This window comes from Malania oleifera, chromosome 1, assembly GCF_029873635.1.
Source record: "Malania oleifera isolate guangnan ecotype guangnan chromosome 1, ASM2987363v1, whole genome shotgun sequence".
In the NCBI taxonomy this organism is placed as follows: domain Eukaryota; kingdom Viridiplantae; phylum Streptophyta; class Magnoliopsida; order Santalales; family Ximeniaceae; genus Malania; species Malania oleifera.
The window spans coordinates 105127353-105199441 of NC_080417.1; the positions used below are offsets into that span (position 1 = coordinate 105127353).

The following is a 72089-nucleotide window of genomic DNA, read 5'->3' on the forward strand; positions in this document are numbered from 1 at the left end:
AGAGTGTGTGAATTTAATTTTTAACCTAATCCCACTATCCTCACATTTATTCACATGCTATTAAAAATACGGAAAAAAGATATCTACAATTAATGTATTTATTCGCAAGATATGGAAACACAATATATGCAATTAATATGTTTATTCAAAAAAATTTTGGAAACAAAATATTGTCAGTTAATATGTTTACTTAAAAAGAATATGGAAACAAAATATTTACGATTAGTATACAAAATATTTATAATTAATTTACTTACTCAAAATATCTTACAATTAATATGCTTTATTCAGAATATTTGGAAACAAAATATCTACAATTAATATTCACAAAACTAGGAAACAAAATATTTTTAACTAATTTTGGTTATTTACAAATTATGGAAGTAAAATATTTTCAATTAATCAAGATTATTTACGAATTACAATATTCACAACATAAAGAGTAATTAAAAGATTTAATAAATTTGAACTCGGGATAATTTCTAATTAATTAATGGCTCGACTCTCGTAGCCCTCCCCAGTGGAGTCGCCAAGCTGTCGCGACGTCCCGGGAGCGCGTGTGCCCCGGGCGGCGAAATTAAAAATCAATTTACTTTCATGGAAAAACATGGAATGTTGGAGTCGCAACTAACCTTTAGTGCGGTTAGAACACGTGATTACTACCCCGTTAGGGGTAGAATCGGTCTATGTTACCAGAGTTAGGCTCGGGAGTTCGGTTACGCGAGAGGAAGGTACGAGCACCCCCTACGCGCCCGTTCTTACGAACGGTACCTAATTAATTTGAAATTATCCCTAAGTTGATCTAATAAGTCTTTAAATTACTCCTTTTTATGAACTTATAAATATATATGAAAAATAAATAAATAAATATATATATATATATATATATATTCCCTCAGAGCTTAAAGGTACGTGAAGCCCAAAGGCTAATACCCCCCGCAATAAAATCATAGGGATAATAATTAAGAAAATACACTCCCAAAATTTTGAAATTATATATAAAATTTTTATAGGAAAATACTAGTATGGGAGGTTTTAATATATATTAATAAGATAATAAACTAAGAAATTAAATTACCATAATACGTGTAATAATAATAGGGATACATATATGCTATATATATTATATAATAATAAATTGCTTATAGCACCTAATAACTTACCCTAATAATAAACCAACCTAATAGATAGTAATAATACACGCATAATAATAATAATAATGTAACTCATATCATAATAATACTAAACTTAGAATAATAATAATAATAATGATACTATATCATACGTAATAATAATAACAATAATACTAATAATGACAATAATACACTACCATATAATAAGATATTATCATCCTATAAATACAATAATAACAATTTGGAAATAATGAAAACCCCAAAGTTAACTCTCATTATATACACATATGGAAACAATTAATAATAATAATAATAATAATAATAATAATAATACAGAAACAATTCAAACCCTAAAATAAATATACGATATATACAATAATCATTATGGAAATAATTGAAACCTTACCATTAATATACAATAATGATGTGGAAACAAATCAAACCCTAGAAGTTATGTACTATGTAAGGAAAATGAATGTGATTATGTACAATAATTCACATCATGACTCTATTATAAAATATACACAAACTCTAAAATATTAATATACCTTAATATGGAAATGCTGTACATAAATATGGAAAATAAATCAACTTCTTCCAAGCCATATAAAAACCAAAGAAGTAATATACATTTTATGGAAACCCTTAAGATCAATATTCAATGGTATGGAATCCCTAAAATTAGTACACAATAACAATATAAAGACAGATTAAATAAAACAGTACTCAAAACCCTAATAACGTAAAATAGTCAAAACCCTAAACTAAAATAATAACCAAAACCTTAAAAGATAATATCATGAAAATAATGTAAATAATCAAGAATCATGAACATGCGTAAATGTTACAATCCTAAACAATAATACACAAAATCCCTAAATATCATATAAACAATAAATATGATAAATATCCTAAATACATCAAAAAGCCTAAATAATGTCTACACAATAAAACAAACACCCTAAATAATATGTAACAATAAAAATAAGTATATTACAATGATTACACAAAAAAAAAAATACAATGATAATATAAGCACTTTAAACAAATATACAACAATAAATATGGACATGTAATAGGGTATTAAAAAAAAATAATAATCCAACAATAATAATATTATTTAATATGTACAATAAATTTAGACATAAATAAAAACCCCTAAATATACTACATGCAAAAGCACATAGACAATAAATACACAATAAACCTACAAAAATTAATATCATAAGACAATAACACACATATATCGAATGATAAAATATATACCTAATGAATAAAGAAAACACATAGGCTATTACATATAGTATAAAATAATGAAAATATTAAATCAAGCCACTGCATATATATAAAATAACAACCCAAAACCATGGAACAATAGAATAATGATAAATCATATAAATCTAAATATATATAATAACAATTAACATACCTCCTAATAATCACATAAAAAAAAAAACTTACCTTTATGAAGAAGGTGACCGGAGCAGGGCATGGCGACGTCGAACGGCGGCGGGGCAGAGAGTTTGTGGGTTGCCATTGGGATTCCGATGGTCTGCCGGAGTAGCTGGATGAAGAGCTGCTGGGTTGTTGCAGCGACGGACGCCAGTGATGACGTCAGGGTACCCTGTGGTGCCGTGAAGAGAGAATCCAGTGCCTTAACTGGAGTGGCTAGCCTTGGCTTGTCTGTCCGAGGCGGGTTCTGTGACTAGCCGGAGGTGTTTGCTGTGGCTTGCATACTGTGCGGAGGTGAGTGGTGGCAGCAGCAGTTGCAGACGAAGGTCGCCGGTGCTGCTCGATGGTTGCTGTGGTGTTGCTGTGTTGTGGAGGTTGCGGAGGAGATGGCTGTGTGGCTGGAGACTGCTCTGCTACCTGCTGAAGTCTTGGGGGAACGGAGGGGGCAGCATGAGAGACAGAGAGCAGAGGGGGGAGAATCAAGGAGGAATGGAGGATGGTGAGGATGATGGAGTGAGGGAGAATACGGTGGAGAAAGAGCAGGAGTGTGAGGATGGATGGCGAGAGAAGAAGAGGAAGTAGAAGAGAGAAACGGATCTCTTTTTTTCACTGTGCGCTGCGCCCCCCCCCCCCCCCCCCCCCCCCCCCCCCTCTTAGAAGAGAAGAGAATGCCTTTTTATAAAAAAAAATTAGAAACCCTAAATCTCTCCATTCCTTTTTAGTTTATGGTATTTTTCTTTTGGAAATAATATATACTACTATTATGGTAATAAGGAAATAATAATAATAATAATAATAATAATAAGGTAAAAATAATAATAATAATAATAATAATAATAATAATAAAGTGAATATGGAAATAATGTTAATAATAAAAAAATAAAAAATAAAAAACAAAAATAATAGTGATAATAAGCCCCTTATAATACTATAGGAAAATAACAATAATATAATAATAGTAATAATAATAAATTACTTATATCCATATAGGAAAATAAATAATAGTAACATAATAATAGTAATAATAATAAATTACTTATATCAATATGGAGAAATAATTAATAATAATAATAATAGTGAAAAATAAAAATAATAAAAATATTGGGTCTGGGTAAAAATGGGGTGACTACAATTAATATTGTAGGCAAGGACACATAAGTTGAAAGAGCCTATAGGGGTATCTTAAAATCCAAAACTTTAAATGGCATATGAGTGAGGAGGTGCACGACTGCAGCAATTGCATTAGCCCAGTTCCAGTTGGGTATGTGGGCGCTAAGTAAAAGAGCACGAGAAATTTCAAGTATATGTCGGTTTTTCGTAGCAACACCTTTTTTTTTAGGAGTCCATAAGCAATAAGTTTCATAAATAATTCCATGGGGTTGGAAATAATCAAGGAATCCACGGTTAACATATTCATGACCATTATTGGACCAGAGAATTTGTATCTTGGCTGAGAATTGAGTCTGACCCATGACATGAAATGATTTGAACACACTTAATGCCTCATCTTTATGTTTCAGAAAATATAGCCAAGTCATGCGAGTACAATCATCAACAGATACTACAAACCAACGAATTCTAGATGCAGTAGAAACTAGAGAGGGTCCCCACACATTGGAATGGATTAAAGCAAATAAAACGTCACTTTTATGCATACTTAATGGATAAGTAACTCAATGACTTTTAGCAAGAATGCAAGTATCACACTTAAAGTCAGAAGTTGATATATGTGAAAATAAATCAGGGAATAAATGTCTCATATACCGAAACGATGGATGTCCTAATCGACGATGTAAAAACCAAATTTGTTTCTCCTTGATACCATTCAGATGATGCGTATGATGTGCTAGGCCTACACTGAAATCATCCATGTAGTATAATCCCCTGCTCTTAGTATCACACCCAATGATCTCCTTTGTAAGAATATCCTGAAGAAGACAAAAATTAGGATAAATAAGCACAGCACAATTTAAGTATGTTGTTATTTGGCTAACAGAGAGTAACTTGTGAGACAAAGAAGGAACCAATAAAGTATTAGATAATGTGAGAAAATGTGATAAAGTCACCATGCTAGCCTCAATGACCAAAGAAACAACTCCATTGGCATTTGCAATGTTTGTTCATCGCATTGGAGAAGTGTGTGAGAAATCATTGGGGTCTAACATCATGTGATCGGTAACCCCGGGGTCAAGTATCCAAATATCACTATCACCATTTTGATGAGAACTAAATAAAACAACACCAAAGTTGCCAAGGTCACCAGTGTCCTCCATTCAACAGCAATAGTAGCAACAACAGGGGGGGGGTTCAAACTACTACAACACCTATGTTTCTTATTTAACAACCACCAAGAAAAAATTCAAATCTTCAAACGTCGTTTTGTTATTTGAAGACAAAAAAGAATAATATTTAAATCTCAATCGTTCATTTTTTAATGAACAATTGTCACACAACTGATGTGCAGATGACGATTGTCCTCTGCTACCCATAGAGGAGAGGAGCCACAGCCCTCCAAATCAAGAGACCCACCTCTGGAATTTATCCCTCAATGAGTCTGATCAACTAGAATTCCCCTCAAGGAAGCCAACTCTTTGTTGTACGCACCGCTTGAGGGTAATCACTAGACAACCCACAAACCCCACATGAAGAAAAGGACCATAATCAAAGAATAGCATAGATTAGAAAAATAATAAAAGAAAGCAAAAAAAGGGCTTTGCTTGGTATTCGATTGAACTGATTCCTTCAGAAGCTTGTCTCCCCTGTGCGTACTCCTTCCACGGTTGATCAATAGCAATGTGGCATTAGGGAATCATTCACCAATAAAGAGAGAGAAAGAGAGAGAAAGATGATGGCGTCCGTCTTGAGTCAACCGAGAGTGTACAGTGGCAACAGCGAGGATAGCTAAGAATTTGCCAAGGCTGGGTTTTCTTTTACAGTGGAAGTAGGAAGAGGAAGCCAAAGACGAAGCCGTTACTTGAAACCCTTCTTGTGTCGATAGACGCATCATCACTTTTAATAAAAAAAATTATGATGAGAGCCACAGATGTGTTAGTCAGAATAGGAGCCAGAATTCATCGTTGCCGGAGATGGAAGTTCATCGCCGAAGATGGAAGGTTGTAGTCAAAGAAGGAAGATAGTTGTCGAGAGCCACGAATAGGCCTGGCAAAACGGGCGGGCGGGCCAGGTTTGGGCGGGTCACTAATGGGTCGCGTCATAAACGGGTTGGGTCATAAACAGGTCAATGTTAAACGGATCACACACATGCCAACCCTAACCCGCCCATTTAATAAACGGGCGGGTAACGGGTCACCCGTTTAAAAATATATAATTTTTTTATTTTAAAATTTTTTAAATTTTCATATAAAATGACATTTAAAAAAAACTGCATTTTATTTATTAATTTCTAAATAAAAAGAAATGGTGTGTGGAGCTTGGGGGGAGGGGGCGGGGGGTTGACGCGTGTGGAGAAGTGGTCTGTGGAGGTGGAGCTGGCCAGATGAGGAGACTGGAGACTAGAGGCTGGCGACGATATTTTCGTCCAGGACCTTGTCGGAGACGAAGGGTGACGACGGCAACTGTGCTCCGGTGTTGAGATCGTGGGGGTGTGCCGAGGTCGTCTCTCTGACTGGAGAGTGGAGACTGGAGTAGGATGCTGAACTCTTCATAGTAGGATGCCATTACAGAGGGGTTTCATAGTAGTGGAGAAGTGGTCTGTGGAGGTGGAGCTGGCCAGACGAGGAGACTGGAGACTGGAGGCTGGCGACGACATTTTCGTCCAGGACCTTGTCGGAGACAAAGGGTGACGACGGCAACTATGCTCCGGTGTTGAGATCGTGGGGGTGTGCCGAGGTCGTCTCTCTAACTGGAGAGTGGAGAGTGGAGACTGGAGAGTGGAGAGGCGTGGCGCTGGTTAGGGAGTCGAGAAGGGGAACTTTACCTTAGGGTTTATTTTTTTTTTTTTAAGTGTGTGTGATTGTGAAGTGTGAACCGTGAGGGTGAGGTGTGCGCGTGTGAGAAGGACTGAACTAAAATTAACGGGTCACCCGCCAAGTGACTCGCCTAAACCCACTTAACCCGTTTATAAACGGGTTAATCCGTGACCCGCCCAATTATTAAATGGGTTAACTTTCTTAAACCCGAACTCGTTTTAAACGGACGGGTCCGGGTGACCCAACGGGTTATGACCCGTTTTACCAGGCCTAGCCACGAATCTATTGCTCTGATACTATGACAGAAAAGGGAAAATAAAATTATGTATATTTCTTCTACAATTTTTCATGTACAAGATGAATGGACATATATTACAATATTTACCTATCCAAAATTTCCTCCTACAATCACGCCACAATTCAATCCTACAATCTGTTGAATTGTAAAGTTATTTCTAGCATTTAAAGTCCAACATAAGGGTTGTACTATTCACATGGTGGCTACATTATTCATTTTGTGGCTACACAAGTCTATAAAGGTGGCTGCCTAAGTCTACAAAGATGTGCTGCAGAAAGGAGAATTCAACAAAGGTGGGCAGTAGTCTCTGCTATAAATAGAGATGCCTACTAGGAGTTCCAATTCATCCCAAGCATCTCCAACTCCAGCTTAAAAGAGAGAGAAATCAAGTACTCTCCTAAAAAGTGTCCTTGTTGTAACCTGTTGTTTCTAGTGAAATTGGTGTACTCCTAATTCAAGAGAGAGGTATCATTGTTCTCCTCTTGTAATTAGAGAGAAGTTGTATCATTATTTTTCATAGTGGATTCCTTTTACTTTTACCCGTAGTTTTTCCCTCAATCTGTTTGGAGGTTTTCCATGTAAATATTGGTATCAATTTTTATTTTCTCATTTCTTATTTTAGCTATGTGATACCATTCCTACCCATTTAATTTCCTAACAGTGGTATCAGATCCTTGGGTTATGGTCATTGGGTTGGGGTTACTATTCACAGTTACTATTCACACTAGTCACCGAATACTTTCACAGTATTGTAAAAGTGTACAATATTTGTTCAAGTATACAGTTCAATTCATTTATGATACTATTCACATATATGGTATTTATCACGGTGAAAAAGTGGGAGTCGGTTTGGTGGAGGAGTAGATCTTATCAACTACAATGGCGGCAAAGTACGAAATTGAGAAGTTCAATGGGGGTAATTTCTCCCTTTGGAAATTAAAGATGAAAGTGGTCCTAAGAAAGGACAATTGCTTAGCAATAATTGGAGACAAACCAATAGGGATAACTAATGAAAAATGAAACAAGATGGATGACAATGTTGTGGCTAATATTCATCTAGCATTAGTAGATTCAATGTTATCAAGCATTGTAGAGGAGAGGTCAGCAAAAGAAATTTGGGATACACTGACAAAGCTCTATGAGGTAAAGTCACTTCATAGTAAGATCTTCTTAAAGAGGCAACTCTACACTCTTTCAATGAGTGAGTCCACATCGGTTACGGACCACATCAACAATCTTAATACGTTGTTCTCCTAACTGACAACATTAGGCCATAATATTGAGCCAACCGAACGAGCGGAGCTTCTACTCCGAAGTCTGTTAGATTCGTATGATCAACTCATCATCAACATTACAAATAATATTCAATCAGATAATCTAGTCTTCGATGATGTTGCGGCGGCTATACTAGAAGAGGAATCCAAACGCAAAAACAAGGAAGATAGATCGTCTAGTTCTCAACAAGTTGAGGCACTACCAATGATGAGAGGAAGATCAACAGAATGTAGCTCTAGTAGGAGTCACAATCAAGGTAAATCAAAGTCAAGAAGTAAGAAGAATTTTAAATGCTATAATTGTGGCAAAATGGGGCACATCTGGAAGGATTGTTGGCATAAGAAGAAGAATGCAGGGAAAGCTCCTAAGGAGAAAACTTCTCAAGGATGCATTGTAAGTACTTCTAGCGATGGCGAAATCATGTACAATGAAGCGGAAACTATCTCTAAAGGTGGTAAGAAACTCACTGATGTATGGATCATGGATTCTGGAGAAACCTGGCATACGACCTCTCGTCGAGACTGGTTACACTTATATGAATATGTTTTAGGCAGATCTGTGTTCATGGGTAATGATCATGCCTTCGAGATCGTTGGTGTTGGAAATATCAAACTGAAGATGTACGATGGTACAATTCACACTATTCAAAGGGTACGACATGTGAAAGGCTTGAAGAAAAATTTACCTATCTCTTGGACAGTTAGATGACCTCAACTGTAAGACCCTTATTGAAAATGGGATCTTAAAGGTTGTCAAAGGCACGCTTGTATTGATGAAGGCAGAAAAGATCGTGGCAAATCTATACACACTACTGGGAAATACTATACAATAGGGAGACACATCAATTGCATCAACCCAGGAAGAATCAACAATAATGTGGCATCGCAAACTTGGCCACATGTTTGAACGTGGTCTAAAGATTTTTTTAGAACATAATCTTCTTCCCGAACTCAAATCAATAAGTCTACCTTCCTACGAGCATTGTGTTGCAAGTAAGCAACATAGATTAAAATTAGAAAGATCTACTGCCAGAAGCAAACACATTCTATACTTGATTCATTCTGATATATGGGAATCACCAGTTTCATCTCTAGGAGGAGCACATTATTTTGTATCATTTATTGATGACTACTCCAGGAGATTATGGGTGTATCTTATCAAGAGGAAGTTAGTTGTGTTTCCAAAGAATTTATAGTGCATGTGGAACTTGAATCTAGAAAAATAATCAAGATGTTTAAGGACATATAATGGAGGAGAATATAAAGACAGAAATTTTATTTCATTTTGCAAGTAAGAGAGTATTTAAAAGCAATTCACTATTGTGTATACACCTCAGCAAAATGACATAGCAAAGCAGATGAAAAAAACTATATTGGAAAGTATCAGAGTCGTGTTGAAGACTGTAGATCTAGTCAAGTCATTCTAAGCTGAAGCAGTCATAACCGCTTGTTATGTGATAAATCGGTCACCATTAATAGAAATTGGATTGAAGACATTGATGGAGATGTGTATTGGTAAGCCGGCCCAATATTTTTCACTTCACATACTTGGATGTCCTGCATATGTAATGTATAATGCCCAAGAAAGAACTAAAATGGACCCAAAGTCTAGGAAATGCATATTCTTGGATTATGCTGACGGAGTCAAGGTGTATCGCTTATGGGATCCCACTACCCACAAGGTCGTAGTCAGCAGGGATGTGTTTTTTTGCAGAAAATGAACTGCAAAATAAAGAAAATAATAGCACTTCGGAAACGATTACTACTATTCAGATAAAAGAAAAAAAATATTCTTCTGAAGCCGCACTAGAGCATGAGGAATAAGAACCAAATGAGGCCAATGATACAGAAGTTCGACATTCAGTACGTGAAACAAGGAAACCATCATGACACTTAGATTATGTCATGGCAAGCAATACTGCATATTGTTTTCTAACAGAAGATGGAGAGCCATCAACTTTCCATGAGGCTATTAGTAGCACTGATGTTTCTTTGTGGATGACAACAATGTTGGAAGAAATTGAAGCCTTGTATAGAAATAATACATGGGAGCTTGTTCCATTACCACATGGACGTAGAAATAAATTGGTTTACAAGATCAAGCGAGATGACAACGATAAGGTGAAACGATATCGTGCAAGACTGCTAGTGAAAGGGTATGCTCAGAAAGAAGGTATTGATTTTACTGAGATATTTTCTCCCAGTTGTACTTACTACTATCAAAACTATATTGACTATGTGTGTTGCGTTAATTTATATCTAGAGTAATTAGATGTAAAAACTGCTTTTTTTCATGGAGAACTTGAAGAAGAGATTTACATGCTCCAACCAAAAGGTTTTGAAGAAAAAGGAAAAGAAAACCTTTTTTTTTTTTTTAACTAAAGGAGGGCGGCACCTCTAATTATTTATTGATACACCCTCACTTTTGGCGGAAGAATACCATGGTTACAAAACAGGCAATGAGAGATTACAAATAAAATAGACATTGAAGGCCTCCCAAAAACAATACCAACAACCAACCAAAATAGGACTACAAATCCAAACAAAACTAAATAAGAAACAAATCTAAACAGGCCTAGCGAAAAACAAACATAATAAAATAAACTGAAATCAAAAAATATAAACCAACCAAAAAAAAAATAAAATTGAGAGGATGAACTAATGACGAAGGGAAGTGAGACCCAACCTATCCATCCAAATGATACCTTTCAGAGAATGTGATAAAAGATGTTGTTCTTCGTAAATGACATTGTTTCCCATTTCTCCTTCTCTAGCGAGAAAATCAGCCACACTATTGCCTTCCTTATATTGATAAATCACCATGAAGTTCACTCCTTCTAACTCCGCCACGAGGTCCTCCCAAAAATCTCAAATATACCATAAGGTACATCTGCCTTTCCAAAATCAATCAACAATAATTTTCAAGTCACTTTCAATAATCACATTAAAATAATGAAGTCGTTTGCATAAACAAATTCCTTCCAGGATTGCTTTTAATTCCACATTATTGTTCGTACCATTTCCAAAATAGCTTGAAAAAGCCACTTTCACCATGCCATGGCAGTCTCGAATGATTCCTCCACCTCCTGAAGTACCTGGATTGCCCCTACAACTCCCATCACAATTAAGTTTTATTCACCCTGCTAGGGGTTTAACCCACGAGATGTTGGTGCAAGAGATTTGATTCCTTCATAATTAGCCTAAGATATAACAGACTTAGTGCAAACCATTGTACGTACTACAAGAGGTTTGATAATAATGATTTCATTATTTTATTATTGTATGTGGATGATATGTTGGTTCTGGGCCCCAACAAAGAAAAAGTCCAAGAATTGAAGGCACAATTGGCTAGGGAGTCCGAGAGCAGGAAATTTCATACTTCTGGTATCATCGACGAGAGCTCTGTATTCATCGACGAATGTTCTTCTCGGTCTCGTCGACGAAACCCTATATTTGTTAACGAAAGGCACATGGGTTGTGACAGTTTTCTGAAATTTTGAACGTTGGGCGGTTGGGAAAATGGGGGAAAACCTCCGAGGAAACTCTATATATGTCATCTGAGCATATTTTGAGAGTGTGAGTGATCATTAGAAAAGTGTATTGTGTACACTTTAATTTCCTTTGTGAAATTTGTGTGTCATTACTTCGATGGATGTAGACTTTGCCAAACCACGTAAATCTTTGTGTTGATCTTGTTTTGGTTGTGTGTTATTTACATTCACTTGTTGTTGTTTATTCCATTGTACATCTTCATTATACGATCCATATCACAACAAATTGGTATCAAAGCGATTGTTGTTATGACATCAGGATCGTCTTCTGCAAGATTTGACATTGTCAAATTCGATGGAACCGAAAACTTTGGTTTATGATAGAGGAGAGTGAAAGATATTCTTGTGCAATAAGAAATGGCTAAGACTCTACTTAATACTCAACCAGAAGGAATGGATGAGGCAACGTGTTTAAATTTGAAAGCAAAGGTAGTGTCAACAATACGTTTGTGTTTGGTCGACGAAGTTCACTATCGGGTGATGGAGGGGGATTCTCCAATAGCTATCTGGTGAAAGTTAGAAACTCCGTACATGTCTAATCCCTCAATAACAAACTTTTTCTTAAGCAACGTTTATATTGGCTTAAGATGGTAGAAGGGTCTAGTCTAAATAAACACAACAATGCGTTTAATCAAATCATAAGTGATCTTACGAGAGTTGCTGTGAAGTTTGATGAGGATGATAAGACTTTGATGCTGTTAAATTCTTTGTCCTCTATTCATACCTACGAAAATATTGTGAGCACTCGTGGGGAAAAGAAATACTTGATTTAGAATAGGTAACAAGTGCTTTGTTAAATTTTCATCGAAGGTTGAAAATATATGATGAAGGAGAAGGACTTGTGGTAAAGGGTAGTAATGAGTGAGGCAAAGGAAAGTTTAAAAATAGGTCTAATAAAAAATCCCAAAATCAATCCAAGAAGAAGAAGCAAATACGATGTTATAAATATGGTAAAAAAGGGCATGTGAAACTAAAGTGTCTGGATTGGAAGAAGGGAAATGCTAATAAGCATGAGGAGATTTCTAAATCTATGAATGTTGTTCAAGAAGAGGATTTAGCGGATGATGATGTTCTATCAGTTTCAGCAAAGAAGGATAATCTAACGAACTCTTGGATACTTGACTCGACATGTTCTTATCACGTAATTCTAAACAAGCAGTGGTTTAGCACTTACAGGTTAGTAAATTCTGGATCAATTCTTATGGGTAATGATGCTTCTTGCAAGATCGTTGGCATAGGAAATGTAAAGATAAAAATGTTTGATGATGCTATAAGAACATTGTGTAATGTAAGACATATACCTGAGTTGAGAAAGAGGTTGATATCTCTTGACACTTTGGATTGTAATGGCTTTAATTACAAGTCCAAAGGTGAAATCTTGATGATATGAAAAGATAATCTAACTGTAATGAAAGGGTAGAAAGTGGATGGAAATATTTACACGTTGTAGGGAACTACTGTTGTAGGTGAAGTTGTAGCCATAGATGCTGAATTTGATGAGAGCGTCTTACGGCATATGTGTCTTGAGCATATGTGAGAATACGGCATGAAAGAACTACACAAGAGAAAATTGCTGAAAGGTTTGAAAACATGTCAGTTGGAATTTTGTAGGTTTTGTGTTCTTGGAAAACAGAACAAGGCAAAATTCAAATCAGCTATTCACAAAACGAAAGAAATTCTTAACTATGTACATTTAGATGTTTGGGGTTCAGTTAGAGTTGCATCAAAGAGTGGACATGCGTACTATGTGAGTTTCATTGATAATTACTCACGGAAGGTTTGGGTTTACTTCATGCATCATAAATCTAGTATGTTTGCCAAGTTTAAGATTTGGAAGGCTAAAGTGGAAAACCTGACATGGAAAAGAATCAAATACTTAAGGCCGGATAATGGGACCGAGTACACTGATTCTCGGTTTATGGAGTTTTGTGCGAAGCAGGGCATCAAGAGACATTTTACAGTTCACTGGAAACCTCAGCAAAATAGTGTGGCAGAACGGATGTATCGGACTCTTGCTGATAGGGGTCGGTGTCTTTGATTGAATGTAGGGCTACCGAAGAACTTCTGGGCCAAGGAAATTAGTATGACTTATTTTCTAGGTAACCGATCACCAATGGTATCACTAGCAGGTAAAGTGGCGGAAGAGGTTTGGACGAAAAATGCAGTAGACTACTTCAAATTGAAGGTATTCGAGTGTCCAGCCTATGTTCACATTTCTAGTGAGGAGAGGTCTAAGCTTGACCCAAAGTCTCGTCGTTGCATCTTCTTGGGATATTCAGAGGGTGTGAAGGGGTATAAGCTATGGGACCCAGTGGCAAATAAAGTGGTGATCAGTAGAGATGTAGTCTTTGATGAGAAGGCTATGGTGAAGCGTACTCAAGAGTTTGATGAACAGAAACAAAAGCCAGAAAGCTGGGGTAGTGATGAACATATCGTGCAGGTGGAGTTGGAAGTTCAGGGCAACGAAAATGATCATGGTCCCGTGATTGTAGGGAGCTCTAGCTTGGAAAGCCAGCAAGTCGACAATATTTCGTTAAGAAGATCCAAATGCACTATTCGGCCTCTGCCAAGGCATGATTTTGATGAGCTAGTATCTTATGTTTTCCTTATTTTGTTCAACGATCCAACTTTTTTTCAAGAGACAGTGTACGGCCAAGAGAAAAATAGGTGGATGGGAGCAATGATTAACGAAATGTATTCACTGCATAAGAACAAAACTTAGGAGTTGGTGGAGCTTCCAAATGGGAAGAGACCAATTGGGTGCAAATGGGTGTACAGGAAGAAGGAGGCCATATTAGAAAGGGAAGGTGAGAAGTTCAAGGCACGGTTGGTGGCAAAAGGATACTCACAAAAGAAGGGAATATATTATGATGAGATTTTTTCTCCAATGGTCCGGCATACTTCTATCATAATTGTGTTGGGGTTGGTAGCTTATTATGATCTTCATTTGGAAAAAATGGATGTGAAGACGGTGTTTTTTCATGGTGACTTGGAGGACCAAATTTACATGGTACAACCGGAGGGATTCATTGAACCAAGAAAAGAAATTTTTGTTTACAGGTTGAAGAAATCTCTTTATGGACTGAAACAATCTTCAAGGCAATGGTATAAACGGTTTGATTCGTACATAATGAAGATTGGCTACAAAACAGTGTGAGTATGACTACTATATATATGTGAATAAACTTGATGATGGCTCACTTATTTTCTTGTTATTGTATGTCGATGATATGTTGATAGCTGTAAGACATTTAACTGAGGTGAATTAGTTAAAGGATCTGTTGCATAAGGAATTTGATATAAAGGATCTTGGTTCAACCAAGAAAATACTTGGGATGGAGATTTGCCAAGATAGGACTGTAGGGAGATTATGGCTATCTTAGGGCAGCTATGTGTAGAAGGTGTTGGAGAGATTTAACATGGTTGATGCAAGATCGCTATGTACACCTCTAGCAAATCATTTCAAATTGTCTACTGCAGATTGCCCAAGTTCGGATGAGGAAATCAGGGACATGTCAAAGGTCTCTTACGCTAGTGTTGTGGGGAGTTTAATGTATGTTATGGTATGTACGAGGCCAGATTTGGCACATGCAGTAAGTGTGGTGTGCAAGTTCCTCTCTAATCCAGGAAGGCAGCATTGGTAAGCCGTCAAATGGATACTTAGATACTTGTGGGGTACATCGGGATATGGCATCATGTTCAACAAGCAACAGGGTTGTCCTTCAGTTATGGAGTTTGTTGATGCAGATTATGATGAAGATATGGATGATAGAAGGTCTACAATGGGATATGTGTTTACCCTTGTAGGAGGACCGGTATGTTGGAGATCCATGGTACAGTCTCTGGTTGCATTGTCCATGACTGAGGCGGAATATATGGCACTTGCCGAAGCTGCAAAGGAAGCATTATGGCTTACTGGTTTAGTCAGAGAGCTGGGGTTACAACAAGATGGTGTGGTGCTGCATTGTTATAGTCAGAGTGGCATTCACTTGACAACGAATCAAATATACTATGCTAAGACCAAGCACATTGATGTGAGGTTCCATAGAGTTTGGGAATTGATTGCTTCAGGTGAACTTGTGTTGGAGAAAGTTCACATATGTAATAATGCAACAGATATTCTGACCAAATCAGTTACTTTAAAAAAATTCACGCATTACTTGGACTTACTCCATGTCTCCAAGTGATAGAAGGGAGACATACCCAACCAAGCATTTTAAAGTTCAAAGTGAAGTAGTTCATATTTTTGAGATTCTCCTAAGGGGCATATAATCGTCAAGGTGGAGATTGTTATTTGTGACTCGCATACTTCTGTTTTGATAAGCAAAGAAGGTAGAAGGAAAAATATGAAGGGTAGCACAACAGGATTTGTCAACAAGAGCCCTGTATTCGTCGACGAGGGTACAACAGAGGTTCGTGGATGAAGGCTCTGAAGCTCTTCAATGAATAATTACCAAGAGCAGGAAATTTCAAAATTTTGGCATTGTTGACGAGAGCTCTATATTCATCGACGAAAGTTCTTCTTGGTCTTGTCGACAAAGCCTTATGTTCGTCGACAAGAGGCACTTGGGAGAAAACTCTATATATGTCATATGGGCATATTTTGAGAGTGTGAGTGATCATTAGAGAAGTGTATTGTGTACATTTTAATTTCCTTAGTGAAGTTTGTGTGTCATTGCTTTCATGAATGTAGGTTTTGCCGAATCACGTAAATCTTTGTGTTGATCTTGTTCTAATTGTGTGTGTTATTTACATTCACTTGTTATTGTTTATTCCGTTGTACATCTTCATTATACGATTCATATCACAACAAAGGATTTGGGACTAGCAAACAAGATTTTAGCGATGCAAATTAACCGAGACAGAAAAAACAAGAAGATTTGACTTTCTCAAAAGAATTATTTGAAGAAAGTCTTGCGATGCTTTAACACGCAAGATTGCAAGCCAATTTTTACCCCCCTTCCTCTCAATTATAAATTATCCTCAAGTATGTGTCCTGACAATAAAGCAGAGAGGATGGAATTGTCTCAAGTGTCATATGCATCAACAGTGGGAAACCTAATGTACACTATGATTTGTACAAGACCAAATATTACTCAAGCAGTTGGTACGGTCAGTCGGTTCATGGTGAATCCTGGTAGAGAGCATTGAAATGCTGTGAAGAGGGTCCTAAGATACATCAAAGGGACCTCAAATGCTGTATTATGTTACAGAGGATTAGAATTCATTGTCAGGGGACATGTTGGTTCAAATTTTGCAGGTAATCTTGACAAAAGAAAATCCACTATAGGTTACGTATTTACTCTTGCAGGAGGAGTAGTAAGCTAGGTACCAAACTTACATACTATTATGGCATTGCCTACAACTGAAGCTGAATACATGGCAGCTACGCAGGCTTGCAAGGAGGCAATATGGATTAAAAGACTATTAGAAAAACTCAGGCACAATCAAGAGAAAATTTCTCTATATTGTGACAGTCATAGTGTCTTGCAAATTGCAAGGAATCCAACTTTTCATTTCAGGACAAAACACATCGGAGTATAGTATCACTTCGTTTGAGAAGTTGTGGAAGAAGGAAGTGTGGACATACAAAAGATTCACCACCAAAGACAACCTAACAGATGTTATGACAAAACCAATCAACACTAACAAGTTCATATGGTGTAGATCCTCTTATGGCCTTAAAAAAACGTAAATGGCATGGCACTAGCAAGATTAGAAATGATGAAAAAAAAGAAAATTTGAAAATGATTTTAAGTGGGAGAATGTTGAATTGTAAAGTCATTTCTAGCATTTAAAGTCAAATATAGGGATTGTTCTATTCATATGGTGGTTATACTATTTATATAGTGACTACACTATTCATTTGATGATTGCACAAGTCTACAAAAATGGCTGCCTAAGTTTACAAAGGTGTGCTATAGAAAAGAGAATTCAACAAAGGTGGACAGTACTTTCTACTATAAATATAGATGCCTACTAGGAGTTCCAATTCATCACAAGCATCTCCAGCTCCAACTTAAAATAGAGAGAAATCAAGTACTCTCCTAAAAAAGTATCCTTATTGTAGTCTGTTGTTTCTAGTGAAATTTGTGTACTCCAAATTCAAGAGAGAGGTATCATTATTCTCCTCTTATAATTGGAGAGAAGTTGTAGTACTATTTTTCATAGTGGATTCCTTCTACTCTTACCTGTGATTTTTCCTTCGATTTGTTTTAAGATTTTTCACGTAAATCTTGGTATCAATTCCTATTTTTTCACTCCTTACTTTAGCTATGTAATATTGTCACTACCCATTCAATTTCTTAACACAATCATGCCTACAATCACACCAACAATAAACATTTATGGAAAGTGACCTATGTAACCTGTACTATAATAAGTTGTTTTTGCTACATCATATCAGCGTCGTTATACCAATTTCTAAAAAGCATGAAGGAAAAAAATTTCCTAGTTCTTATAGAGCCAAAGCCTGCAATTGTGAGTTCAAATTCTACTCATCTTATTTTCCCATGTATGTGTTTATGTTATTGTAAAACTACTCTCCACAACTGTACATTTTTTGGGCTACTACTAGGCTTTGATCATCAGGCGGACAGAGCTTTGGTTTATTTTGTCCTTAGGAACATCAATATACTCGGACAGAATAGCTCTGAATTCATCTCCTGTGAGTGTTTCCTTCTCCAACAGCACCTCCACCAGTTTATCAATTTCTTCCCTGTTATTTCTTACATGGCTCTTTGCAATTTCATATGCACTTTCAATAATATCTCGTACCGATGCGTCGATATCTTCTGCGAGCTTTTCTGACATGGAGTTTCTTGCTAGCATCCTTAGAACTACATCACTACTTTGCACTGCTTGATCAGTCAATGCCCATGGCCCAATTTCAGACATGCCAAACATTGTTACCATCTGACACCAAATGATGCCCATTAGCATTCTTAAAAAATTTTGGATTCAGTTTCTTTCTTATTGATTTCTTGTATGACCAACACGTTAAAACGAAAAGAATGTTTACTTGAAACTCACTTGTCTTGCTATTTGAGTAATCTGCTGCAAGTCGCCTGCTGCCCCGGTTGTAATTTCTGGTTCCCCAAAAATCACCTCTTCTGCTGCCCGACCTCCAAGACCTCCAACTATTCTAGCGAAGAGCTGTTGCTTGGAGATGAGAGCTGAATCTTCACCCGGTATGAACCATGTAAGACCACGGGCTTGGCCACGGGGTATCAAAGTTACTTTTTGTATTGGGTCATGACCTGGAGTCAATGCCCTGCAAAAGCAGAACATACGAGAAAGTTAAGCTCATAATGTGAGAATATTGCATAATATCAGCCTTGCTGCTTCACTCAAATAACCTTATAACTCCTATTTTGGCAGACCATATTTATATATTATGTTTAAGGATTCTTCCATCTAAGACATAATGTTGTCTTTTCATCATTAAATCTTTTTCAAACTGTGATTAGATTTATGTGTCCTTTTTCTTTTTTTTTTTTGAGGCCTCAGGTGCTAATGCTATATAAGAATTGCTCAACAAATTACAATTCAGACAAAATCATACAGCTTAGGATAACCTTATTTTGTGAATGTGTATATGAAACTATATTTGGTGAACTTACGCGCAAACAGCATGCCCAATTTCATGGTAGGCCACTAGAATTTTACATTTTCCATCTGTCATTTTTGTTCCCTCCAGTCCTGCCACTATTCGATCAATCGAATCATCAATCTCCTTTACGGTGATCTTCTCTTTGCCTCTCCTACCAGCTAGAATGGCTGCTTCATTCATGAGATTTGCCAAATCTGCACCACTGAATCCTGGAGTTCGCATAGCAACAATATTAAGGGAGACATCCTTATCAAGTTTCTTATTGCTGCTATGCACCTTCAATATCTCTTCCCTCCCTCTCACATCTGGTAATCCAACAGCCACCTGCTTCATCAACAAACCAATCATTCCCAACTTTCTTGTCATGGTCTTGTCTTTAAAACATTTTAGGCAGTACTAATAAGATATACATGTCTATATAAATATGCAGACTATGGTATTGTCCCTTTTTCTTTCTTAATTGAACATTTCAAAGCCAAAAGACTTTGTGGGAGAAGGAAAGAATTGCTTACTTGTCTATCAAACCTTCCAGGCCTGAGCAAGGCATCAAGAATCTCAGGTCTGTTAGTAGCAGCATGACGATTACCCCGCTATTCTCCATAAATCCATCCATCTCTGTAAGCAGTCGTCAATAAAGACCAAGCACGGAGAATTCGCCTTCGCCTTGTTGAATAGGTCCCTTACTCTTGAAGGCCCCACGCCAACGAACATCTCAATGAACTCTGACCCGGACAGGGAAAAGAAAGGCACCCCTGCTTCTCCCGCAATTGCCTTCGCCAGCAATGTCTTACCCGTCCCAGGAGGCCCTACTAAGAGCACTCCTTTGGGAATTCTAGCACCAGTCGCAGCAAACTTTTCTGGGGTCCTCAGGAATTCCACAATCTCCTGAAAATCTTGCTTTGCTTCATCAACTCCGGCTACATCATCAAATGTTACACCCGTGTTTGGTTCCATTTGAAATTTGGCTTTGCTCCTGTATGTAAATAGATGGTATAGCAATCTGAAGATTAGGTGCACCACTGATGTTGGTTGTTTAGTTTGTGGAATCTGAACAAGATTTTTTTCATACTCAATAGTTCTACAGTAGTTGGCCTCGGTCTATGTTTACAGTAAAATTCAAAGAATACTAGCTTTCTATTTTTCTTTTTAAAATGAATGAATACCACTCTGAACCATGTAAATACGCATATTTCTTTGGCAATTGCTTGTTCATACTGCTAAAGAGAATTTCATTTTTGTGGTCTTACCTTCCCAATCCAAATGGCAAATTTGGGCCTCCTGGGGTATTTGTTGACGATGTTCTCAACAGTAAAGAGCCAAGCAATATCAGAGGAAAGGCAAAATTCCCCAAGAAGTCGAGCACTGCAGCTACCATGTTGAGTTCCATGGGATGAGCAGCAAAATTTACATTCTTCTCTTTCATTTTCCTCAAAAATTCTTGGGGCAGACCGGGCAGCTGTATTTTAACTCTCTGGATTTTGTCAAGTACAGGATTGACGATCTCGGCAACAGCAACAGTCCCATTCTCAAACAGGTCTACCTTCCTCACAGCACCTTCGTCCAAGTACTTTAGAAATCTCGAGTATGACATTCTACTAGAAGTGGACTCAACTGGGCTCTCTGGTTCAGCCCTTACAGGCTGAACAACAGACACTCCAGTGAGGCCTAAAGCAGAGGAACCCAGTAGTTTTCTCCTAGTAATTTTGATGTCTGATGGAGTTCTGCGAAGTGGGTTTTCTCTGTTAGTGGTTTTGGGGATGTGGGTATCTTTTGAAAGGTCTGGAGATTTGCAGGTGGTGGGAAGGTGAGAGACGCAGAGAGAAAGAGCAGGTGACATTTGGTTTATTCAATCTGCAACCTATTTTCAGTGCAAAGTGGGGTCGGTGAGAGAGTTGGAATGGCGCTTTTTCTGTCTTTCTGCTTCTTGTTTTTGTGATTGGCGTTGGAATTGATTTGGAGCAAATGTCAGGAGCTGCTTAAGTAGGGGAGGGAGAGGGAGAAGGAAAAGAAAAGAAAACAAAATAGAAGATTTCCCAGCACTTCCATTTGGCTCATTTGAGAAATGAGGATTTTGATTTCCAGTTTTCCATTTCATTCGTGAAGGTTCTGGTACCTTGTACAAGGTATACACATGGCAGTATATGAAGTAACAGAAAGTCCTGTTAAATTCAATGTTTGATGGCAATCAGCTCTCTCTCTCTCTCTCTCTCTCCACCGCACACTTGGAATTAAAGAACTGGCAGTTTGGATCCTGTTACTGCCTCTGTAATTTATCCACATCAAAAGCATAGCCTAGATGATCCTCGGCATGCCATATCTTATTATGGATTGGGCTTATTAATTTGACATACCTCTTTTGAAGCCATCAACAATGGAGTGTTAATTAACTCGCCCAGACATCCGTAACTCCATGGGTGCTTATTCTGTCTCTATCTATATATACGCACTATCTATACACACACACACACACACACACACATTTTTAAATTTAAAATTTAAAATTTAAAATTAAAATTAAATTTTAAATCAAACATATGACAATATTTCTTAATATTTATAAAATTAGTATATATGTATCTATAATTTGCTTCTTTTTTTTATACATATATAAAAAAAAAATTATAAGTGCAGCATGGTAGACATCTCATATGCTTATGTAAAATTAAATAAATATATGCAGTTCAAAACTAAATAAAAAAATTATATTGAACATCTTGCAAATACATTAAATACTTCAAAATTCACATAAGAAAAATATATATATCACCTAGTCACGATTTTTTGACTCTCTATGTCTCTCTATAATATAATAATTTAATTATAAGAACATTGGTAATATGCATACAACTTTTTTAATAAGATAAAAATCTAATTAAACACTAACAATTACACTCTGTCTCTGATATAATATCAATATTCATCTTTTTAATCAACATGTGCAATTAAATAGTAAAGCATATGTTAATTCTGTATTTAAATTTTAGATTTAATATTGGTTAAACTTAATTAATCATCAATAGTATTGTGATTATTGGTAAATTTCCGTAAGTATATATTGCTGAGATTAAAATTCAATTAAGGAATCTTTAAATATAAAGTAAGCAAATAAATTTTAAGAAACCCAATTCACCCCCCCCCCCCCTCTTGAGAGTTCATCCTCACTTTTCAAGGCAGATGATGATGATCTAGCCCCATTCACTAGACGGTTAGGCAAATTCTTTAATAAGAATAAAAGATTTGCTCGAAAATTCAGACGGTCGAAAACATATAAGGGTGAAACAAGTAAGAGAGAAACAAAAATGAACCTCCTACCTATTATAATTGTAAGAAAGTAGGACATAAAAAACCTAATTGTCCATAACTCAAGAAAGACGCTAAGAAGAACAAAAAGAAGCTATGAAAGCAACTTGGGATAACTCAAGCTCAAGTGACACAGAAAGTGAATTAGGTGATCATGAGATTGCTAACATGTGCTTCATGGTGAGAGACAACGAGGTATGCTTTAGGTCCACACCAACAAAAGACAAATGGTACTTGGTCAATGGTTGCTTAAGGCATATGACCGGAGACAACTTCAAGTTCACCTCATTAACACTAAAGGATGGTGGCGGATATGTCACCTTTAGAGATAATGCAAAAGGCAAAATTATCAGCATCGGTAAAGTCAATAAGGAACCTTATTTGGAGATTGATGATGTTTTATTTGTAGAAGGGTTAAAACACAATCTGCTTAGCATTAGTCAATTAAGTGGCAAAGGATTTGAAGTAACATTCATATAATACAAATGCATAGTTGAAAATAGTGAAAAGCACAAAACCTTGTTTATTGCTAATCAGGTTGATAACGTATATTGCATTAACTTTGAAAACCTGATATCTCAAGAAGTTCAATGCTTTATAGCCGTAAATGAAGCTAGTTGGTTGTGGCATAGGAGATTACGATATGCTAGTATGGACTTCTTGTCCAAATTAGCAAAAAGGAACTTAGTTGAGGGTTCACCTAGCACTAAGTTTGTAAAGGACAAGGTATATGATGCTTGTCAACTTGGGAAGCAAACCAAGACAAGTTTCAAGACGAAGAAGCATATCTCTACTAGTAGGCCACTAGAACTTATTCATCTAGACATATTTGGCCCCACCAGAACTCAAAGCCTAGGAGGAAAGTAATACACGTTCGTGATAGTTGATGACTACTCCAGGTTTACCTGGGTACTTTTCTTATCTTACAAGGATGAAGCATGTAAGATGTTGATTAACTTATGCAAGAAGCTTCAAAATGAAAAAGGGTATGGCATTCAAAACATTAGGAGTGACCGAGGTAGTGAGGTCAAAAATAAAGATGTTGAGAACTATTGTACTGAACATGGAATATCTCACAACTTCTCAGCATCTCGTACACCTCAACAAAATGAAGTTGTTTAAAGGAAAAATAAGTCACTTCAGGAGATGGCTAGGATCATGTTGAACGAGCATAATCTGCCTAGATATTTTTGGGCTGAAGCAGTGAACGCCGCATGTTATGTGATGAACAAAGTCTCACTTAGGACCAGCCTAGAAAAGACCCCATATAAACTCTGGAAAGGGAGAAGACCGACCATATCTTACTTCCATGTCTTTGGATGTAAGTACTTTTTCTTAAGTGACAAAGAGGACCTAGGAAAAGTTTGATGCCAAATCAAATGAAGGAATCTTCTTAGGATATGTTGTGAACAGCAAAGCCTTTAAAGTCTACAACAAAAGAACTCTTTCAGTTGTAGAATCTGTTCATGTAGCATTTGATGAGGCTAATCCTTTCTCTTCTAAACATATTGATGTTGATGAAGAAGAAGTAAGAAAAAGTTTAGAAGATTTAACAATTCAGGAAATAAAATATTAGAATAATGAAATCAGCTCACCTTTAAATGATAACTCTCAAAGTCAGCCTGAATTTCTTAAGGAGTGGAAGTTGGTAAGGAATCACCCCAAGGACCAAATCATAGGTAAACCTTCACAAGGAGTGTCCACTAGATCATCATTAAAGAATCTATGCAATTATTGTGTATTCCTATCTCAAGAGGAACCCAAGAACATAAATGAGACAATTAATGATGAATCATGGATAATAGTCATGCAAAAGGAGCTAAATCAGTTTTTTAGAGAAATAAGGTTTGGAAATTAGTTCCTAGACTTACTTATCACTCTGTAATTGGTACTAAAGGGGGTTTATGAACAAGAAGGATGAAAACGGCATTGTAGTCCATAACAAGGATAGACTGGTAGTTCAAGATTACAATCAGGAAGAAAGAATAGATTATGACGAGACTTTTGCTCCAGTAGCTAGAATGCAAGCAATCAGAATGCTGCTAGCCTATGCATCCTACAAGAACTTCAAACTTTGCCAAATGGATGTGAAGAGTGCATTCCTGAATGGATTCATAAACAAAAAGGTGTATGTTGCACAACCTCCCAGGTTTAAGGACTTTCATTTTCCTGATCATGTATTTAGACTAATGCAAGTCTTATATGGATTGAAACAAGCTCCTAGAGTTTAATATGAACGATTAAGTGGCTTCTTGTTAGAAAATTATTTTTCTATAGGAAAAAATGGATAGCACTCTATTTATAAAGTCTAAAGATAATGATATACTTATCATACAAATATATGTTGATGACATTATCTTTTGTGCTGCAAATGAGGAGTTATATAAGGACTTCGCCAAATGGATGCAAAATGAGTTTGAAATGAGCATGATAGGTGAGTTGACATATTTCCTTGGTCTTCATATCAAGCAAGCTAAGAATGACACCTTCATAAATTAATTGAAATATATAAGAGACTTGCTTAATAAATTTGATATAGAAGGTGGAAACCAATTGGGAACTCCAATGAGCACTTCTATTAGCCTTGATAGAGATGAGCAAGGAAAATCGGTAGATGTAAAATACTAACGTGGCATGATTGGTAGCCTACTCTATTTGACTACTAGTAGACCTAACATCATGTTCAGCGTCTGCATATGCGCTCACTTTCAAGCTACTCCAAAAAAATCTCACCAAATAGCTGTCAAGAGGATCTTGAGGCATTTGATAGATACTATTGACATAGGTCTTTGGTATCCTAAAGATACAGCCTTTGAAATGATTAGCTATTTAGATTCGGATTATGCCAGATGTAATATAGATCGTAAAAGTACGAGTGGTACTTGCCACTTCTTAGGATGATCTCTCTTATTTTGGTTCTCTAACAAATAGCACTCTGTGCCATTATCTACTACTGAGGCTGAATACGTAGCAGCAGGTAGTTGTTATAGAAAACTCTATAAATGAAACAACAACTTAAGGATTTCAATTTGGAATATTCTGTTTTACCGATCAAATGTGATAACACAAGTGCCATAAATATTTCCAAAAATCTCATTTCTCACTCTACGACTAAGCACATTGAAATTCAACATCGTTTCCTTAGAGATCATGTACAAAAGGAAAATATCATTCTTGAATTCGTAAATACAGATGAACAATGGGTTGACATTTTCACAAAACCTCTTTCAGAGGATAGGTTCATCTCAATATGACAAGAATTAGGCTAATTACATAGTAAAGAGGTGATTTTAGAAGGAGACATTTATGTGAAGGCGTGGTTGAGCCAAAAAGAATATGTAAGTAAAAAATACTGAAGGTCAGGCAACTGACCATACATCATCAGTCGACTGAACCTATACTGACTTGTGAAATACATAGGTCAGGTGACTAACTCTTCGAGCATAGTCGACTAACCCGGGGCGGTATAAGTATTTACTATTTGTAAAAACCCTAACTTTTCACATCTCAGTCAACTGACCGTATATCTCCACTCTCCCAAAGTCTCTCTCTTTCATTCCTAAGTCCTATTTCGTGAAAATATCATCGATTAAACTTCAAAAGATCCTTCTATCTTTTATTTTTCATCTCATTTTTTAAAGATTCAACCAGTTATTTTCTCAAAATCATGCCTAGAACCAAGCACATGGCGAACCGAGGTCCAACCTACGGAAGGGATGATTCAAATGACATTGAGCGATGGTTAATGTCACCCCACGCCAAACAAGTATATCGAGAACATCTTCGATCTATCAAACTTATTTTCAGTAAGGTTTTAGATATTGAATTTTTTAGAGATGATTTCCTGTATATAGTACCTCTGTTTACTGCTTTGGGTTGGGAAAGGTTCATAACCTATCAAGCTAAAGGCATGTATCCAAATCTTGTCAAACTTTTCTATGCCAATATAGTGAAGGGAGAAACTATGTATCCTACCCAAGTTATGGAAAATCCTTTTGCAGTAACCCCTTAAACTTAAGCCATCAGACTTAGAATCCATCATGAGGAGTTTTAATATCCAAAAATAGGTTCTTCTTAGATAATGGCACAAGATTTTACCCCTGAGGAGTTTTTACCATTGATTATGACAGAAGCTCCTGTATACTTTGGTCATCATCCGTTGTATCATCAGCTGAACTTGTAGGCCCAAGTCTTACAAAAACTCATCACGTATAATATATTGCCTAGGGTAGGGTCACATGCCCATATTTCCTACCTTGACTGTTTTTGATGTGGTATCTGTTAAAGGGGAAGAAGCTTGACTTACCTAGCCTAATATTAAAAGAGAAGATGCTAGATGGGTTATTCTGCCATATGGAGGCATTATAAACCAAATCTTTAACCATCTTGGCGTGACCACACCATCTACACTCTTTATCAAACAAACCCACTGTGATATTTTCTCATCTACTACTATTAAGAAGATGGGTTACATCAAATATCAAAGACATGGTTGGTTGCCAAAGGGCAGAAGGGGACGTAGAGAACCTCAACAAGCACCTAAACCCTAGCAAGACGCACCACCAGCAAATGATGTCCCCTAATGGTTTTTATCTTATCAGCAGCGGCTGGCTAATTTCCATGGTGAAGTGCGTACTGGTTTCAGTTCACTTCAATCAAGTCTTACTGGTCTTGATTAGAGGATTGGACACCTATAGAGCTATATGGAAGGTTCTTCTTCATCACGAGGCAAAGCTCTAATGGAAACAAGTTTTGGAGATGAAGATAATGATGAGGAGGAGGAAGGCACTGAATCAGATGATTGCAATGACGATTAGCTTTGTCTTGATTCTAATCTTTTCAAACAATTTGAGTTGTAATATTTGAACTTCTTACAGCTCCTCACACTATTTTCTTATCTTCTCTTTGATTATCTTAGGTATGACTATTTTCATGCTAGAATTTGTTTCTATTGAATATCTTTCGCATAACGCGTGATGCATATCTGGTATGCATATTTTAATGAATGTTTGACTTGAGAAATTGCATGCTGACTTATGGACTATACTTATGAACTGAATTCTGAATTTAGGTCCTATGTTGCAACGCATGTTAATTTTGTTCAGTTACCCTTTTTGTTGATATCAAAAGGGGGAGAAATATTGGCAAAATGAGAATTTGTGATTGAAATATGAACATATATTGAGGGGGAGTTATTATGAAAACATGATATATATTGAACATTTCTGAATGCTTGAATGATATAAGTATTGAAATATAAGTTGTAAAAACCTGAAGAATTATAGTATTTAAATAATTAAAGGAAGGAGAAAAATGGAATTTCAAAAAGAGTATTCAGCATGGTCTCGTCGATGAGCGCAGAGCATTCGTCGACAAACAGGCTTCTTGGGATTGTTAATATGGACACATGCCTTGTCGATGAGAATTTACCGAAAGGGTTGTTTTCAAGGCCTACAATTCGTCAACAAGGGTTAAGTGTTTGTCGAGGAATCTCTTTTTAGACTCGTCGACGAGGTGACGTGGCTCGTTGATGAGGCAGCAGTGTATAAATATGCTTAACTTGGGTTTTCAGTGAATTTTTCATTCAACATTTCTCTCTCTCTCCCTCTCTCTAAAATCATCCTCCCCACCTTCTCTTAAGATTTTAGACTTCGTTCTTCACCGGTTCGACAATCGGAAGCTGCCACATTACTCTTAGGAAGATTCTTTTCAAGTCTACTGGAGTAAATCATTGGCTAGGCCAACTTTGGCACCATTCCAAAATTTAAGTAAGTTGGTGTTGACCCTATGGGTTATACCCTATTTTGATTATGACAAATACTCTAGTATTTTATGTCTGTCAAGTTTGTGTGCAGGTTCATAATAACAAGATCATTTGATGGCACGTGAAAACTTAAAGACCAAAGACCCTGAAGAACTTTTTCTTGTTGTAATTTATATTATTTGGGTCTGTAATAGTAATTTAGGGAACATGGTCTATAATAATTAATGTCTTACCTACATGATAGGATGGATAAGCTCAAGACCATAGATGGACCTTAGCGAACACCCTTTGGTCGATCGACACCGGATTTTTTTGGTGCTCTCAAACTAAAAAGGACCTAGAAATGACCCCAAGACACTCACTCATGCATATATATATATATATATATATATATATATATATGAATGGTCATTTGAATAGGGTGTTTGCATGCTTAAATAGGACTGAAATGCTTTAAATAGGTACTTTCGGTCGACTGTACTTCCATGTACAAATACGCCCGATCGACCGAACCCGAACCAGGTCAACAGTTTGACCACAATCCGGTCGACCGAACTGATATAGTTCATTTATGCCCGGTCGACCAAACTCCCTTTGAGTCAACTTGTTGACCACCTGGTCGACCGAACCTCAATAAATTTCCTTTGACACATATATCCGGTCAACCGTGTCCCCAATTCATTTTCGCCCTGGTCGACCGAACCTCTCGGGTTGCCCTAAATTTTTTACCTTGGTTAAATATTTTAAACAGGGTTAATTATTTTAAAATGATTTAAAACCTTCCTAATTATTCCCAGTAGGTCCCTAACGGTTATGTTTTAGGGGTTGTCTTTAAATACACCTTCATTTGGAATAATTAGCAACAAGATTAGAAAAACAATTAGCAAAAATCCTCTGATTCTTAAAAGCTTTATTTCTCACATCCAAGCCTTATTTCTTCATTCTTACTCATCCTTATTGCAAATCTTGTTAAGTAAGAGTGCTATTGTGAGTATCTAGTTAAGCTTACACTCTCGTTTATTCTAATTGATTGATATATATTTTTATCCGAAAGAGAGCTTGAAGTTTTTCTAGGAGACTTCATTAGTAAGTCTTCCATAGGAAAACGTCGTAAAGCTTGTGAGTTTTGCATCATCATTGCAATACTCAAGAGTTCGTATTGCTTTTTTTTTGTGAAATAAATTTTCGCAATTCGATTTCAAATATCTCGTGTGATTTACTTTGAGAAATATTTTACTGAGATATTTGTGCATATGCGAAAAGATCTTTGTTGAAATATCCTTTGATTGATTTTATCTTCTTGAATACAAAGATCAAATTATTTTATAAATTAAATTTGAATATCTCTTGAGCCTTATACATTGAGAAATATCATTTGAGATATCTAAAGTATTGCTATCATCTTTGCTTGAGCATTGTGATTGAAAATATTGTGTGACACAAAAATAGCATTATTTGTACTCTCACGCACTGATTGAAATATTTGCATAATTATTTGAGAGTAGACACTTAGACTACACCGAGCTTATCAAATCCTATCTCTTGGTAGTGTATTAATTACATTGTGCTTAGTGGTACATAATCAGCTTAGTGTAAGAAGCATTTCCTTGTACATAAAATTATATACACATCTGTTGTATTTCTAGGCAAAGGCCTGAAGAGGGAGACTAGCCCTAAAATAGTCCCGGACTGGCTTAGACCCAGTTAGGAAAGCTAGGTGCGTCATCCTGTTAAGGCATGTTGGTTGAAGTCAACCCCTTAAATTGACTTGGTTGTATAGGTGTCGCTCCCGTTTAAGTGAGCATTATAGTGGTAATCCTTGTGCTGGTGTGGCCAAGGCGGGAACGTAGGCACTATTGGCTGAACCTCGATAACATATCGTGTGTGTTCATTTACATTTTCGCAATTTAATTACTACACGTGTATGTTATATTGTGAATGATTGAGTTTACATTTGCATAGATTGACCCTAGGTTAAGTAATATCGTTTATCTCGTTCAACCTAGGCTATAATTTTTAAATACCCAATTCACCCTCCCCCCCTCCTTCTTGGGATTGCACTGTTTTTATCAGTTGGGTATGGAGAAATCCGGAGAATTTGTAGCAATTAAATAACAAGAAAAAAAAAAGAAAAGGGGAATTATAAAAAGGGACTTACAGGGTCTCGTCGATGAACGCAGGGCGCTCGTCAACAAGAATCCTCCTTAGGCTCGTTGATGTGGACATGTGTCTCGTCAATGAGAACTTACTGAGAGGCTATTTCCAGGGTTTGAAACTTGTCGACGAGGGTTAAGTGCTCGTCGATGAATCAGCTCCTAGTACTCGTCGACGAGGTATCGTGGCTCGTCGACGAGGCCACGTGGACAAGCTTTTTATATAAGGCTTAAAATCATTTTTTAGCGAGAATTTCAAGAAAAATTCTCTCTCTCTCTCTTTTTCTAGAATACGTTTTCTCTGCCTTCTCTCTACGATTCCAACTCTGTTTCTCCCCAGTTTGACAATCAGAAGCTACCATGGAGATCATAGGGAGATTCTCTACAACATAGCCGGAGAAAAATATTGATTTGAGAAGTTTGAGAACCATCTAGAAACTAGGGTAAGTAGATTATTTGGGTATTTTTAGTATTATCAGGTTTATTTGAGCCTAGATTTTGTATTATATGACAATGTACGGGAGTTTTGTGAAGTAAAATCAGGTTATTATATTTTCAGAATAGGGTGTTTTGGAACCCTACAGGCATGGGTTGAGGACCCCAATGGGTGATATTTCAGGAACCCAGGTAAAATGATAAATGGTTTATAGTCGAGAAGTTGTGCATATGTGGATTTGGAGAGAATATGTATGTGATAATTGTCTAGGTGAATTCAATTGTTTGATGGGAAATTATACGTGTGCTATCTCAGGATGTTGAAATTATGAATGCCGCATGCGTGAGATTGTAAATAGCATTTAGTGCTCAGATAGTCAGGTAAGGGAAATATGATATGCTAGTTAAATTAGTATTATTATTAGTAGGTTTGCGTGTTTTAGGAAAGTATAGATTTTAGTACAGAGGCTCTTTATTTAGTTGTGTGGCATGAGTTGGTATCAGATCAGTTTAGTATTTTTATAACTTTCGGATATCATGATTTACAGCATATTAGTAGAAAATATTATTATACAGAATTTATACGAATTTTAAAATATCATGATGTACGGTTTATATATATAGGTGTGTGTGTGTGTGTGTGTGTGTGTGTGTGTGTGTAAAAATATCTACAGATAGACAGATATTTTCATATTTTGCAGAATCACATTTTTATGGAATATATTTAGAAAAATAAATAATATAGCATTTTCAGTATACCATGATTTACAAATTTTAGAACCATAACATTTTTAGATATTCAGTATTTAAATCTTCAAATATTCAGTATTCAGATTATACAGCACATTCCAATCAGTTTTTTCATGTTATGGTTATTTCAGTTATATCATAATCATGGTAAAACAATAATATAGAAATATCAGTTATATATATAGTATTAGACCCTGATGGACGAGATCAGTTTCAGAACACGGTAATGTAGCTATTTTCAGTTCAAAGTGCAACCACTTAACTCAGATAGTATGTGGATTTTCAGTAGTCGATCATGCCTATGTTGTGGACAGCCTCCCTGTTAGCAAGGGTTGAGGAGGTCGATCTAACTTTCAAAGTTCAGTTGACTTATCTTGATCGGCCAGCCAATAATAGGTCCCGCCTGCGGGCTGCACAACCCTGTCATAAGGGGTTAAATCATGACTTTCACTTATCCATCCAGGAAAGTTTTCTCAGTTATTATATATATCTAGATTTACAAGAACCGTAGACATACCTATAAATATGTGAAGTTTTATTAATAGAATATTTTGAAAAATAGTTTATGTTAAGCAACATAGGTATGAGCTATACTGTGTATTATTTATACAAGTTTCCTCAGACTCAGTTATTTGCAGTACTTCTAAATCAAATTTTACAAATATGTAAACTCATATGGCACACATTGTTAATAGCATATTTTGTCTTACAAAGAGTTGTCTTATCCCAGTATTCCATTTTTTTAGGTGAACCAGATAGGCGAGCAGATCAGGCTCACAAGTAGAGGGGACTACAATACTGCACTGTTTGAAGGGTAAGTATTTTGGGAAGTCACTTTTTGAGTAGTCCTTAGATCCAGGTGAGGGAATTTTGGGAATGGTTAAGTATATATATTTTGGAGAGATATTGATTCTCTAGTATTATATATATTTGATGTGGATATTTGCTTTCCACTTTCCACTGCATAGGTAGATTATGGTTATATAGGTTCCACGATCCTTATCTGGTCCGTGATGATGTTATGGTTTATATTAAAAGATATCAGAACGGTGATATTTTACAGTTTATATATGTGGAAAAAATGGCATGAAAATTAGGTCGTTACAATTTGGTATCAGAGCCTAAGTTACTAGGTTCTGAAAACTCTAGAGTACAGCAGAAGCAATACCAAAGTATAGGAAAGGATTTGAGGTTTGTTCTGTGGTATGGGTACAAGATTTCCGTGGTGGTTTTTGTGTCCTTCCTGGGGTGACAATTTCAGGAAAACCATAGTAAACTATTGTCGGGCCGTGTGTCTAGTTTGCAGGATTGAATTTTGAAGTAAGATTGGGGAGGGTAGTTAATTGCGTATATGAGATTTCAGTTGAAAGAATTAAATTAGATCTATATTCTTTGTTTTTCAGAATGGACCCAGGGAGCTGCGATACGAATGCTGGGGGTGATGGAGTAGGAACTTCCAGTATGTGAGGTGGAGATACTTATGTAGTATTGCACAGCATCACCCAGCAAGTGATGGTTGAGATGGCCAGGAGTTCAAGGGAGTATAGCTACAAGATTAAGCAGTTTATGTGAATGAGACCTTCGTCATTTTTTTGGAGGAGCAGACCCTTTAGCAGCTGAGAACTGGGTCCAGGACATTGAGGATATGTTAGCAATGCTTCCATGTACAGATGAACAAAAGGTAGTATTTGCAATGTTCAAACTGATAGGAGAGGCAAAACGCTGGTAGAGATCAGTGAGGTTGATTGAGGAGTAGAGACCGGATCATGTTCCAATGACATGGAGACAATTCAAGGAACTATTCTTCGAGCGATATTGCCCTGCTATTGTTTGGAGCGCAAAGGCAGCAGATTTCATGCACTTAACTCAGGGGCAGACAACAGTATCATAATATGCAACTCAATTTATTGAGTTCTCTTGGCTTACCCCACATTTGTCACCAGACGAGGAGAAGAAGGCGAGAAAGTTTGCAAAAGTTCAGAGGAAAAATCTATTTGAGCAGGTTTTTGGTTTTTGGGCTCAGACATTCGTGGAGGTTGTGGATAAGGCTGCGATTATTAAGAGTGGCATGCAGAGAGGCACTGCAGCTCAGAGTCAAAGAAATAGACCCATGCCTCAGGGTTTTCAGGTGGGTTCTATTCGGGGCCTATGGAGAGGAGACCGTTACAGTGGTGGTTAGAGGCATATGACGGGACCTCGTGAGAATCAGGGTGTGTAGGCCTACCCTGTGTATCAAACGTGCAGGAGGAAGCATCTAGGAGAGTGCTGGGTAGGGAGAGACGTGTGCTATCATTGTAGGAGACCCGACCACATGGCACGAGCATTTCCAAGACTACAGATCTAGGTCCCAGCTCCCAGACCCTACCAGGGAGGTTATCAGGAACCTCGTGGAGGCCAACAGAGGAATGTAGCCCTTGCGAGGGTTTATGCTTTGACGTTGGGAGATGCTGATACCAAAGGTGACATTGTGACAAGTGCCTTTACTTTTTTATCATATCAAGTTATTGTTTTATTTGATTCAAGTGCCACCCATTATTTTGTGTCTGCGGCCTATGTTAAATTGTCTGGAAACGAGACCCATCTACTAGATCTAGAATTGTCAGTAGCTACACCGTCAAGGTCAGTGATGAAGTGTCATAGGGTGCTCAGGGGTTATCAAATAGAAATTCAGGGGAGGGTGTTACAAGGTGACCTGATTGTGATAGATATGTATGGTTTCAATGTAATACTGGATATGGACTAGTTGGTAGCTAATTATGCTAATATTGAATATTGTATGAAAAAGGTGATATTCAAACCGCCAGGCAAGCAAGAATTTAAATTTGTGGGATCACAGGTCTGTTCCATGCCTTAGTTAGTGTCAGCCATGCAGGCGAGAATACTGCTCCTAGATGAATGTCAGGGGTTTATGGCCTTTGTAAAGGAGGTGTCAAAAAATGAATTGAAGCTTGGCAGTACACCAATGGTAAAGGAATTTCCTAATGTTTTTCCTGAAAAGCTACCTGGGTTGCCTACCGATCGCGACGTAGATTTTGTTATAGATTTACTTCCAGGAATGGCACCAATTTATAGGGCTCCTTACTGAATGGCTTTAGCAGAATTGGGAGAATTAAATGATCAGTTATAGGATTTGTTGAATAAAGGGTTTATCAGACCTAGCGTATCGCCCTGGAGAGCACCAATGCCATTCGTAAATAAGAAATATGAGTCTATGAGGATGTGCATAGATTATAAGGAGATAAACAAAGTAACCATTAAGAACAAATATCCTCTATCCCATATAGATGACTTATTTGATCAGCTTCAAGGTGCACGGGTATATTTCAAGATTGACATCAAGTCAGGCTATCACCAGGCGAAGGTTAAAGCAGAGGATGTCTCAAAGACATCTTGTAGGACTAAATATGGACACTACAAGTTTCTCGTTATGTCGTTTGGTATAACGAATGCACCGGCAGTGTTTATGGACCTAATGAATCAGATGTTTCATCAATTTTTGGACCAATTTGTTGTTATTTTTATAGATGATATACTGGTCTACTCAAAGAGCTTTTAGGAACATAATCATCATTTGAGGCTGGTGTTGCAGATATTGAGGGAAAGAAAGTTATATGCAAATTCAAGAAATGTGAATTCTGGTTGGGATAGGTCACCTTTCTAGGCCATGTGATCTCCGGGGATGGTATATTAGTTGACATAGGCAAGATAAGGGCAGTGGTAGATTGGGCAAAGCCGAGAAATGTTCAGGAGGTTAAGAGCTTTCTAGGTCTAGCAGGGTACTATCAGCGCTTTGTAGATGGTTTCTCTAGACTATCAAGCCCCTTGACACGGCTCATGAGGAAAAATGCGAGGTTTGAATGGTTTGATGAATGTGAGTAGAGCTTCCAAGAGTTGAAGTAGCATTTGGTCACTGCCCCAGTGATAGCTATTCCATCAGGAGAGGATGGATTCATTATATACAATGATGCGTCCCTGAAGGGACTTGGGTGCATGTTTATACAGCACGGCAAAGTTATTGCATATGCTTCTAGGAAACTTAAAGAATATGAGAAATATTATCCTATGCATGATCTAGAATTAGCAGCTGTGGTGTATTGCTCTGAAAATATGGAGGCATTATCTTTATAGTGGGAAATGTGAGATTTTCACTGATCATAAAAGCTTAAAGTATTTCTTCACCCAAAAAGATTTGAATATGCATCAGAGAGAATGGTTGGAGCTTATCAAAGACTATGACTATAATATCAGCTATCGCTCAGGGAAAGCACATATAGTGGCTGATGCACTAAGCAAGAAAACAGTAGGAGCAGCAGTGTTAGCAGTGGAGATTCAGTGCCCTATCCAGATGGATTTGGAGAGGTTAGGCGTGGAGCTGATAGAGGGTGATCACCAGGCATTTATTACCAACTTGGTGATGTAGCCAACCCTACAAGGAAGGATTAAAGCCGTTTAGGGGGATGATGCAGAATTAGCAGAGCTGATAGCTAGGGTACAGGATGGACATGCAGAGGAGTGCAGCATTTTTAATGACAAGGTTCTGAGGTTCCATTCTAGGTTGTGCGTGCCTGCAGATATGGATATCAGAAGGACAATTCTAGAGAGGGCTTACAGATCCTTGTACACGATTCATCCAGGTAGTACTAAAATGTATAAAGGTTTGCGAGAGTATTCTAGTGGAGTGGCATGAAAAGGAAGATAACTGAATTCGTGTAGCAGTGTTTGACGTGCCAGCAGGTTAAGGCTGAGCACCAATGACTCGCGGGGTAGTTGCAACCACTTTACATCCTTGAGTGGAAGTAGGACTACATATCCATGGATTTCATCACTGGGCTACCGCCAGCATCACATGATCAGAATTTCGTTTGGGTAGTTATTGATCGGCTGACAAAAACAGCTCACTTTCTACCTATTAAAGTTAACTACCCTATGAACAAATTGGCAGAGATCTACATTCAAGAGAATATTTGACCCCATGGAGTGCCAGTATCTATAGTCTCTGACCATGACCTATGTTTTACATCACGATTTTGGAAGAGCTTGTAGGAGGTTTTAGGGTCTCAGTTAGCATTCAGCACTGCTTTTCATCCTCAAAAAAATGGCCATACATAGAGGACAATCCAGGTGTTTGAGGATATGCTGCGAGCGTGTGTATTGGATTTTGGGGGTAGTTGGACCTAGGATTTGCTGCTAGTTGAATTTTCCTATAATAATAGCTATTAGGATAGCATTGGCATGGCACCATTTGAGACGTTATACGGTAGGAAGTGTCATTCTCCCTTATACTAGGACGAAGTGGGTGTGAGGTGAGTTTTGGGGCCAGAGTTGGTGCAGTAGGCGTACAACAAAGTCCGACTTATTAAAGAAAGAATCAGTACAGCTCAAACTCAGTAGAAAAGTTATGCAGATACTCGCTGCCGGGAGTTAGAATTTGACAAGGGAGATCAGGTATTTTTTAAATTAGCTCCTCTAAGAGGAGTTATAAGATTTGGAAAGAAGAGTAAGCTGAGCCCAAGCTATATTGGCCCATTCGAGATAATTGAGGGAGTGGGGTCCATTGCCAATAGGTTAGCTCTACCACCAACTCTGTCTAGAATACACGATGTATTTCATGTTTCCATGTTGAGGAAATATATCGCAGATCCATCCCTTATAATTAGTTATGTAGTAGAGATTCACTAGCTTATGAGGAAGCACCAGTGCAGATCTTAGACAGAAAGAAATAAGAATTACACACCAAAAAATTCAGCTAGTAAAAGTTTTGTGAAAAAATCATGCTATCAAAGAAGTTTCGTGAGAGCTTGAGAAAGAGATCAGACAGAAGTACCCACACCTATTTAATGGGTTACAGTATTAGCCAGTATTGTTTAGATAAAAATAATTCTTGTTCTAAACAAAGTGATAAATGTATAGTTGTATTTTAGATTAAAGGATACATAGTGTTTTGGTTTTGGAAGAATTTTCTTTTATATATGTATGTTTGTAATCTTTTAGAACCTCAAATGTAACCATGGTATTCCTGCACCATAAGTGAGGGTTAGTAATAAAATAAGTAGCCCATTTTCCTCAAAGGATGGTGTTCAATATTGACAGAAAATTTTGAAGATGAAATTTTATAAGGGGGGAGAACGTAGAGACCCGGAGAATTTATAGCAATTAAATAATAAGAGAAAGAACGAAAAGGGGAATTATAAAAGGGGACTTACAGGGTTTCGTCGACGAAAGCAAGGCGCTCGTCGATGAGAATCCTCCTTGGGCTTGTCGACGTGGACACGTGTCTCGTCGATGAGAACTTACTGAGAGGTTATTTCCAGGGTCTGAAACTCGTCGACGAGGGTTAAGTGCTCATCGACGAATTGGCTCCTAGTACTCATCGACGAGGTATCGTGGCTCGTCAACAAGGCCACATGGACAAGCTTTCTATATAAGGCTGAAAATCATTTTTTTGAAAGAATTTCAGGCAGAATTTTCTCTCTTTCTCTAGAATATGTTTTCTCTACCTTCTCTCTACGATTTCGGCTCGGTTTCTTCCCGATTTGACGATCAAAAGCTACCACAGAGATCATGGGAAGATTCTCTACAACATAGCCGGAGAAAAATGTTGATTTGAGAAGTATGGGAATCATCTAGAAACCAGGGTAAGTAGATTATTTGGGTATTTTTAGTATTATCAGGTTTATTTAAGCCTAGATTTTGTATTATATGAGAATATACTAGAATTTTGTGAAGTAAAATCAGGGTATTATATTTTCAGGAATAGGGTGTTTTGGGACCCTACAGGCATGGGTTGAGGACCCCAATTAATGATATTTCAATAACCTAGGTAAAATGATAAATGGTTTTTAGTCTAAAAATTGTGCATATCTGGATTTTGGGAGAATATGTATGTGATAATTATTTAAGTGAATTCATTTGTTTGATTGGGAAATTATATGTGTGTTATCTTAGGATGTTGAAATTATGAACGCCACTTGCGTGAAATTGTAAATAGCATTTAGTGCTCAAATAGTCAGGTAAGGGAAATATGCTATGCCAGTTAAATTAGTAATATTATCAGTAGGTTTATGTGTTTTGGGAAAGTATAAATTCTAGTACAGAGGCTCTTTATTTAGTTGTGTGGCATTAGTTAGTATCATATCAGTATAGTATTTTTATAGATTTTAGATATAATGATTTACAGCATATTAGTAGAAAGTATTATTATACAAGATTTATACAAATTTCATAATATCATGATGTATAGTATATATATGTATGTATGTATGTAAAAATATCTACAGATAGATAGATATTTTCAGATTTTGCAAAATCACATTTTTATGGAATATATTCAGAAAAATAAATAATACAACATTTTCAGTAGACCATGATTTACAGATTTCAGAACCATAACATTTCAGATATTCAGTATTTCAATCTCAAATATTTAGTATTTAGATTATACAACACATTCATATCAGTTATTTCATGTTATCGTTATTTCAGTTATATAAGAATCATGGTAAAACAGTAATATAGAAATATTAGTTATATATATATAGTATCGGATCCTGATGGACCATATCAGTTTCAGAGTATGGTATCATATCTATTTTTAGTTCAGAGTGCAACCACATAACTCAGATAGTATGTGGATTTTCAGTAGTCGACCGTGCCTATGTTGTGGACAAGCTTCCCATCAGTTAGGGTTGAGGAAGTTGATCTAACTTACGGAGTTAAGTTGACTTATCCTAGTCGGCCAGCCGGTGATAGGTCCTGCCTGCGAACCGCACAACCCTGTCCTGAGGGGTTAAATCATGACTTTCAGTTATCCATCCAGGGAAATTTTCTCAGTTATTATATATATATATATATATATATATATATATATATAGATTTACAAAAAACATAGACATACCTATAAATATTAGAATTATTATGAATAGAATATTCAGAAAAACAGTTTATGTTAAGCAAACCCTAAACCCTATGTATTATTTATACGTGTTTCCTCAGACTCAGTTATTTGCAGTATTTCTAAATCAAATTTTACAATTATGTAAACTCATCTGTCACACATTGGTAATAGCATATTTCGTCTTACTGAGAGTTGTCTCATCCGAGTATTCCATTAGGTGAACTAGATAGGCGAGCAGATCAGGCTTGTAGGTAAAGGGGACTGCAGTACTGTCCTGTTTGGAGGGTAAGTATTTTGGGAAGTCACTTTTTGAGTAGTCCCTAGATCCAGGTGAGGGCATTTTGGGAATAGTTAAGTATGCATATTTTGGAGAGATACTTACTCTCTGGTATTGTATATATTTGATGTGGATATTTGCTTTCCACTTTTTGCTACATAGGTAGTTTATGGTTATATAGATTCCACGGTCCTTACTTGGTCCGTGATGATGTTATGATTTATATTAGCAGGTATCAGAATGTAGAAATTTTACAGTTTATATATGTTGAAAAAAAATGGCATGAAAATCATGTTGTTATAGGGTATTTTAAGTTTTATAAGGTATTTGGTATTTCTAGATTGAGGAAAGTGTAGTAGATGGAATAATATAGAAGTTTTGTTGGGAAAAATGTAAATTTCAGGGTGTTGAGCTGGGAAACACACAAGAACAGGTTTGGTTAATTTTTTGGGCTTCTCAGTAAGCCAAGTAAGGGCATAAACTATGTTAGTATTTTTCATAAAATAATTTATTATTATACAGCATTTATTTTCAGAAAAATATGTATGATATGGAACTGTGTTTGGAAATATTGTTGTTGAACAAGGAAATGATTTTAATACATTTTATTAGGAAATATGATTTTAGTTCAAATTTTATGTTAAAACATTACTTACACTTGTGTGGCGTGAGTATGATTTTCCATGAAAATTATGTTATACCAAAATATTATGTTTTCTTCAAAATAAGAATGTTATAGCAGTTTTCAGGAAAACCATAAAAATAGCACAGGAACTATGGTTTTGAAATATTATGTTAAACAATACAAAAACTTCATGATACCGTATGTTATGTTATGGTTAGCACAGATTTCGTGATTTATATGTTATATTATGGCCAGCACAAATGCCGTGATTTATATGTTATGATATGGCCAGCGCAGATGCCGTGACTTACATGTTATGATATGTCAGCGCAGATGCTGTGATTATGTATGATATGTCATATTTCATGGAAAATACTATCATGTCAAAGATTATTATAAATATGAAACAACTATGTATCAGTATTTGAAACGTAATATATGATATCAGAACCCAGATGGCTTTGTTTAGTTTCACGAAGCACGATACCGTAGCTATATGTTCAAGTTCATGTTCATGTTAGTGCTACCACACATCTCAGATAGAGTGTGGGAGATGGCAATCAATGTGTCTTCATGGTAATGCAGGTGTCCCACTAGTAGTTCGGACTAGGTGGGGCAAGCCTATTGTACTTACATACTTATGTTTGACTTAGCGTGCTCGGCCAGCCATTGTTAGGTCCCGCTTTCAAGCCGCACAACCTAGTTATGTGGGGGTAAGACATGACATCAGCTAACTATCCATCCCGGGTATTATTTTACGTATTGTACAGTTATATAAGATGATTTACATGTTACAAAAATGTATCATGATATGTACGTTATGACTAATTATGTTTATTCAGAAATTAAACAAACAATTTTTCACATATATGATTTATGTACAGTATATATTTACCACACGAAAATACCCATGTTGCCACACATTGATATTAGTTTATTTCCCTTACTGAGAGGTGTCTCACCCCAACATTACAAACATTTCAGGAAATCCAAGTAGAAGGGCGAATAAAGCCCTATAGCAGTAGAAGTTGACCGAGCTACCCTATCAAAAGGATAAGTAGTTGAGTTAGGGTTAGATGGGTTTTCAGATTGAGACCGTAGAATACTTTTTGGGTCTTTTTGTGGATGATTGTATATATATGACAAATTTAGTAGAAATCCACTATGGTTTCTGGTGTTGTATGACATATATGTAATTTTATGTTTTTCACTGCTTAGGTATCAGAGTTGTATGACAGGTATATCCCTGGTACCTATGGGTCCAAGTTGATCACGACTATGACAGTTTAACAGGATATCAGAATTATTATGTATGTTATTATGTGAAGAAAAAAGTATATATAACAAAAATAGGCAAGTTGTTACATAAGTATTGGAAGCACACTATATATTGAAAACTCTGAATGCTTGAATGATATGAGCATTGAAAGCATGCTATATATTGAAAATTCTGAATGCTTGAAATTGCTCTTATATGAATATTGAACGCATGATATTCTAAACACTTAAACTATTTTGATATGAGTGTATGACTTGTTAAGGATATGTTTATTGTAAGGGGAAGCCTTTTTAAGGTTTTCTCATATTTGCTCAATATTTTTCATCATCAAAAAGGGAGAAATTGTTGGATTAACACGGCTTAATCTCGTTTTGATGATAACAAAACAAGGTCACTAACATGTCTATTTAAGTTTGAGTTTCAGAACTTAAGTGTTTTTATGAAATCAAGTGAGTGTACTTGAAGAACTTAAATGATATGTATACTTAAAGTCATGAATCGTGAAGGATATAAAGCTTCAAGTCATGTGGGACATGAAGTTCATTAAAGCAGTGCATAAAGCTCAAAAGAATATTAGAAGCTTCACAATATGAAGACTTAGGAACTCAGATAGAATATTTTCCAAAGTATAAATTTAAGTTTGGAACCAAAATATAGAAAAACAAGTGTTGTTGAAAGGACAGGTGACTGATGATTTCTCATCAAGCAACTGAGGTGCTACTAACTTTGAAAATATGCAAATAGAATAGGCACAGGCGACTAACCTATCAGGACTAGTCAACTAACCCCATTTTGACTTTCAGATTGCCCTAGTTTTAAAATAGCACAGGCGACTAACCCTTTGAATCCAGTTGACTAATGCGTATGTTTAAATGTTTAACAATTCTAATCTTGTTTCCAAAGCTTGCATGGTTGATTTCCAAATTGAGAGAAAATTTGAGGGAAACTTTTTGAAACCCTAGTGCACTATTTAAACTTCATATTCTCACACATTAGGGTACAAGAAGAGAGAACGGCACGCTCATATTCCGTAAAAACTTGTGGTTATATTTTTCTGAGAAGTCAAATGTGTTCTTGCTGAATACTCACGTTAATCTGATTTGATCTTTTGAAACTCACACTCATAAATCAGATTTCTAGTGATATACTTTTGAGCTTCAACTTCTATATTGATTTTATTTGAAGTATTGTGATTCTAACATGTACTAATATGCTCGATTGAGGAGTATTTTTTTGTACAAGTCATTGTGCTTTCTTTGTATTGTTTTTGACGATTCAGGGACTTTGAATCGTTGGATAACGAGAGGGTTGTTATCGTTAGAGAGGCAAACTCCACCTTGAACAGAGAGAGGCTTTACTTCATCTGGTAACGATGTTGGAAAGGAAATCCTCACGGGGGGTTGCTTGAGGCAAGGATGTAGGTTGCCGCTGAACTTTGTAAAAATAACAGTGTTCAACTTCTTCTCCCCTTAACTTTTTAATTTCTGCAAGATATAAACTACATGAATGATTATAATCTTTGAATACTTGCTGAATATTTGAAAACTTGCTAGACATTGATATTGCTAAATATTGAAGAATCTGTTGAATGATAGGAAACAAACTTTTGGTTGAAACAAGAACACCTATTATTTGCTGATTGTATGTTGGATTAAAAATTCAAAATAGCATAAGTTTTTGAATCTTTGATTAAAAAGGTTGTGGTAAAAGAGTTGATATTTATTCATACTATTGAGGTATATATGCTAAGATAAACCCAACTTCTATTACTGAATTTGTTTTTAAAAATATCATTGATTCTAACTGAAAATTAGATTCTGAAATATTGATTAACTGAATTCATTAAAACTTGGTTTTGTATTGTAAATTCGGATTTTATATTGATCTTCATATCTAGGACTCTCGATTGGTATGATACGGTCGCTACATAGAAACATTGTTTGTACAATTGTTAAAATAATCAAGAGTTAAAGTAAATAGGAATTCCGCAAATAAATTTAAATAACCCAACTCACCCCCCCCCCCCTCCCCTCTTAGGAATACATCGTAATTTCAAATGAGATGCCCTTACCTCCTCTTCGAATCCCCTTTTATAGTGGTGGAATTTGACCATGTGATGATATGGTTTTAATGGGTGCATTATTGCACAAGCGTGAATCGCTCTAGTCTTTAAGAGCATTGACTTGGATGACTTGGTAACTGCCCCATTAATGAGTACGTTGGTATTCTCTCATGTTTATGCAAATCATAATAATGAGTGGGGTCAAATTACGATCTTCCTATTCAATGAGAATATTTTTGGGGTGTATCAAATACATAAAGAAAATACAATACAAAGTACATTTTCTTCTAATTTTTCTTTCTTTTCCTTTCCCAGACAAAATCTCTAATTCAAACCAACCTAAATTTACGATGGTTAAAATTTTAAGATATGAATTCTTAAGATGTTTTTTTTTTTTTTTTTTTTTTGCTTAATATAATTTTGATGTACATATTTTAAGGATATAATGTTAATCTTCTAAAATGTGTACCAAAATTTATAAGTTGAATCAAACAATTGACATGAGTATCTTATACTAATTTTCTAGAATCTTTTTACAGTGCAAAAGAAATAAAAATATTTACATTAGATTGACATTTCATAAGAATATTTTTGATCTTGCAAAATTACATATGCTTCCAAAGCCTCCAAACTATTTTTATAGGCTTCCTCCATTTAGTTTGTTTAATGTAATTGCCATATTAGCTTGGCCTGTGGGATAAATTGAATTCCTTTCCTAAAAAAAGTTTGATTCAACTTGAGCATAAAAATTAATTAATTTTGAATGTATCTAGAAGCATGACTTTTAAGTCTTTGATTTTTAAATTTATGTAAATTTAAATAAAAATAATGTAGTTTATTTTGTATTGCATGTTATTCAAGTTTTAAACTCTTACCGAGCTTTTAATCAGTGAATTTTTTAATTAATTCAGCTCTTTTATTTACTTTCAAACTAAATTTACATGAACATTATTTATTATAAGTAAAGCTTTTATCTACAAGGAGAGAGTAATAAAAGAAATAAATAAGAACAATCTTCCTCTTGAATTTTTTAAGAGAAATAAAAGGGAAGAAAATTGTATAAAACTCATGAGGATAAGAACTGAAATTCTGTAAATATCTTATATTTTACAAAATGTTAAGATGCTCACATTAAATTATAGTACCCAAATAAACGTGAAAATAAAAAGCCTCTAAAAAATGTTAAAATAAAAGATATCATCAGTCAAATGCACTTTCATTAGTACTTTTTAAATTCTATTATATTTTTGCTTTATTTTTTTTATTTATATCAATGAAAGAAAAAGAGAAATCAATAAATTTTAAAGTAAACGCATTCGAGATTTTTTCCCAATTTATCATTTTTAAAATATATATATTAAATAATATGTTTTGAGAAAATAATTCTCAAAATAACACGTGACAAATCTCACTATCATAAAAGAATTTATTTCTCGATTAATGATACAAAAGAATTTATTATGTAGAAGAATTTATTTCTTAATTTATCATTTTTAAAAAATATATATTAAATAATATTTTTTTTGAAAAAATAATTTCTGAAATGACACGTGGCAAATCTCACTACTTGAAGTAGTAAGATGGGAGTTATTTTTTAAAAAAAAAATATTATTTAATATATATTTAAAAAAAAAAAAAGGATAAATGGGGAAAAAACTGCGCATTCCACATGGTGTAAGACCACATGCATAGCCCATCGTCCGTACCGTAGTTCCTCAATTTAAGTTTGCACAATTGGATGTCCTGTTGCCCATGGCATGGTTCGCCCTCAACTTCCAACGGTCAACCAATTCTTCCCGCCGAAGTCTGCCAATGGTCATTTGAACTTGGTCTCCGCAAGGCAGCAATGCCTCTCTCTCCTAAAGGACTGCTCTTCCCCGAAACAACTCTCTCAGATTCATGCTCGCATCCAAATCTTTGGACTCCACAGAGAAGGCCACGTCGTGAGCGAACTCGTCCGATTCTGTGCCTTATCGCCGTCTGGAAACTTGAGCTATGCCCGACACATCCTCTGTCACTCGGACGACGGTTCGGTGCCCTTCTCATGGAACTGCCTCATTAGGGGTTATGCAGCCAACGACTCTCCGAGAGAAGCCATTTTGGTCTATCTTGCCATGCGCAGCCGTGGAACCAGACCCAATCACTATACCTTCCCGTTCCTCCTCAAGGCCTGCGCTCAGATTTCGGCTCTCCAAGAAGGGCGGCAAGTTCAGGTGGATGCTGTGAAACATGGTTTGGATTCTGTTGTTTATGTTCAGAACACTTTGCTTCACTTTTATGGGTCTTGTAAGAAGATTCTTGATGCACTGCAGATGTTTGATGAAATTTCTTGCAGAACGTTGGTTTCTTGGAATGCCATCATAACAGCTTGTGTTGAGAATTTATGGTTATACGAGGCGATTGAGATTTTCATTAAGATGAGGAAATGTGGGTTTGATCCCGATGAGACCACAATGGTGGTCTTGCTCTCCGCTTGTGCAGAGCTTGGGAACTTGACTTTTGGGAGATGGGTTCACTCCCAAGTGATAGAAAGTGGGATGACCGTGAATTGCCAACTGGGCACAGCTCTTGTTGACATGTACGCCAAGTGCGGAGCCGCCAGGAGTGCTAGCCTAGTGTTCAATGGAATGCGAGAACGAAATGTATGGACATGGAGTGCAATGATTCTCGGGCTCGCCCAACATGGATTTTCTACTGAAGCCCTTGAGCTGTTCTCAAAAATGATGAAATCCTCTGTTAGTCCCAATTATGTTACCTTTCTTGGGGTCCTTTGTGCATGTAGCCATGCTGGACTGGTGGATGATGGGTACCAATTCTTCCATGTTATGAAGAGTGTGCATAAGATTAGACCTATGATGGTACATTATGGTGCCATGGTGGACATTCTGGGTCGTGCTGGCCGTTTTAAAGAGGCGTATACCTTTATCATGAACATGCCTATTGAGCCTGATTCAATTGTATGGAGGACGTTACTCAGTGCATGCAGCATTCATAATAATGTTAATGACCGTGTTGGGGTAGAGGAGAAAGTGAGAAAGCGGTTACTTGAATTAGAACCAAGGAGAGGTGAAAATTTTGTTATGGTTGCTAACTTGTATGCAGAAGTTGGGATGTGGGAGAAAGCTGCAAATGTGAGGAAGATTATGAGAGATGGAGGACTAAAGAAGATGGCTGGGGAGAGTTGCATCGAGGTAGGAGGGTTTATCTGTAGATTCTTTTCTGGAAATGATTCCCAGGTAGGTTGTGAGAGTGTCTACCAGTTACTAGACGGATTGAACTTTCACATGAAGACCGCATGCTGCCTTTAATTGATATAAGTAGTCATGCTGCCTATTTGTAGACTTGTAGTGCAGTATGCAAAAATTATCTGTAGCACAAGCTGTCTCTCCCTGATTTTCTTTCTCTCCCCTTGCATGCATCTTAACATTCTGGTTCCCTTTTTTATTTTTGTAAACCTAACCTTCAACTAATTTGAGTACATATACATGGCATGGATGGGAAATTGTTCTACTTTATATCAGCAGGAGCTGCAGACTAATTAATAAAATTAGAAGGCATACAGAGACGAGTAACAAATTAACAAGGAGGGTTGTCTATCTTGGCTGAAAGAGCAGCACAAACTGTGGCCTTGCAGTTGCCATTGTGAAACTGTACTGCCCAATAGTTCTGCAGCTGAGTTTGGGGGAAAATCATTGAAACTGGAGTCGAGAAAGCAATTTGAGCGTCAATGTCAAGGTTTGGGACAGGAAGAGCCCATGTCTAAATGCTTAAACCATGTAGATATACATCTTCAAACTGTCTACTTGGACCAATCCCCATCTCTTTCAAAATCTTGAACATGTATCCCTCAGTACTCAGCACCCTTTTGTCTGAGGTTTTGAATGATGGCACGAATGGGCTGCGTTTCCTTCTCAAACTGTCAAGTTTTGTATTCACTAAAATTTACTTTTCTTATGTACAAAATACAGAATACATGGTTGTATTTATCCAACACAAGAAACAAGAAAAAAAAACTAACTTAACTATCTATGATAACTAATTAAAAAACTATATTAAGTAACTCAACTTCTTCTCTTCTAACTTAGTCTTAGATTTTAGCTCCAGATGTTCAATCCATGAAACAATTTTCCAACACCCCCCCCTCAAGATGAACATGTATATTCTGAATGTTCATCTTGTGAAGACTGATGAAATGGAGAATTGAGAGGCTTAGTGAAAATGTCTGCTAATGGCAATCGTAAAGGAACATGGAACAATTTTATGATATTTTGTTGTAGTTTTTCTCTAATAAGATGACAGTTGATTTGTAAATGCTTGGTTCTCTCATGTTGAACTGGGTTGGTAGCAATGGACAATGCTGATTTACTATCGGTGTAAACCAAAACTAACTGCTGATGGGGAATATGCAAATTCTGTAGCGCATAAAGAAGCCATTGAATTTCACAAGTTGTTGAGGCAAGTGCCCTGTATTCTGTTTCAGTAGAGGATCTGCTGATAGTTGCTTGCTTTTTACTCTTCCAGGAAATCAGGGAATACCCAAGAAGACAGCAAAACCAGTGACACTTCTTCGAGTGTCAATACAGCTTGCCCATTCACTATCGAAGAAAGCTTTTAGCTACATTTCTGATGAAGCTGGAAAGAACAAGCCTCGATCAGGAGTAGCCTTTAGGTAGATGAGAACTCGAATGGCAGCTTGGAAATGACTCACAGCAGGTTTGGCCAAAATCTGACTGAGAACTTGGACTGAAAATGCAAGATCAGGTCTAGTTAAAGTTAAATACAACAATTTCTCAACTAGTCTTCTATAGGCTGAAGGATCCTCACATAAATCAAAATCAGAAGTAGTGAGTTTTAAGTTTGAATCCATAGGAAAATTTGTAGGGTTTGCACCAAGAACTCTAGCTTGTTCAAGCATATCGAGAACAAATTTCCTTTGGCAAAGAGATATACCAGTTTTAGATCTTGCAATCTCCAAGCCAAGAAAATAAATGAGTTCCCCCAAATCTTTAATGGTAAACTTGTCATGTAGAAATGACTTAAGTAGTTGTATTTCAAGTAAACTATCCCTCGCCAAAAGAATATCATCTACATAGACTAGTAAAGTTATGAAAGATGACTTGGATTTCTTGATAAACAAAGAACAATTAGAGCTACCTTGAGTAAAACCATTAGCGAGTAATGTTGTGGATAGTTTAGCAAATCATTGCCTAAAAGCTTGCTTCAAACCATATAAACTCTTTAAAAGTTTACAAACTTTATTTTCTCCCTTGACAACCAAACCAGGGGGCAAATCCATATAAACTCCTTCATGTAAGTCACCATGTAAGAATGCATTATTAACATCTAACTGGTAAAGATGCCAATGCTTAACAGCAGCTATAGCAAGCAGTAGCCGAATGGAAGTTATCTTTGCTACAGGAGAAAAGGTGTCAAAAAATTCCAATCCTTCTTGTTGAGTGTAGGCTTTAGCTACTAGTCTAGCTTTGTGCCTCTCAATAGTTCCATCTACCTTATACTTGATTCAAAAAAACCCACTTACAACCAATGGTCTGTTTATCTTTAGGAAGAGTAACAAGTTCCCAAGTCTTATTTAATTCTAAGGCATTTAGTTCATTTTGCAGCTTTCCATTCAGGAATTTGAGTAGCCAATTTTTAAGTTTTGGGTTCTGTGGAGGCTGAAAGAGATACTAAAAAAGCTTTATGAGAAGAAGACAATCGGTTTGTAGAAAGAAAATCAAATATGGGATATAAAATACCTTTATTAGGAGAGCAATCAGCAATAGCAGATAAGGGAGTTGCAATTGGAGCCTGTGAAGCAGTACCACAATAAAAATCCTGCAAGTAACTTGGCTTTTGTTTAATTCTTGAAGACTTTATGAGCTGTGGTAAAACAATATTTGGGATAGGATCATTGTTCAAAGAAGGTTGATGGTGTGAAGGATGTTGATCAGGTTGAGGGTGTGAAGGATGCTAATCTGAGATGAGGTGTTGAGGTGATGGTGGATGTTGATTAGAGGAAATATTAGAAGAATTAAAATAGAAGTCTAAGGTAGAAGTTGTTGGAGGAAATAAAAAAGTATGAGTTTCAAGATTAGATGGAAAAGCCTTGAAAGGAAAAATATTTTCAGAAAAGACTACATTTCTTAAGATGAAAACCTTATTAGTATTAAGGTCCATTGTTGACTCTACGAGTCCAATCCTGTTTTGATAATGACAAATCACTTGATATTTGATCTGTGCATTGAGCTTGTGAACAAGACCTATATTAAGCATGCACGGAAAGATAACGAGTCATGGAAGTCATAAAGTAAAGCTAATACATTTTAGAAAGCACCATAGAACTCAAAGAGTACGAGAATCAAGATGCAAGCGCCAAAGTTCAAGAATATCTTGGGAATGGGTATTTAGAAGTCATGTACTTACATTTTCATATGATTTAATTTGAGACTCAACATAACTTAGAATGATTTTAGGATTCATGCATTTCATGTACATCATTAGAGAACTTACATGGGCTTAGAAAAGTTTTTTAAAAATCATGGAAAACTTGTTTTATAAAAGACTCAAGCAAAGAATCAAAGCAAAATTTTAAACTGGAAATGAATAAATGATAAAAAGGGGACTTCGAAAGCCTAAACTCAACCTCAGGCGCCTGAAGAATTTCTTTGGTAGCCTGAAGATTAAGTTTGATAGCCTGAAAAATTAAATGGGAAAGACAGAACCTGGCAGAGGTACTTCGGTCGCCTGACCTTAGAACCTCAGGCACCTAAAGTTGCCACTTCAAGAGCCTGACCCCTACTTTGGTTGCCTGAACCTGCGGGAAACTTAAAATTTATATTTTTATTAAAAAGACTCGCGAGCTATTTAATTGATCCAATGGTTGAGATCAATCCTAAGGGTAATATACTATATATTCTGAATATCTAAACCTTAGAACATATGTTAGACACACAAGAAAGAGAAGAACACATCTTATTACAAGAACGTTGAAAATCTACTCCTAGTGCTATACAATTGCTTACACTTCAATCTCTAATCTTCAAGCTTGGGCAAATCAACTCAGATTCTCAAAGGGAACTTGTTTACTCTACTATACTTCAATCTAGTATTGAGATTTGATTTTTCAAGTTATTAGTCCTACGAACTTTTCATCTCATCTCATTGCTTGTTCTTGACTAGCATTGGAAAAGTTTTGATCTTGAGTGTGCTTATTCATATAAAAATTAATTTTTGAAGAGATCATTACTTAAGAAAGGCTATTTAACTTGGTTGATTGAATTTTGATTCAAGAGTATATAAATATGCATATATTTTTCAAAGAGCTCATTATTGAAAAACCTAGTTTGATTAAAAGGGTGATCTTAAAAGTACCTATACATATACATAACTATTTTAAACAAGATCATTATTTGATCTATGGTGTGTGATTAATTGAAAGGTTTGATTCAAGTGTGTGTTTACTAAAGGATCTATATTTTAGATATATTAACGATTGATTAAATATCCTTGAAACTTATAACTATACATTTTATTGAGGGATATTTTCTGGAAAATAATATATTCAGTTTTGTGATTGAATACTTGAAATAAAACTTTATGATTTTAATTGAGTTTATATTCAAGACAAAGTTTTTGTTAGCAAGTTCAAATCAAACGTACTTGTGCATTTTTGCAAAGTGAACCAAGAACCCTAGTTTACTTCAAAACATTTTGAATATATCTTTACTTGGGAGTTGTGTTTAAATAGGGATTTGTGTGTTGAAGCATATCATACATAAAACGGTTGTATCGTTTTTCATACATTCATGAGCTTCAAGTTATATCATATGTTAATGTATTAGGGTTTTGAATTGTACTCACTAGCTTTTGTTAGAAGCATTGTTTTGAGTGTTAATTTTCATATTCTATTGTATACACAGCTCGGTGTGTGAACCGGTGTGTGAGGAGAGAGTTGTATCTCTTGTAAGCAGCGGAGTAGGAGGAAGTTGTGTCTCTTGTAAGCAGCGGATTGTAAGGGAAGCTCCGTCCCACTTTAAGGAGCAGAGTTTTAGTGAATCCTTGAGTGGTTGCTCAAGGCGAGTAAGTAGGCCAAGTCGACTGAACCTCGTAAAACTGTGTTTGTCTTCTCTATTCCCTTTACTATTTATTTTCAGCACTGCATTTAAATTGTGTATATTCCATGCATAGGTTGGATAGTCTTGCACAAAAGTAATTGAGTAACAAGAATTTATTGGTAAATTTATAAGAAGGGTTTAAGAAGTAAATAAGTGCCTTAAAATTTTTTAAATACCCAATTCACCCCCCCCCCCTCTTGGGATTACACCTGATTCAACATCCATTAATTTGTAGCCTTTGATAGCAAAAGAATAACCCAAGAATAGACATTTGGTAGTTCGTGGATCAAATTTATATCAATGAGTTGTGAGTGTTGATGCAAAACAAAGACAACCAAACACTTAGAGGTGAGAAAGATTAGGTGGTTTATCAAATAACATTTTGAATGGTGTTTTGTTGTTGAGAAGAGGAGTAGGAATTATGTTTATGATATGAGCTGTTGTTAATGCACAGTCACTCCAAAAAGTTAAAGGCACATTTGCTTGAAACAGTAAAGTCCTAGCAGTGTTTAATAAATGTTGATATTTTCTTTCCACAACTCCATTTTGTTGAGGAGTTTCCACCTAACTTCTTTGATGTATAATGCCACTGTCATTATAAAATTAAGTTAAAATGAATTCAGAACCATTATCTGATCGCACTATTTTTGTAACGACCTGCTTATTTTTCCATATATATATATATATATATATATATTTTTATATACCAACATACATAACAACCCCAATATCCTACTAAACTGATATAGTCATGATCAACCCGGACCCGTGGGTACCAAGGATATACTTGTCATACATCTCTGATACCTAAGCAGCGAAAAACATAAATTACATACATGCCTTAACGCAACAGGCACAATACTAGAACTCCACTGAATCTATCATATATATACAAACATCCACAAAAAGACCAAAAACACCCTAGGGTCATAACCCAAAAACCAATTTGACCCTAGCTCAACTACTTACCCTTCTAACAGGGTAGTTCGAACAACCTCTACTGCTGCAGAGCTCTATCCGCCCTTCTATCGGGATTCCCTGAAATGTTTGTAATGCTGGGGTAAGACACCTCTCAATAAGAGAGATAAACTAATGTCAATGTGTGGAACATGAGTATTATCGTGCTTAAACATAAACTATACATAATACGTTTATACCAAATAAAACTGTCTGTATAAACTCTCAGTAAAACATGATTCATCATATAATAAATATCATAATAAACATTGTACTAATTTATGTAATCGTGTAAAACATCTTCTATAACTGTACAATACTGAAATAATACCCAGGATGGATAGCTAGCTGATGCCATGTCTTACTCCCCCCCCCCCCCCACATGACAGGGTTATGCAGCTCGAAGGTGGGACCTAGCAATAGCTGGCCGACCATGCTAAGTCAAACATAAGTCTGTAAGTACGATGGGCTTGTCCCACTTGGTCCGAATTGCCAAGGGAACACCTGCACTACACTGAAACCACATTGACTATCATCTCCCACACTCTATCTGAGATGTGTGGTAGCACTAACATAAACTTGAACTTATACGTATAGCTACAATATCATGCTCTAAAAGACTAAACTAAGTCATCCTGGTTCTGATAACGTATAGTACATTTCATATTACCGATACGTAGATGTTTCGTATTTCTGAGTAATATCTGATATGATCATATTTTCATGGATTTTAATAAAACATACATAATCACGACATCTACGCTGACTGTAAATCATAGCATCTACGTCGGTCATATCATAATATATAAATCATGGCATCTACGTCGGTCATATCGTAACATATAAATCACGGCATCTACATCGGCCATATCATAGCATATAAATCATAGCATTTATTCCGACCATATCATATCATACTGAACATGAATTTTCTATACTGTTTAACATAATATTCTAAACCATAATTTATGTATTATTTTTATGGTTTTTCTAAAAACTATTATAACATGCTTATTCTAGAAAAAATCATATTATTCTGGTATAACATAATTTTCATGGAAATCTATACTCATGCCACATAAATGTGAGTAATACCCTAAACATAAAATCTGATCTGAAATTATATTCCGGATAAAATGTATTAAATATAGTTTCCTGTTCAACAACAGTATTCTCAAACACTGTATTATAACATACATAATTTATGAAAATAAATGCTGCATATTTATAAATAATTTTATGAAAAATGCTGACTTAATTTATCCCCTTCCCTGACTTACTGAGAAGCCCACAAACCTAAACAAACCTATTCATGTGTGTGTTCCCAACTTAATACTCTGAAGTTCACATTTCCCAACAATTCAACAAACACCAGTATAACACCTTTCTACACATTCCCCTCGGCCCAAAAATATCCAATAACTTATAAAACTTAAAATAACAACTTACTCAAATTTTGAGATGGTGCCCAAATACTCCAAATCAAAATTCTGATCATGCAGTATTGTAGAGAATCTTTCCAGGGGTAACGTGGCGGCTTTCGATCGTCAAATCGGTGAGAATCGAAGCCGAAATTTTTAGAGAGAAGGTGAAGGAGACAAATTCTAGAGAGAGTGAGAGTTTTGCATGTAGTTTCGCGCTGAAAACCCGAGTTTGGCATATTTATAACGTGCAGTGTTGGAATTTTGAGTCCGATTCCTAGTTTTGATAATGATAAACCGTAAGTTTCTTATGTGTGTTGTTAAGTGCGTGCAAAGGTATATTTCAGGTTACACATAAGATCAAGAGAACATGGAAGCCAAGGCTAGTCTTAAAGCACAAATCTGGCGTATTTTGTGGAGTCAAAGAGCAAAGTAGAAGAAGAAGACATGTTTTTGTGTTGTAATTGCATTTGATTTTAATTTGGTTTGTAATAATTGCATTCATCCTTCATGATATGAATATAAGCTCAGACAGAACCGTAGACAGACCTTAGGGCTAACTTCGGTCAACCTTCGGTCAATCGACGCCAAGTTTTTAGGGTAAATTAAAATGCCTAGACCTTAGATTAACCCTAAGTCCCAGCACATAATTTTGTTAAAAAAAAAGGACAAAATCTTAAATGTGAAAGGGCTTCGAGCGACCAAACTGTGTGCGTTAAAAACGCCTCTGTCGACCGAATGGTTGACTAATCAATAAGTTTGACTTGGTTTAGGCAATTGAACCAAATCAAATTGTGCATCCCCAGGTGACCGAACCTTGGAGCGGTCACTTTTCACCTTCCCCGGGTGCCCAAACTTCACGTTCAAATCCACCTCGAGCAACCGAACTTTAGACCAAGCACCCGAACCGCAGCCTTTTGAAATCGCCTTCGATTCAGCTACCTAAACATATTTTTAGGCTTCCAAACCTTAAAAACTCGTTTTTCCTCTTGTGTCTATTCGGGTGACTGAACTTTAGGTCAGGCGCCCGAAACTCTCGGGTTGCTCATTTTTAACTAGGGTAATTAGGGTTAAAAATTAATTAAACTTTTTTAATAATTCCCAGCATGTCCCCAACGGTAAAAAATTTCCCTAAGTCTATATATACCTCTTTCATAACTCAAATCAGCAACTTTGATTAGCCCATTTTAATTTTTATCCTAATCAAAGTTCCCCCAAAACATGTTTTTATTGCAAAATCTTTTATGGGGTAAATTTTATGCTTTCCCAACACTTTTTGTTACCTTTTGAAAATCATATGAAAGAGTATATTCATTTTGATTGGGCTTTTATTTTATCAAAGTGCATTTGCTCTCACTTAAAATCATATTTTTAGAAAATCAATTTGACGATAAATCTTTGAGTTTCTCCCGTTTATTTGGTTGATAAATACTTTTGGAGAAAATGTTTTATAGAATTTAAATCTTTATGTCTTATCATATACATCTTGTTCATAGATTGAAAATATTATTTTGAGTAAAACACCCTTACTCCTTGAGCATATTTCATATCATTGGAGTGTGTATATTTCAGCTTTATTGTGTACATTTCTGCTTGTATACTTTAGAAGTAATTTTCATGTAGAAAAATTTTTTTCGTGAACTGGTTGGGTTCAGCCTATTAATTGAACTGTGGAGTCTCAACCCTAAAAGTGAAACTAGATCGGTTCAACCTAAAAATTGAACTGGGAAGTTTTAGCCCCGTAAGTGAGACTAGTTTGGCTCAACTGAGTAATTGAGCTGGGGTTTTTCCCGCCCCATAAGGAGAGGATGTAAATGGCTTCTACTCCGCCCGTTTATGTGAGCAAGTATAGTGTAATCCTTGGGGGGTATGCCCAAGGCAGGGACGTAGGCTGGTTTAGCCAAACTTCGATAACAAATCTTGTGTCTCTCTCTCCCTATCTTATTTAAAATTGCTGCACTTTAAATTCAGTATGTGTATGTCTATTTATTTACTATTATATTTAGTTGCATGCACACATTTACTTTGAATGAGATACGCATGTATGCATGAACCAAATAACTTAATCTTTTTACATACGCACATTTAATATTGAATGGGATATGATATGTGGTGAATTGGAAAAACATTTAAATTAGTCGAAAAATTTTTAAATCTCTAATTCATCCCCCCCCCCCTCCCTCTTGGGATCACACCATTTCCAACATGCGGCCTCGTCGACGAGACACGTCACCTCGTCGACGAGTCCAAAAAGGGAGTTCATCGACGAACTCGTAACCTTCGTCAACAAACTTCAGGCTCTACTATAACCCCTCTCGGTATTTTTCTGTTGACGAGACACGTGGTGCATGACGAATCTAAGAGGGAATTCGTCAACGAGACCAGAGGGTTCATTTACGAATTCTACTTTATTCCCTTCTTGAATTTCCTTTTCCTTCCACCTATTTTCCTCTCTCTTGATTATTAAATATTGGCTATCTAAATTAAACACCATCCCTTAATAAAAATAGGCTACTTATTTTATTACTTACTCTCACTTATGGTGGAGGAATACCGTGGTTACATATATGGCTTTGGGAGATTACAATAACTGAACAAAATTCTCTTATAACCAACCAAAATAGAACCAATACATGTATTGATTAACCTGCAAAAGAGACATTACTCACTTACCTGATCTTTCTAATTACTGCTGGTTCCCATTGAAAAAGTACAAGTATTTCTGTCGTATTTGCTCCTCGAGCTCCCATGAAGCTTCTTCCACTGTGTGATTCCTCTATAGACTTTTACCAATGGAATTTTCTTACTGCGCAATTCCTATTCTTTCCTATCCAGATCTGCACTAGTGTTTCCTCATATGCCAGAGTATTACTAAGTTCTATCCATGCATAACTGATCACATGGGAGGAATCTGTGACGTATTTCCTTAACATGGAAACATGAAATACGTCATGCATTCTAGATAAAGCTGGGGGTAAAGTTAGCTGATAGGCAACTGACCCCACTCTTTCAAGTATCTCAAATGGACCAATAAACCTAGGGCTCAACTTACCCTTCCTCCCAAACCTCATAACTCCTTTTAGTAGTGCTATTTTCATAAACACATGATCTCCAATATCAAATTCCAATTTTTGATGGCGAGTATCAACGTAACTTTTCTGCCTACTCTAAGCTGCACTGATTCTGTCTCTGATCAGTTGAACCTTATCGTACACCTGCTACACTAACTCTAGTCCCAAAACTCGCCTCTCACCCATCTTATCTCAATATAGTGGAGAACGGCACCTCCTACCATACAACACCTCGTAAGGTGTCATGTCAATGCTGGCCTAATAGCTGTTATTATATGCAAACTCAACCAACAGCATATACTAGGTCCAACTACCCCCGAAATCCAGCACACATGCACGTAGCATATCCTTAAGGATCTGGATCATCCTCCTTGTTTGCCTAACAATTTGAGGATCAAATACCATGCCGAATGATAACTTGGACCCCATAGCTTCCTACAAACTCCTCCAAAATCGTGAAGTGAAACGTGGGTCTTAGTCCGATACTATAGACATTGGCACACCATGTAATCGTATTATCTCTTGAATTTATAATTCTGCCAGCCTGTCCATGGAGTTGTTGACTTTGATAGGGATAAAATGAGCAGTCTTTGTTAGTCTATCTACAATCACCCAAATCGCATTTTGCCCATGCAATGCCGGTGGTAAACCTATAACAAAATTCATAGAAATATGGTCCCACTTCCACTCAGGGATGTGAAGTGGTTGCAACTGTCCCGTTGGTCTCTAGTGCTCAGCCTTCACCTGCTGGCACATCAAACATTGCTGCACAAATTCAACTATCTTCATCTTCATACCGCTCCACCAGACTCCTGAAAATCCCTATACATTTTAGTACTGCCAGGATGAACTGTGTACAGGGACCTGTATGCCTCCTCTAGGATCATCATTCTGATATCTACATCTGCAAGCACGCACAACCTAGTACAGAACCTTAAAGCTCCATCGTATGAAATACTAAATTCCTCTCCTTGTCCATCCTGCACTTTAGCTATCAGTTATGCTAATTCTGCATCATCCCTCTAAGCAACTTTAATCATTTCCTATAGGGTGGGCTGCACCACCAAATTGGCAGTATATGCCTGGTGATCACTCTCTACCAGCTCCACACTGAGCCTCTCCAAGTCCATCTAGATCAGGTGCTGAATTATTGCTGCTAACTATGCTGCTTCTCCTGATTTCCGGCTCAGAGCATCAGCAACCACATTTGCCTTCCCTGGGTGGTAACTCATGATGCAATCATAATCCTTAATAAGTTCCAACCATCTCCTCTGTCTTATACTCAACTCCTTCTATGTGAAGTACTTTAGACTTTTATGGTTTGAAAATATTTCATATCTCTCTCTGTACAGATAACGGCTCCAAATTTTCAATGCATGAACCACTGCAGTTAATTCTAAATCATGGGTAGGATAATTCTTTTCATATTCTTTCAATTGTCTGAAAGCATATGCTACAACTCTACCCTACTGCATCAACACATATCCAAGTCCTTTCAAGGACGCATCACTGTAGAACACATAATCATCACCTCCTGATGGAATGGTCAATACTGGTGCAGTGACGAGCCTCTGCTTCAACTCCTGGAAGCTCTGCTCACAATCGTCGTCCCATTCAAACCTGACATTCTTCCAGGTTAGTTGTGTTAAAGGCCCTGACAATCCTAAGAATCCCTCTACAAACCGACGGTAATATCCCACCAGTCCCAAGAAACTCTTGATTTCCTAAACATTCCTCGGCCTGTCCCAATTCACCACTGCCTCTATCTTGCTGGGTTCTACTGAGATTCCATCTCCTGATATAACATACCCCAAAAAAGCAACTTTCTCTAACCAGAATTCACATGTTCTAAACTTGGCATACAATTTCTTTTCCCTGAGCATCTGAAGTACTAGCCTTAAGTGCGTCTCATGCTCCTTACGGCGATACAATAGGTCTGATGAAACCTTAATTCAATAAATCCTGTAGCTCATCTTTTAATTCTCACAATTCTGTTGTAGCCATTCGATAAGGAGCTTTAGAGATCGGTATCGTCCCTATAAGTAAATCGATAGCAAAATCTACCTCGTGGACGGGAGGCAACTCGAGTAGTTCCTTCGAAAAAATATCTGGAAACTCCTTTACCACTAGTATACTGACAAGCTTCAATTCATTTTCTATCACTTCCTTTACATAGGCCATAAACCCCCTGACATCCGTCTAGGAGTAGTCTTCTCACCTGAATGGCTGACACTAGCTGAGGTGTGGAATGCACTGTGACCCCACAAATCTAAATTCATGCTTTCCCGATGGTCTGAATATCACCTCTTTCAAATGACAGTCGATACTAGCATAGTTAGCTACCAACCAATCCATACCCAGTATTACATCGAATTCATGCATGTCTATCATAATTAGGTTAGCTAGTAACACTCTTCCTTGAATATTTACTGGATAGTTTCTAAGCACCCTACGACACTTTACTACTAACCCTGTCAGTGTAGTTACTGACAATTCAACATCTAATATCTGTGTCTCAAAACCAAATAGTTTAACATATCCCACAGACACAAAAGATTGGGTGGCACCCGAATCAAATAAAACAATAGCTTGACATGATAAAATAGTAAGGATACCTGTCATAATGTCACCTACGGACTCCGCGCCTCTCGGCGTCAAAGCATAAACCCTCGTTGTGGCTACATTCCTCTACTGGCCTCCACAAGGTGCCTAATAACCTCCCTAATACGAACTGGGAGTAGGAGAGGTACCAGGTGGTGTGACGACCTGCTTAATTTCCACATTTTTTTTTTCATATTATAATATCACAAAACCCAGTAAATCATAATCCACTTGGACTCGTGGGTACCAGTGATACATCAGAAACACATCACGGAAGCTTATGTAGCAGGAAACATAAATCATAAACACCTCAGTATACTGTACATCACAATACCAAAGTTACTACAATCACTGTATATATATACTCAGTACATAACCCAAAAGATGTCTTAGGGCCATTTCCACAAAATACATCCGACCCTATCACAACGCTTACCCTTCTAGAAGGGCAGATCAACCATACTAGATCAGCGGGGCTTTACCCGCTCTCCTGTCAGGGGCTCCTGAAATGTTTATAAAATTCGGGGTGCGACACCTCTCAGTAAGGGAAATAAACTAACACTAGTGTGTGGCAACATGAGCATTTCTGTGACATACATATAATCATAAACGTAACAAGTAAAATTGTATATACATCATTTCTGGGAAAACATGTATAATCAAACATGGCAGAACATAATGGTTTCCATAGCATAATTCATCTCATATAAATAATAATACGAAAACAATCTTAGTAGCTTAGATGGTTGTTGTCATGTATTACCTCCACATAACTGGATTGTGTGGCCCGAAGGTGGGACCTGACAATGGTTGGCCAACCACTTCCAAGTCAAAAGTACAGTCTGTAAGTCTGATCAGTCTGCCAAACCTGGTCCATACACCAGGGGCACTCACACACTTCTTAAAAACCACATCGACCATCCAATTTCACACCACTCTGTACAACGGCATTAACACAAATATCATGATCATGATGACCATGGACACATAGCAATGGTACCATGCAAGTGCTAGCCTAGATCAAGCCAACAAGGTTCTAATATCATATGACATATACTGAAACTGTGATACATGGATATTTCATATCATTAATTATCAAATCAATCATATCATTTTGCATATATACGTATATCATGGAAATCATCGGCCCGTACGCCGGTATTTCACATTTTACCATAGCTTGGCCCGTACGCCGGCAAATTATATCCATAGCTCATCCCATACGCTGGCAAATCATATTCATAGCTCGGCACGTACGCCGACAAATCATACACATAGCTCAGCTTGTACAATGGCAAAACATATTCATAGCTCGGCCCATACGCCAGCAAATCATACACATAGCTGGCCCATACGCCGGCAAACATATAAAAATCTCAGCCCATACACTAGTTTTCCATTATAAAAATCTGTATCATTAATACATTCCCAAAAAACAGTATTTCATAACAATTTCTACTCATGCCACACAAAATAGGTTTTTCATATATCTAACATACCATCATTTTCAGCAGTATTTCCTAAATATAAATCATATATAAGTATATTAATTTCCTTGAAATAAAATGCTATAATATTATACATACTTTTCATAAAATACTAGTTTAGTTTATCCCCTTACCTGTGTCCTGAAAAGCCCCTAAATCAAACACTTCTACACCCGCAGGGTTCCCTGTTCAACACCCTGAAAAACAACATTCCCCAAAACTAAAGTTCAGTACTTCTACACGTATTACACTTTCTACAACTGTCAAATAGGAAAATACTGAGTAGAAAGCCTTACCCTGGATTTGGGATGGTTTCCAACTCAGCCCCACCGACGATCCACTCCGGCAAACTTGTAGAGAACTTTCCCAGGAGCATCGTGATGGCTTCAGATCATCGAACCGGCAGAAAATTGGCCTGAGATCTTAAAGAGAAGGGAAGGTAACCAAAGGATGAGAGAGAGAGAGAGAGAGAGAGAGAGAGAGAGAGGTTTTGCGTAGAAAATGAACTGAAAAATCACGCTTAACCCTATTTATACTGCGAGATTCGTCGATGACCCACGTCGCCACGTCGACGAGTCCTATAGAAAGTTTGTCGATGAACCTCAACCCTCTTCAATGAATTTCAGTCTTCCAAAAATCCTCTCTCGGTATCTTCTCTCCGACAAGACGGAACTTCGTCGATGAGATCCTAAAAAACCCTAGTCGATGAAACCCCTGTGTTCGTCGACGAGGCCTAGAAAATTTCTCGGAATCATCCCATCCAAAATGCAGCGTCGTTGACTGCCTCCTTCTGTTTGTGTTTCCAATTCCCTTTCTTTTTATTATTTAAATACCATTATGCTTCAGATCATTACATTCTCCCCTCCTTATAAAATTTCATCCTCGAAATTTACTATTCACGTAACTCAGCATCCCTTAATAGGAAAAAGGGTCTACTTATTTTATTACTTACCCTCACTTATGGCGGAAGAATACCATGGTTACATTCCGAGTCCTGAGAGATTACATATACAAAAGAAAAATTCTCCCAAAACTAAAATGCTACACTAATTAAACCATTACATGTACCTGCAAAAGAAATATTACCTAACTACTTAAGTTTCTTGAAATAGTTGGGGGTACTTCTGCTTTATCTGCTCCTCGAACTCCCAAGAAGCCTCTTCAACTGTATGATTCCTCCACAGAACTTTTACCTGAGGAATCTCCTTGTTACGTAGCTCCTGTACTTTCCTATCCAGAATCTGTACTGGTATCTCCTCATATACTAGTGAATCACAGAGTTCTAATTCACCATAACTGATGATAGGAGAAGGATCTGGGGACGTATTTTCTCAACATAACAACATGGAATACGTCGTGGATCCTGGATAACACAGGTGGCAAAGCTAGTATGTAGGCTACCGGTCCCAATTTATCTAGAATCTCAAATGGACCGATAAACCTAGGACTAAATTTACCCTTCTTGTCGAACCTCATAACCCCTTTCAACGAAGCCATTTTCAAAAACACATGATTACCCACATCAAATTCCAGATTCCTGCGGCGATTATCAGCATAACTTTTTTTTCAGCTCTGAGTTGCACTGATTCTATCTCTGATAAGCCGAACCTTATCACGTGCTTGTTGAACAAGCTCTGGCCCCACTACTCGCCGCTCACCCACTTCATCCCAAAATAAAGGAGAACGGCATCTCCTACCGTATAAAGCTTCAAACGGTGTCATGCCAATACTGGTCTGATATCTATTATTATATGCAAATTCCATCATCGGCATGAACCAAGTCCAACTACCCCCAAAATCTAATACACACGCTCGGAGCATATCCTCCAATATTTGTATCGTTCTCTCAGTCTGCCCATCTGACTGAGGATGGAATGTTGTGCTAAACGATAACTGAGACCCTAGTGCTTCCTGCAAGCTCCTCCAAAAATGTGATGTAAAACGCGAGTCTTGATCTGACATAATCGATAGTAGCACCCAATGAGAACGAACTATCTCCTGAATGTAGATCTTCGCTAAACGGTTAAGGGAGTAGCTGATCTTGATAGGTAAAAAGTGGGCGGTCTTAGTCAAATGATCAATAATCACCTAGATGGCATTCTGGCCATGTAACATCATTGGCAGTCCTGACACGAAGTCCATGGATATATGATCCCACTTCCACTCTGGGATAAATAACGATTGCAACTGCCCTGCCGGCCTCTAGTGCTCAGCTTTTACCTACTGGCGCGTCAGACACTGGGCTACATACTCGGCAATCTCTCTCTTCATACCACTCCACCAGTACAACTCTCGTAGATCCCTGTACATCTTCGCACTACCGGGATGAACTGTATACAAAGATCTATGAGCCTCCTCTAAAATAGTCTTCCAAATCTCAGTATCGGCAAGAACGCATAATCTAGAACGGAACCATAAAGCCCCGTCATCTGCAATACTGAATTCCTCCCCCTGCCCACTTTGTACTCTGTTTATCACCTCTGTTAACTCTGGTTCTTCGTTCTTGGTGCCTTTAATCCTCTCCTGCAGAATAGGCTGCACCACTAAACTGGCAATGTGAGCCTGAGAACCATTTTCAACTAATTCGATGTCGAGTCTCTCCAGATCCATCATGATCGGATACTGGATCTCCATAGCCACCAACTTTGATTCCATGGACTTCCTACTCAACGCATCAGCTACCACATTTGCTTTCCCTAGGTAATAACTGATGGTACAATCAAAATCCTTAATTAGCTCCAACCACCTTCTTTGCCTCAAATTCAATTCCTTCTGCGTGAAAAAGTACTTCAAACTTTTATGGTCAGAGAAGATCTCACACCACTTGCCATACAAGTAATGCCTCTAAATCTTCATTGCGGGTACAACTACAGCCAATTCAAGATCATGTGTAGGGTAGTTCTTTTTCATATTCTTTCAACTGCGTGGACGCATACGCCACCACCCTACCATGCTGCATCTATACACAGTCAAGTCCCTTCAAGGACGCATCACTGTAAATGACATAATTCTCACACCCTGACAGGATGACCAATAATGGCGCTGTGACAAGCCTTTGCTTCAACTCTTAAAAACTTTGCTCGCAGCTGTCGTCCCATTTAAATCTAACATTCTTCTTATTCAGTCGTGTCAAAGGCCCCGATAACGCCAAGAATCCCTCTACAAAACGACGGTAATACCCAGCTAGCCCCAAGAAACTTCTGATCTCTTGGACATTCCTCGGTCTAGCCCAATTCACTACGGCCTCAACCATACTAGGATCCATAGAAATACTGTCTCAAGATACAACATGCCCCAAGAACACGACCTTCTCAAGCCAGAATTCACATTTACTGAACTTGGCGTACTTATTTTCCTGAAGCGTCTGCAGAACTTGCCTCAAGTGCATCTTACGCTCCTCATAGCTCCTCGAATACACCAATACATCATCAATAAAAACAACAACAAAATGGTCTAGGTATTGATGGAAGACTCTATTCATAAAGTCCATAAATACCGCAGAAGCATTCGTCAAACCAAACGGCATAACAAGAAATTCGTAATGCCCATACCTGATCCTGAAGGCCATCTTCGAGACATCTTCTGCTTTCACTTTCACTTGATGATAGCCGGATCTGAGGTCAATCTTCAAATACACTCGTGTACCCTGGAGCTGGTCAAACAAATCGTCTATACGGAGTAGAGGATATTTGTTCTTAATTGTCACTTTATTGATTTCCCTATAATCTATACACATCCTTATGGACCAGTCCTTCTTCTTCACAAATAGAACTGGAGCTCCCCATAGAGATACACTAGGTCGTATGAAATCCTTATCAAGCAGATCTTGTAATTGACCCTTCAACTCTGCCACTTCTGTTGGTGTCATTCGGTAAAGTACTTTGGAGATCGGTGTTGTACCTGGAAGTAGATCAATAGGGAAATCTACCTCACGATCGGGTGGCAAGCCTAGTAACTCATCTGGGAAAACATCTGTAAATTCCTTTACTACAAGCATGCTAGCAAGTTTCAATTCATTCTCTGACACCTCCTTTACAATAGCCACAAACCCCTGACAACCACTCAGCAGTAGTCTTCTGGCCTTAATAGTTGAAACTAGCTGAGGCGAGGATTGCACTCGCGACCCTACAAACTTGAATTCTACTCGTCCTAGAGGTCTGAATATCACTCCCCATGAATGGCAATCTATGCTGGAAAAATTAGCTACTAGCCAATCCATGCCAAATATAACATCAAACTTGTGCATGTCCAGCACTATCAGATCAGCAGACAGAATTTCCTCTTGAATATCAACTAAACAATCCCGAAGTACCTTAGTACATCTCACTACAGATTTAGTCAGTGTAGACACTAACAATTCAACATCTAATGGTTATGTTTCAGCCCCACATAATTTAACACACCCCGAAGACATAAACGAGTGTGTAGCTCCTGAATTAAACAATGCAATAACTTTAAAATAAAGCATAACAATGATACATGTGACCACGTCACTCGCCAACTCAGCGTCACCCGGTGTCAGCGCAAACATTCTGGTTGGAGTTGTATTCCTCTATTGGCCCCCACGTGGCGCCTGATAACCTCCCCGGTATGGTCTGGGAGCTGAAGTTACCTCTGGTGGTGTAGGGCAGTCTCGCACCATATGTCCCAATCTACCGCAGCAATAACAGACCACTTCACCAGCTCGACACTCTCCCCGGTGCCTCCTACCACAAATCTGGCAGACTGGAGGACCCTGCACTGCTTAAACCTCGCGTCCTCCAGTCTTCTATCTCCGCCCTCTGTCATGATTTCCTCTCCTCCACTGACCCAATCTATGACCCTGCTGATAACCTATGGATGCAAATCTCTTCCGCTAACTCTGCTCCTCTGCATTCCAAACACTCACCAATCTCTGCCAAGGCTGCCCTATCGACTAACTCAGCAAAGTCCTGGATCCGCAGCACCACCACCTACTTGAATATACTCCGCCTCAAGCCTATCTCAAACTGTCATGCCTTCTTCACTTCATCAGGAACAATATATGAGGCGTAACGATAAAGCTTGATGAAAAGCGTTGCATACTGCTGGACGGATAGCTGTCCCTACTTCAGACGCAGGAACTCTTCTACTTTAGCCTCCCTGACAGTAGCTTGAAAATATCTATCAAAGAACAATTCTTTAAACCGATCCCATGTCAAGGCTATCGGAGTCGCCCTCTGTTGCCCCAATAGTCTCACCACACTCCACCACCTCTCGGCCTCTCCTATCAGTCTATAGGTGGCAAAGAGGACTTTCTGTTCTTCCGTACATTGTAACACCACTAAAACTTTCTCAGTCTCCTACATCCAGTTCTCAGCGGCTGTAGGATCGACTCCTCCTGAAAAATCTGGAGGATTCATCTTTGTGAACTTCTCAATAGTGCACCCATAGCCAACTGATGGACCACTCTACTCCCTCGAGCTCCTAGCGATCTTAGCCATAACCTGCTGAGCCATGCTACATAATACCACATCAGAGTCGGTCCCAGCTGCACCTGATGGCCCTGCTCCATCACTACCACTCGCGTGGGCACTACTTCCTCCTAGATCCATCCTGAAAACAATAAACGCAACTTAGAAATTCTATCCTTATAATTTACCCGCTTAACCTAGCCTCTTATCTCAACACTCTCAACTTATTTCTAATCCCCGGTCCTACATTCTAGGAACACAACCCGATAATAGCTTACTATGGTTTTCCTGAAATCGTCACCCCAAGAAAATCACAGAAACTAGCACGGAAGTCCTGCCTCTAGACTGTAGAACAAAACCTCAAATCATTTCTTATACTCTGGTATTGTTTCCGCTGCATTTTAAGTCTATATAACTTAGCAACCTAGGCTTTGATACAAAACTGTGACGACTTGCTTAATTTTCACCTTTTTTTTATCCATATTACAATATCACAAAGCTCAAAAGATCATAATCCACTTGGACCCGTGGGTACCAGTGATACATCAGAAACACATCACGAAAGCTTATACAGCAAGAAACATAAATCATATACACCTTATTATACCATACATCACAATACCAGAGTTACTACAATCACTGTATATATATATATATATACTCAATACACAACCCAAAAGATGCCTTAGGACCATTTCCACAAAATACATCCAACCTTATCAAAATACTTACCCTTCTAAAAGGGCAGATCAACCGTACTAGATCAGCGGGGCTTTACCCGCTCTCCTATCAGGGGCTCCTGAAATGTTTATAAAATTCGGGGTGAGACACCTCTCAGCAAGGGAAATAAACTAACACTAGTGTGTGGCAACATGAGCATTTCTGTGATATACATATAATCATAAACGTAACCAGTAAAATTGTATATACATCATTTCTGGGAAAACATGTATAATCAAACATGGCAGAACATAATGGTTTCCATAGCATAATTCATCTCATATAAATAATAATACAAAAACAATCTTAGTAGCTTAGATGGGTGTTGTCATGTATTACCTCCACATGACTGGATTGTGTGGCCCGAGGCAGGACCTGACAATGGTTGGCCAACCACTGCCAAGTCAAAAGTACAATCTGTAAGTCTGATGGGTCTGCCAAACCTGGTCCATACACCAGGGGCACTCACATGCTTCTTAAAAACCACATCGACCATCCAATCTCACACCACTCTGTACAACGGCGTTAACACAAATATCATAATCACGATGACCATGGACACATAGCAACGGTACTGTACAAGTGCTAGCCTAGACCAAGCCAACCAAGTTTTGATATCATATAACATATACTGAAACTGTGATACATGGATATTTCATATCATTAATTATCAAATCAATCATATCATTTTGCATATATACATATATCATGAATATCATTGGCCCGTACGCCGGTATTTCACATTTTACCATAGCTCGGCCCGTACGCCGGTAAATCATATCCATAGCTCAACCCGTACGCTAGCAAACCATATTCATAGCTCGGCCCGTACGCCGAAAAATCATACACATAGCTCAGCCTGTACTCTAGCAAATCATATCTATAGCTCGGCCCATACGTTGACAAATCACACACATAGCTCGACCCGTATGCCGGCAAACATATCAAAATCTCGACCCGTAGACCGGTTTTCCATTATAAAAATTCTTATCTTTAATACATTCCCAGAAAACAGTATTTTATAACAATCTCTACTCATGCCACACAAAACAGGTTTTTCATATATCTAACATACCATCATTTTCAGCAATATTTCCCAAATATAAATCATATATAATTATATTTATTTCCTTGAAATCAAATGCTATAATATTATACATACTTTTCATAAAATACTAGCTTAGTTTATCCTCTTACCTGTGTCCTGAAAAGCCCCTAAATCAAACACTCCTGCACCCACAGGGTTCCCTGTTCAACACCCTGAAAACAACATTCCCCAGAACTAAAGTTCAATATTTCGACGCGTATTACACTTTATACAACTATCAAATAGGCAAATACTAAGTAGAAAACCTTACCCTGGATTTGGGATGGTTTCCAACTCATCCCACCGATGATCCGCTCCAAGAGTCTTGCAGAGAACTTTCCCAAGAGCGTCGTGGTAGCTTCAAATCGTCGAACCGGTAGAAAATTGGCCCGAGATCTTAGAGAGAAGGGTAGGGAACCGAAGAGAGGTTCTGCGCAGAAAATGAACTAAAAAATCATGCTTAACCCTATTTATACTACCGAATTCACCGACGACCCACGTCACCTCGTCAACAAATTTCAGTCTTCCAAAAATCCTCTCTCAATATCTTCTCATCAACGAGATAGAACTTCATCGACAAGATCCTGAAGAACCCTCGTCGATGAAACCCCTGTGTTCGTCGACAAGGCCTAGAAAACTTCTCGAGATTATCCCATCCAAAATGCAACGTCGTCGACTGCCTCCTTCTGTTCCTATTTTCAATTCTCTTTCTTTTATTATTTAAATACCATTATTCTTCAGGTCGTTACAGGTGGTGTAGGATAATCTCATCCTAATGTCCTGACCCTCCGCAACGATAGCAGACGCCTCTCCCCACTCGGCACTCTCCCAGATGTTTCTTTTCACAAGTCTAACAAACTTGGTAGATCTGCATACCCTGAACCTCACAGCCCCTCATCTCCTACCTCTGTCCACTACTATAACTACCTTTCCTCCACATGCCATGACTTAATCCCTACTAAAAACCCGAAGGTGTGGACCTCTTCTTCTGTCCCTGCTCCTCTGCACCCATTCGCTCACTAGCCTCTACCACAGCTGCTCTATCTACCAACTCAGCAAAGTCCTACACTTTTAACACTGCTACCTATTTGTATATTTCACGCCTCAAACCAATTTTAAACTATCTTACCTTCTTTGCCTCATCGGGAATGATATATGGAGCGAAGTGAGACAACTCTATGAACCTCAAAGCGTACTACTGGACTGATTGTTGTCCCTACTTCAAATTCAAGAATTCCTCTACTTTGGCCTCCTTGGTAGTGGTCGTGAAGTATCTGTCGAAGAAAAACTCTCTAAACTGACACCAAGTCATAAATATAGTTACTGCCTCCTATTCCTCCAATAGTTTTATAGCAGTCCACTATCTCTTGGCCTCTCCTGTCAGCTTATAGGTGGCAAATAAAACCCTCTACTCCTCCATACACTATAGCACCGCCAATATTTTCTTTATTTCCTGCATCTAGTTTTTGGCGACTGTAGGATCGGCTCCTCCTGAAAATGATGGAGGATTCATCTTGGTGAATTTATCTATCGTACACCCGTGACCTACAGACGAACCTCCTTGATCTCTAGAGCTCCGTGCAATCTCAACCATGACCTATTGAGATACACTGCATAATACCGCATCTAAATCAACTCCGCCTGCGCCTGAGGGTATTGCACCCTCACTACCGGTCGCATGAGCACTACCACCCCCAAGGTCCATCCTGAAAAGACAATAAACATGGCTTAGGAACCCTATCCTTAAAATTTACGTATCTAACCACTATCTTAACATCCTTAAATTAATTCAAGATTAATCCTACACTTTAGAAACACAACCCAACAATAATTTACTATGACTTTCCTAAAATCGTCACCCCAAGAAAAACACAGAAACCACCATAAAAGTCCTACCTCCACACTGCAAAACAAAACCTCAAATCCTTTTTCCTAAACTCTGGTATTGCTTCCGCTGCACTCTAAAGCCTACAGAACCTAGCAACTTAGGCTCTGATATCAAACTGTAATGACCAGCCTATATATATATAACAACATACATAATAACCCTGATATCCTGCTAAACTGATATAGTCATTATCAACCTAGACCCATGGGTACCAAGGATGTACTTGTCATACATCTCTGATACCTAAGCAATGGAAATCATAAATTACATACATGTTATACAACAACAGGCACAATACCAGAACTCCACTGAATCTGTCATATATATATATATGCAAACATCCTCAAAAAGACCAAAAGCACCCTTGGGTCATAACCCAAAAACCAATCTAACCCTAGCTCAACTACTTACCCTTCTAATAGGGTAGTTCGGTCAACCTTTACTACTGCGGAGCTCTATCCGCCCTTCTATCTAAATTCCCTAAAATATTTGTAATACTGGGGTGAGACACCTCTCAGTAAGGGAGATAAACTAATATCAGTGTGTGACAACATGAGTATTATCGTGCTTAAACATGAATTGTACATAATACGTTTATACCTGATAAAATTGGTTGTGTAAACTTCAAGCAAAACATGATTCATCATATAATAAATATCATAATAAACATTGTACTAATTTCTGTAATCGTGTAAAACATCTTCTATAATTGTACAATGCTAAAATAATACCCAAGATGGATAGCTAGTTGATGTCATGCCATACCCCCCCCCTCCCACATGATAGGGTTGTGCGGCCCCAAGGCGGGACCTAGCAATGGCTATCCGACCACGCTAAGTCAAACATAAGTCTGTAAGTATGATGGGCTTGTCCCACCTAGTCTGGACTACCAGGGGAACACCTGCACTACATTGAAGCCACATTGACTGTCATCTCCCACACTCTATTTGAGATGTGTGGTAGCACTAACATAAACTTGAACTTATATGTATAGCTACGGTACCGTGCTCTAAAAGACTAAACTAAGTCATCCTGGTTCTGATAACATATAGTACATTTCATATTACTGATACATAGTTGTTTCGTATTTTTTAGTAATATCTGATATGATCATATCTTCATGGATTTTAACAAAACATACATAATCATGGCATCTACGTCGACTGTAAATCAAGGCATCTACACTGGCCATATCATAACATATAAATCATAGCATCTACACCGGCCATATCATAGCATATAAATCACGGCATCTACGCCGACCATATCATATCATACTAAACATGAATTTTTTGTACTCATTAACATAATATTCCAAACCATAATTTTTGTACTGTTTTTATGGTTTTTCTGAAAACTGTCATAACATGCTTATTCTAGAAAAATCATATTATTTTGGTATAACATAATTTTCATGGAAATCTATACTCATGCCATACAAATGTGAGTAATACTCTAAACATAAAATCTAATCTGAAATTGTATTTCTGATAAAATGTATTAAATATATTTTCCTATTCAAC

General features: G+C 37.3%; 2 protein-coding genes across 3 annotated transcripts; one reads left to right on the top strand and one right to left on the bottom strand.

Annotated features, from left to right (window-relative positions):
- Nucleotides 1–18210: 18210 nt before the first annotated feature.
- LOC131160076 (ATP-dependent zinc metalloprotease FTSH 6, chloroplastic-like) lies at nt 18211–21086 on the bottom strand. Its single transcript, XM_058115398.1, is given in 7 exon segments — nt 18211–18552; nt 18670–18910; nt 19260–19573; nt 19762–19826; nt 19829–19876; nt 19879–20222; nt 20497–21086. Coding segments are annotated over 7 exon segments (1944 nt in total).
- A 24371-nt stretch (nt 21087–45457) lies between these two features.
- On the top strand, nt 45458–47303 carry LOC131158414 (pentatricopeptide repeat-containing protein At2g36730). 2 transcript variants are annotated; one of them, XM_058113276.1, is made up of 2 exons: nt 45458–46001; nt 46101–47303. In XM_058113276.1, the coding sequence occupies exons 1-2, from the start codon at nt 45546–45548 to the stop codon at nt 47094–47096; spliced, it is 1452 nt and encodes a 483-aa protein (XP_057969259.1). In that variant the 5' UTR covers nt 45458–45545; the 3' UTR covers nt 47097–47303. The 2 variants fall into 2 exon arrangements, with proteins under 2 accessions (XP_057969259.1, XP_057969252.1); XM_058113269.1 differs by having other exon boundaries at nt 45464–47303.
- The last annotated feature ends 24786 nt before the right edge of the window (nt 47304–72089 follow it).

Bases quoted from the DNA above. Each gene is read 5' to 3' on its own strand.
- LOC131158414 (XM_058113269.1), top strand. From the start codon at position 45,546: ATGGTTCGCCCTCAACTTCCAACGGTCAACCAATTCTTCCCGCCGAAG.